Source organism: Primulina huaijiensis, chromosome 1 (assembly GCF_012295235.1).
Source record: "Primulina huaijiensis isolate GDHJ02 chromosome 1, ASM1229523v2, whole genome shotgun sequence".
In the NCBI taxonomy this organism is placed as follows: domain Eukaryota; kingdom Viridiplantae; phylum Streptophyta; class Magnoliopsida; order Lamiales; family Gesneriaceae; genus Primulina; species Primulina huaijiensis.
In genome coordinates this window covers 10,877,704-10,949,792 of record NC_133306.1, presented here as the reverse complement: position 1 = coordinate 10,949,792, position 72,089 = coordinate 10,877,704, and positions in this window count along the sequence as shown.

Below are 72,089 nucleotides of genomic sequence, written 5' to 3'. Positions count from 1 at the left end.
CAACATAATTAATTCATGCAATTAAACTTTTAATTAAAATACAAGAGAATTTAATAATTCAAATGCACGTGGTTCGCGTGGACATTTAAATTTTCGGGGCGTTACAGGAATAATGCTTAAGACTTCACTTCCACTTGCATGCGCAGCTTTTGCAACTTTTCCCATGAGACCAACTTCACCACCACCATATACCAAATGAATCTTTTTTCTAGCAAGTGTTATTCCAAGCTTTTCTGCTACCTCTTCATAAATTGAATCTTTTCCTGCATTAGATCCACAAAATACACAAATATTTTTGATTTTACTTACCGTGGACGTCGACATGTTGAGAAATATGTTTTCTGCAATTGTTAGATCACAGCATATGAATTTATAAGCGTAACATGCCAAAAGTCAATATTTGAACAGGAAATTATTATTATTAAAAGAAAATAAAAATTACATAAATTAAAGCACATATATACAGCGTAGTTGTGATTATGGCTCTCATCTTCCTCTGATTTTACGTTCAGTAACGGCTTCAACGCCTTCTATGAGTCGAGGATATGCTTCCCATCCAATTTTCTTATAAATTGGCAAATAGGGTCTTTTAACATCAGGATCCCGAGACGAAATTGTATATGTATATTTACTTATCTAAACAGATATGCGTTACTACAGTAGGATCTTTATAAGGCTGATTCCACCGTCCATATTGACATTCCTCATGTTGAAATTGTCACCATTATTTAAGAAGTTCATTTTGCACGTACACACTAGAATGCGTATCAAAAACCTCTAGAAAATTATCCAAAGGCTCTTTACTCAGACATTCTTAATGAATAAAATTTTATCTTTTCTATTCATTAATGTCATTCCAACTTTTTTGCATTTCCCTTTACAAGTCCACCTTGCACATTTATGACATCCACCTATACGTTTAGCTCTTCGCCTTTTGTCATATGTGCTTTTACTAAATCCTGACATATGTCTTATTATTATTTCACTTGCTTCCCCAACCAATCAGACTTTTGCTTCAATTATCAAACGGATATCATTCGGTATGCCATATGACATCATCAACCTTAGTCGCTCACAGCTAGCTTTATAAATTTTTTTTCAACGCATTATCAGGTAAACAAGCAAAATATTTACGAAGATTCAACATACAAGCATCCATATTATTATTATTATTATTATTATTATTATTATTATTATTATTATATTTCAATTATTTTGGGAAAACTGAAGAAACCGACTTAAATATTTTAATTGCCCAATAAGCTTTATGTTCAAGTTCAACCGGTAAATGACAATGCTTACCAAAAACTAACCTATATGGTGACATCCCTAATGATGTCTTAAATGCAGTTCTATGTGCCCATAATGCATCAGTTAATCTTAAAGATCAATTTTTCGATTTGGATTAACTGTTTTTTCTAAAATTTGTTTTATTTCTCTATTTGCAAGTTCAACTTGACCATTATTTTGAGGATGATATGGGGTAAAAACTTTATGTGTAATGCCATATTTTCTTAACAAAGGAGAAAATGATTTATTTATAAAATAACTTCCCTCATCACTAATTATTGCTCTAGGTATTCCAAATCGGCTAAAAATATTTTCTTTAAAAATTTTATAACAACTTTATGATCATTAGTTCTACATGCAATTGCTTCAATCCATTTTGAAACATAATCAACAGCGACTAAAATTTACGTATATCCAAAAGATAATGGAAATGGACCCATAAAATCTATTCCCCAACTATTGAATATTTAAATAATTATGATTGGATTTAAAGGCATCATGAGTAGTTCCGAAAGGACAAATGAGTAGTTTTTTCTTGATCTTCTAATGATATATGTATTGGATAATACCCCGAATACCCATCAAGAAAACAGTAATAAGAATTTCTGCTACTTTTTTCTAGAATTTGATCTAAAAATGGTAGTGGAAAATGATCTTTTCTAGTTGCATCATTTAATTTTCTATAATCAATACACATACGCCGACTAGATGGAATCCTAGCTTGTAATAACTCTCCCTTTTAATTTTATATAACAGTGATGCCTAACTTAGGTACTACTTGTGTTGGACTTACCCATTTACTATCTGAGATGAGATTGGATAGATAATTCCAGCGTCTAATAGTTTTAATACTTCATTCTTAACAACTTCCTTCATATGTGGATTTAACCTTCTTTGTGGTTGTTGATATGTTTTAGCATTTTCTTCCAAGTGAATTTTATGTGTGCAAATTAAAAGATTTATACCTTTTATATTTTTCAAAGTCCATCCAATTGTTGAAATCGCACCCAATTTTTGACAATTTTCACAGATCTTGTAGATTTCGTGGGTGTCTTTATACAAAGTGGGCCAATAAAATCCACACTGCAAGATTTTTGCAGCTGTTTTCTTTGAAGTAAAATGTCCTCCGCATGTTTTCCTGTCACAAGAAAATTTAANTAGGTATTTTGATTGACCTATCCGCCAGTAAGAGAGTAACAGAAGTCGGTTTTAATTCTCCTAAATTAAGTTTTTCATAAACTGAATAAGGAAGTAAATTCACACTTGGTCTCAAATCTAACAAAACTTTTTTAATTTTATTTTCTCCAATAATACATGAAATTATTGGACAACCAGGATCTTTATATTTTAAACTAGAATTATTTTGAAGAATAAAACGTACTTGTTCAGCCAAGAATGCTTTCTTCTTCACATGCAATTTTCTCTTCACAGTACATAAGTCTTTTAAAAATTTTGCATATGAAGGTACTTGTTTAATAGCATCTAATAATGGAAAATTTATCTTTACTTGTTTAAAAACTTCATAGATATCAGAATCATTTTTTTGTTTTCTATGATTTGTTAATGCATAAGGAAATGGTGGAGGTTTATTTGATTCATTTACTATTTCAGATTATTTATCATTTAACATATTATTTTTAGAATTTAAGGTATCATCATTCTCAAAAGTATCAGGATTATCATCCATACTCTTTGTAGAACCCGTAAATCGGACTACTTACAAGCCATGCATAATTTCTAGTATTTAAATTAAAAATGATTTCTTTTATATTTAAGGCATTTTAAAATTAGTTCAGTCATGAATATTTATTTTAAATCGCATGAGTTTAGTTTTATCATTTCAGTTAAATAAGCGAGGCCGGACTGGAATTGGAGTAATGAGATAAATTTTAATAATGAGAAAATATTCCTAGACTTAATTTGAGATAAAGAATAAGTTATTTTAATGAAAAAGCAAGTTTAAGGAATTATTTAATTAATTGGAGATAAGTAGTAAATAAATTCTTTTTTGTCCAAGAATTTAATTAAAAGCCTAAATTAAAATATGTGATCAATTGAGATAAGATAATCTAGGCTTATTTTATTTAAAAAATTGTAATTTAACATGTTAGTAATTTAATTTAAAGATTTGACCATGCATGCAAGATAATGCCTATCCTAAACTAATTTATTAATTCACTAAAATACATAATTAGTGTTTAAAACTTTAAGGAGAAAAATTCAATAATTAAACAATTTTTCCCTCCATTTATTTTGTAGAATTTCGGCCACCTTAAGGATTTGGATTAAATAAGTTGACAACTCAACATTTTTGAATCCCTTCCATATCCATTCTTGGTAGATAATCCCTTCATTTTTAATCAACAATAATTAATGATTTAAGCAATATCCCACCCCATTTTATTAAGCATAATTTCGGCCACCTTGATAAAAGATTTAAAAATATTTGGCAACTCTCCATCCTTAATTCATTTCCTTATCTTTTCTTGGGAGATAATTCCATCATATTTAATCTTCATTAATTATTAATTAAGCAATTTTTCTACCTTTAATTGGACATGAGAAAATCGGTCACCACATCAATTAAATCTCCCTCAAATCCCTTGATATCATTGCAACTTCCCTTATCTCTCAACTCAAAAGATAGCAAGATTTATTTCCTCCCATTTATTTTGCAAACTTTCCCTTCACTGTCCTAGACATATTTCTCTCCCCCATTTTCAAAAATTCTGAACATTTCAGCACTGAAAATCGTGAGTCTCCTAGCAAGAAACAAGAGAGAAAACAAGTGAGAAAAGAAGAAGACTCCGTCTCCGCCGCGTCGCGTCGTCGTTTCGTTTGTTTTTCTTCCAAAACAAACCAAGGCATGTATATGTTTTCTTTCACTCTTCAATCAAGCCATATTAGTATTTTAACACATCATACTCATGATTTTATTAAGCAAAAACCGAAACACATCAACCTATTTTCAGAAAATGAACATGCAGATATTCGGTTTCCTTTGCTACCTCACGGGTTTGGCTTGTTTCTGCTATTACAGGTAGTTGGCTCGGGTCTAGGCTCCCAAGGCTGCATTTAGACATGTACTAGGACTTGTTAGGATCATATTGGTCCAGTCGTTCAAGCCCCATACCCGCTGGAAACTCAGAAATGACAGCAAACTTCCCATAGTGCAGAAATGAGTTTTGAAAATTCTAGTTTTGGTTTGTCTAAAGATGGTTCGAATCTTGGTTGGCTCTTGGGCCTGTAACCATGGTTTGAACCCTTCCCTAGCATGTCTAGGACATGACCAAGAAGCCCTTTCATGGCTTGGTTCATGTCCCCATGGGTTTTTAAAATAAACAAGACAAGTGCCCCTTCGGTTTTAAATTCTGGTTTTGGTTGTGTGAGTTGGGTTTCGAATTTTTGTGTCAAGTGGGTTGTGGTTGGCTTCTAGCCCTTAGCCATGACTCATGCGACACCTTAGCATGTCTAGCATGGACCATGGTTAACCTCATAGCCATTGGATCCTTCATTTGACAGCAAAATAAACAACACCCCCACGCGTGCTCTATGGCGTCTCAGGTGGAACTTCAGATTTGTCGTAGGTGTTGGGTTGGATTGTGGTTGGCCTAGGGCCCTTAGCCATGGTTCAAACCATACCTTAAGATGTTGGTAAGAGGCTCTGGTCGGTGGTTCAAGCCCCAATGACCAATAGTCTCGAAAACAAAGCATGGTAACGCAACAACGGCTGCTGCATTTTCTGGACAGCAACTTGACGCTTCGGTTCAGAGGCTCGTTCGAGTTCTTGGTTGGCTTTTAGCCTATATCTTTGGACTGGACAGTGCCTCATTGAGTTAGGAAGGTCATGTTTTTGGCCGTTTGTGATTCGGATCATTTTAGAGGTCGTACGAGAATTTACGGTGCAATGTGCCAAAGTGACTCTCGAAAGAGCGTTTCACGTTTTTGGCCTCCATTCACTAAATTTCGAGTATTGTAAATTAGGAGTATTATTTCATCATTTTTTAGAGTATTCTAATCATGACTAAACGTTGGTTTGGTGTTGGTTCGGGTTGGCTCGGAGTCATGATTTAATACTAAGTCAGTGGGCGTAATTGTCTCGTTTTTGGATTCAACTACAAAGTTTGGTCAAGTAAATTATTTGCATATTTTCATGACATAATTAGGACCCATCGAGCTTGGGAACGGTCCAACCCCTTATGGTAAAATTTATACAGGATATTTAATTTTTTTATTTAATTATATTACGTGCTAAAATGTAAAATATTCATTTTTGAGATTTATGTGATATTGCTTGTGGCCATTGTACTATCATAGGATTATTACTTCACCTAGTCGTCACTTACCGGTCAGTTCAGTTGTGTAACACCCAGTATGCTGTGGCATTAGTGTGATCAGACGATTAGTATTTCACTCGGTCGTCAGTTACCGGTCAGTTCAGTTACCGGTCAGTTCAGTTCAGTGCAGTTCATGGGGCCACTTGCGTAGAACATAATCTCAACAAAATTATGACAGGCTATATTATTACAGAACTCTATTGAGAAAACAGTTCACTTATGATTTTCAGTTCAGTTATGCACGTACTATATAATTCCTCATGACATGATATTTTCACTTCGCATGCAATTTTATTATTATCTATTTACTTGTTATTTACGATATATGCATGCTGAGTCTTTAGACTCTCTAAACTTGATTGTTGTAGGTACTGATAATGTCGGGATCAAGGGCGGGGACCAGTGAGCCAGCTCGAGTCGGCAGTAGTGGGACCCAAAGACCTCATTTATCAGTTTATTTATGAATGAGGCATTTTTTTTAATTAAAGAGAAAATTTTTAAATTTTTCCGCAAATTTTCAAGCACGAATTTAGAGGCCACTACAGGTGGTATCAGAGCAATGGTTCTGTAAAGGGTTGTACTACTACTGACCTCGATAAGCTCACGAAGTCACGTCTTCGGTCTGTAAGTTTTACATTTATGCATTCTATTTAAAGCATGAAATGTTTTAACTGCAAGTTCTCATGAATTATTTTTACGCTCCGATTTTAAATTGCTCATTATTTATTTAAATTTAAACAAATTATGGAATTATGCATGTTGGTTACGTATGGGTTATATGTATGGAACAGTATGCCCCCTAGACGCATTCTCGAGTGCACTAGAAATGATGAGCCTCGTCGGGAGGACGAGGAGGAGCAGAGGCAAGAGAGGCATGGACCTCCACCCCCTCCACCCGATATGAATGCCCAGATGCTAACTGAGATGACTCAGTTCTTCGCACAGTTTGCGGGGAACAATGCTGTGGCGACCAGGCCGACAGGGCCTGAGGCTGTCTACGAGAGATTCATGAAGATGCGTCCTAAGGAGTTTTCAGGGACGACGGACCCCATGGTTGCCGAGGGCTGGAACAAGTCCCTCGAGGTTATCTTCGAGTTTTTGGAGCTTGGAGATGCAGACAGAGTTCGATGTGCCACATATTTATTCGGAGGAGATGCCCGCTTATGGTGGGAAGGAGCATCAGTAGCCCTGAACTTGGCTACACTGAGTTGGGCGCGTTTCACGGAGGTATTCTACTCCAAATATTTTACTGAGGAAGTGCGCACCCGGTTGACCACGGAATTCATGAGCTTGAGGAAGGGAGATCTGACTGTTACGGAGTTCATCCGTAAGTGTGAGAGGGGTTGTCATTTTGTGCCCTTGATCGCGAATGAGGCTAAAGCCAAGTTGATGCATTTTTTGGTGGGTCTACGGCCGATCTTGCGCCGTGATGTTAGGGTATCTGACCCTACTACTTATGAGGTCGCTGTCTCCAGAGCTCTAGCCGCAGAGCAGGATCAGCAAGATATCAAGAGGGACCGTCAGGGCAAGCGCCCAATCCAGGTACCGCACCGCCCTCCTCCTCAGCAGCATCAGCAGCAGAATAAGAGGCCTTTCCACGGCCCACCCAGGAACAGGGACCACAGCAGCAGCGGGGACGCGCAGTCCCTAAGCCTATGGAGCATCCTATATGTCCTAAATGCTCACACCGCCATCCTGGAGTATGTATGTATGGCTCTGGGAAGTGTTACAAGTGCGGTAGCCCAGACCACGGTAGCGCAGTGCCCTCAGAGGAACCTTCCTACCCAAGGCAGGGTATTTGCTCTCCATGCAGCAGAGACGAACCTCGATACCATGCTTATGACAGGTACCATTAAGCTTTAAATTTATATTTGGAATTTAATGTTTTGGGTCGAGATTTTGAACCTAGAACTGCGATAGGGTTGCATGCTCTACTCAGTATTATTTTTGGGAAATTTAAGTTAGATGAACTTTGGCCTTTGCATGTCTATAAGTTAGTTTTGTGATTATTGGGTTCAGCCTAGTGTTCTAACCTTTCAGGGAGAATTTTCATAGCTGGCTCAGCTACATAAGCCCTGATAGATTCAGGGGCTACTCACTCATTTATTTCTGAGGTCTTTGCGAATTTTCTCAAAGTTAAGACCGTTGGGCTAGATGTAGCCTACTCAGTGGTACTGCCTTCGGGAGAGGAGATGGCAGCTACCAATGTGATCCGAGACATTGATCTGGAGATACATGGCAACCTTGTTTATGCGGACCTGATTGTCTTGCCGATGCCAGAGTTCGACATCATATTAGGCATGGATTGGCTATTGCGGAACAGAGTGTTGATAGACTTCCAGCGGAGATCTGTTCTAGTCCGATCGCCTGGGATGACACAATTCTTATTTGAGCCGGACAGGTACTTTCCCTTACCGCGCATTATTCCTTATGTCCAGGCTAGGAAGCTCTTGCATAGAGGGTGTCGAGCGTTTTTAGCAACTTTTATATCTGTCCCCGAGGCACCCAGTAAGTCAGCCTCAGATGTCCCAGTTGTCAGAGATTTTCTAGACGTTCTTCCGGAAGACGTCTCTGGTATGCCACCTGAGCGAGAGGCGGAGTGTCCCATTGAGCTTATGCCAGGTACGGTACCGATCTCAAAAGCACCGTACCGACTAGCGCCGACAGAGGTGGTAGAGCTGAAGAAGCAGATTCAGGAACTTCTCGACAAGGAGTTCATTCGACCGAGTTTCTCACCATGGGGCGCGCCAGTCTTGTTTGTGAAGAAGAAGGATGGATCAATGAGACTATGTATTGACTACCGGGAGTTGAACAGGGTGACAGTGAAGAACAAGTACCCACTGCCGCGGATTGAGGATCTATTTGATCAATTGCAGGGAGCTTCGGTATTCTCCAAGATTGATCTTCGGTCCGGTTATCACCACTTTAGGGTCAAAGATACTGATGTTTCCAAGACTGCCTTCAGGACTCGTTATGGCCACTATGAGTTCCTTGTGATGCCGTTCGGTTTGACAAATGCACCAGCGATCTTCATGGATCTCATGAATCGCGTATTTCAGCCGTATCTTGATCAGTTTGTGATAGTGTTCATAGACGACATTCTCGTCTACTCGAAGAATCAAGAGGATCACAGCAGACATCAGACCTTAAAGAAGCAAAAATTATTTGCAAAGTTCAGTAATGCGAATTCTGGTTAGAGAAGGTGGCGTTCTTAGGCCACATTGTTTCTAGCAGTGGCATTGAGGTAGACCCAGCGAAAGTTGCAGCAGTCAGAGATTGGGTTGTGCCACAGAATGCATCTGAGATTCGCAGTTTTCTTGGCTTAGCAGAATATTATCGGAAGTTCATTCAAGGATTCTCCACTATCGCAGTTCCACTCACATCATTGACAAAGAAGAATGTGAAATTTGTGTGGAGCGATGAGTGTCAGAAGAGCTTCGATACTTTAAAGCAAGCTCTTATCTCAGCACCAGTTTTTGCCATGCCATTAGGGCCTGGAGATTTTGTCTTGTATACCGATGCTTCGAAGCTCGGTCTCAGCACAGTGTTGATGCAGCATGGGAAGGTGATAGCGTATGCTTCTCGACAGTTGAAAACTCATGAGAAGAACTACCCTACCCATGATCTAGAGTTGGCAGCTGTGGTTTTTGCCTTGGAAATTTGGAGGCATTATTTATACGGAGAGAAGTGCCAGATCTTTACCGACCATAAGAGCCCCAAGTACTTCTTTACGCAGAAAGAGCTGAATATGCGTCAGAGGCGTTGGTTGGAGCTTGTGAAAGACTATGATTGGGACATTAGCTACCACTCGGGTAAAGCTAATGTAGTTGTGGATGCACTGAGCAGAAAAGTTGCAGTGATGGCTCATCTGACGGTTCAGAGACCTCTTCAGTCTGAGATGCAGATGTTTGATCTAGAGGCATATCCTCGAGGTAGAGTTCCACGTCTATCTACCTTGACTATTCAGTCCTCTCTCCTAGACTGTATTCACAGTGGTCAGTCAGCAGATGAGCAGTTAGCAAAGTGGAAGTAGAGCGATGATGCCAAGGGTAGTGGCTTGTATTCAGTTAGTGACGGTATTGTGAAATACCGAGACAGGATATAGGTTCCTAGCAGTGATTCCATTCGAGCGGATATTCTATCAGAGGCCCATATGTCACCGTACTCTATTCACCCTGGGAGTACGAAGATGTACAAAGATCTGCAGTTATTATATTGGTAGCCAGGAATGAAGAAGGACATCAGACGTTTTGTATCCGAGTGTCTGACTTGTCAGTTAGTAAAGGCGGAGCATCAGAGACCAGCAGGGTTGCTCAAGCCTCTTCTTATTCCCGAGTGGAAGTGGGAGATTGTTACCATGGACTTCGTGACCGGTTTACCGAAGTCAGTCAGAGGATCAAATGCTATCTGGGTGATTTTTGATCGTCTTACCAAATCAGCGCACTTCTTGCCTATTAAGACGACTTTCACCATGGTTCAGTATGCAGAGTTGTATATCCGGGAGATAGTCCGACTTCATGGTATTCCAGTTTCTATCGTGTCTGATAGAGACCCCAGATTCACGTCCTCATTTTGGAAGAGTTTGCATTCGACGATGGGTACGAAATTGTTGTTTAGCACAGCTTTCCACCCTCAGACAGACGGGCAGTCAGAGCGAGTTATTCATATTTTGGAGGACCTCCTCCGTGCTTGTGTTATTGATTTCTCAGGGAGTTGGGAGTCGAACTTGCCATTAGTGGAGTTCACCTATAACAACAGCTTTCAGTCGTCTATAGGAATGTCTCTATATGAAGCATTGTATGGTTGCAAGTGTAGATCTCCTGTTCATTGGGATGAGGTAGGAGAGAGAGCAGAGTTGGGTCCAGAGATAATTCAGCAGACTGTCTATGTAGTAGCCCAGATCTGTGATAGGATGAGGACTGCTCAGAGTCGACAGAAGAGTTATGCGGACCAGCGGAGGAGAGATTTAGAGTTCACCGTGGGCGAACATGTCTTTGTGAAAGTGGTACCTATGAAGGGTGTCATGGAATTTGGGAAGAAAGGGAAGCTCAGTCCGAGATTCATTGGACCATTTGAGATCCTCGACAAGGTTGGGACGCTAGCTTATCATGTTGCTCTTCCGCCGAATCTGGCCGGAGTACACAATGTGTTCCACGTCTCCATACTGAGGAAGTATATGGCAAATCCTTTGCATGTGCTGAATTTTGAACCGTTGCAGTTCACTCCGAACTTGTCTTATGAGGAGAGATCAGTGCTGATCTTAGACAGACAAGAGAAGAAGTTTCGGAACAAGCTGGTTAAGGGAGTGAAAGTCAAATGGCTTAACCATTCAAAGGAGGAAGCTACGTGGGAGTCTGAGCCAGAGATGAGGAGTCGTTATCCCGAGTTATTCGGTGAGTTTTAATTTCGAGGACGAAATTTCTTTTAAAGGGGGAAGGATTGTAGAACCCGTAAATTTGACTATGTATAAGCCATGCATAATTTCTAGTATTTAAATTAAAAATGATTTCTTTTATATTTAAGGCCTTTTAAAATTAGTTCAGTCATGATTATTTATTTTAAATCGCATGAGTTTAGTTTTATCTTTTCAGTTAAATAAGCAAGGCCGGACTGGAGTTGGAGTAATGAGATAAATTTTAATAATGAGAAAATATTCCTAGACTTAATTTGAGATAAAGAATAAGTTATTTTAATGAAAAAGGAAGTTTAAGGAATTATTTAATTAATTGGAGATAAGTAGTAAATAAATTCCTTTTTGTCCAAGAATTTAATTAAAAGCCTAAATTAAAATATGTGACCAATTGAGATAAGATAATCTAGGCTTATTTTATTTAAGAAATTGTAATTTAACATGTTGGTAATTTAATTTAAAGATTTGGCCATGCATGCAAGATAATGCCTATCTTAAACTAATTTATTAATTCACTAAAATACATAATTAGTGTTTAAAACTTTAAGGAGAAAAATTCAATAATTAAACAATTTTTCCCTTCATTTATTTTGTAGAATTTCGGCCACCTTAAGGATTTGGATTAAATAAGTTGACAACTCAACATTTTTCAATCCCTTCCATATCCATTCTTGGTAGATAATCCCTTCATTTTTAATCAACAATAATTAATGATTTAAGCAATATCCCACCCCATTTTATTAAGCATAATTTCAGCCACCTTGATAAAAGATTTAAAAATATTTGGCAACTCTCCATCCTTAATTCATTTCCTTATCTTTTCTTGGGAGATAATTCCCTCACCATTTAAATGTTAATTAAGCAATTTTTCTACCTTTAATTGGACATGAGAAAATCGGTCACCATATCATTTAAATCTCCCTCAAATCCCTTGATATCATAGCAACTTCCCTTATCTCTCAACTCAAAAGATAGCAAGATTTATTTCCTCCCATTTATTTTGCAAACTTTTCCTTCACTCTCCTAGACATATTTCTCTCCCCCATTTTCAAAAATTCTGAACATTTCAGCACTGAAAATCGTGAGTCGCCTAGCAAGAAACAAGAGAGAAAACAAGTGAGAAAAGAAGAAGACTCCGTCTCCGCCGCGCCGCGTCGTCGTTTCGTTTGTTTTTCTTCCAAAACAAACCAAGGCATGTATATGTTTTCTTTCACTCTTCAATCAGGCCATATTAGTATTTTAACACATCATACTCATGATTTTATTAAGCAAAAATCGAAACACATCAACCTATTTTCAGAAAATGAACATGCAGATTTTCGGTTTCCTTTGCTACCTCACGGGTTTGGCTTGTTTCTGCTATTACAGGTGGTTGGCTCGGGTCCAGGCTCCCAAGGCTGCATTTACACATGTACTAGGACATGTTAGGATCATATTGGTCCAGTCGTTCAAGCCCCATACCCGCTGGAAACTCAGAAATGACAGCAAACCCCCCATAGTACAGAAATGAGTTTCGAAAATTCTGGTTTTGGTTTGTCTAAGGATGGTTCGAATCTTGGTTGGCTCTTGGGCCTTTAACCATGGTTTGAAACCTTCCCTAGCATGTCTAGGACATGACCAAGAAGCCCTTTCATGGCTTGGTTCACGTCCCCATCGGTTTTTAAAATAAACAAGACAAGTGCCCCTTCGGTTTTAAATTCTGGTTTTGGTTGTGTGAGTTGGGTTTTGAATTTTTGGTGTCAAGTGGGTTGTGGTTGGCTTCTAGCCCTTAGCCATGACTCATGCAACACCTTAGCATGTCTAGCATGGACCATGGTTAACCTCATAGCCATTGGATCCTTAATTTGACAGCAAAATAAACAACACCCCCACGCGTGCTCTATGGCGTCTCGGGTGGAACTTCAGATTTGTCGTAGGTGTTGGGTTGGATTGTGGTTGTCCTAGGGCCCTTAGCCATGGTTCAAACCATACCTTAGGATGTTGGTAAGAGGCTCTGGTCGGTGGTTCAAGCCCCAATGACCAATAGTCTCGAAAACGAAGCATGGTAACGCAACAACGGCTACTGCATTTTCTGGACAGCAGCTTGATGCTTTGGTTCAGAGGCTCGTTCGAGTTCTTGGTTGGCTTTTAGCCTATGGCCTTGGACTGGACAGTGCCTCATCAAGTTAGGAAGGTCATGTTTTTGGCCGTTTGTGATTCGGATCATTTTAGAGGTCGTACGAGAATTTACGGTGCAATTTACTAAACTGACTCTCGAAAGAGCGTTTCACGTTTTTGCCCTCCATTCACTAAATTTCGAGTACTGTAAATTAGGAGCATTGTTTCATCATTTTTAAGAGTATTCTAATCATGACTAAACGTTGGTTCGGGTTGGCTCGGAGTCATGATTTAATACTAAGTCAGTGGGCGTAATTGTCTCGTTTTTGGATTCAATTACAAAGTTTGGTCAAGTAAATTATTTGCATATTTTCATGACATAATTAGGTCGCAGCGAGCCTGGGAACGGTCCAACCCCTTATGGTAAAATTTATACAGGATATTTAATTTTTGTATTTAATTATATTACGTGCAAAAATGTAAAATATTCATTTTCGAGAGTTATGTGATATTGCTTGTGGCCATTGTACTATCATGGGATTATTACTTCACCTGGTCACCAATTACCGGTCAGTTCAGTTGTGTACCACCCAGTATACTGTGGCATTAGTCTGATCAGACGATTAGTATTTCACCCGGTCGTCAGTTACCGGTCAGTTCAGTTCAGTTCAGTTCAGTTCAGTGCAGTTCATGGAGCCACTTGCGTAGAACATAATCTCAACAAAATTATGACAGACTATTTTATTACAGAACTCTATTGAGCAAACAGTTCACTTATGATTTTTAGTTCAGTTATGCACGTATTTGTAATTATCCATGATAAGATATTTACAGTTCAGTTATGCAAGTACTATAATTCCTCATGACATGATATTTTCACTTCACATGCAATTTTATTATTATCTATTTACTTGTTATTTACGATATATGCATGCTGAGTCTTTAGACTCACTAGACTTGATTGCTGTAGGTACAGATGATGTCGGGATCGAGGGCGGGGACCAGTGAGCCAGCTCGAGTCGGTAGTAGTGGGACCCGAGGACCTCATTTATCAGTTTATTTATTATTTTTGCGAAAACTCATTTTATTACAATGAAATATTTTAAGCTGTCGTTTTGAAACATTATTTACTTCCGCTGCTATTTTTGAACATTAAACTTTATTTATCAGTTTATTTATGAATGAGGCATTTTATTTAATTAAAGAGAAAAGTTTTAAATTTTTCCGCAAATTTTCAAGCACGAATTTAGAGGCCTCTACACTCTTTGACTTTAAATGATCCTTGTTTTCATTACTATATCNCTTTCAAATCACTCATAAGGAATTTAACCTTGATGATTGACTGTTTCGAATATTGATAAATTCTTGCTTTTGGATAAATGCATGAATTACATCTTCAAAGTTTTTTCTTGGAGGTGTAACATAAGGAATATAACCTTGATGATTTTTGTTATTTTGAAAATATTGTTGTGAGGGTTGTGCATTATTATCATTCCTCCAACTAAAAATATGATGATTTTTCCATCCAGGATTATATGATGTTGAAAAAAGATCTAGTATTGATTTTTTATAATTGTTAACATAATTTGCTTGTTAACGGAGACATTCTTTAAATGAAGGTAATGTTGGACAATCTTTTGTAGCATGATCATGTGTATCACATATATGACAAACAATTTCTTGAATACTTTTTAATTGGCCACTCTTTTTCATTTCTAATGACTCAATTTTTGTTGCTAAAGATGCAAGTTTAACTTGAATATCTATATCATCTTTAAGATTATAGATACCACCCCCATTTATTGAATTATTGATTTTAGTAGTTGGTGGTTCTATTGTGCCTATATTATCCCAATTTTGAGCATTTTCTGCTAATGAATCCAAATACTCCATAGCTTCATTTGGGTTTTTATCTTCAAAAGTTCCATTACACATGAATTCTATCATTTGCCTATCTTTTGGTATTAGACCTTCATAAAAGTGAGAAACTATTCTCCATGTTTCAAAACCATGATGTGGGCATGTATTAAGTAATTCTTTATATCTATCCCAACATTGATAAAATGTTTCTCATTATTTTGAGAAAAATTAGTAATTTGTCTTTTAAAAGAGTTTGTTCTGTGGGAAAGAAAAAACTTTTTGAGAAATTGTTGTTGCATTTCTTCCCATGATCTTATTGAACACTATCTCAAATTTTGTAGCCATGTTTTAGCTTTATCTTTTAAAGAAAAAGGGAAAAGCTTTAATCGAACTATATCTATGCTACAATTTTGATCATTATAAGTGTTACAAACTTCCTCAAATTCTCTTAGATGTAAATATGGATTTTCAGAATCTAAACCATGAAAATTTGGTAAAAGTTGAATAATTTAAGGTTTAAAGTTTAAATGAGATGCATCAGGAGGAAAAACTAAACAAGATGGGGCACTAGTTCTAATAGGGTTCATAGGGTGCCTAAGTGTTCTTAATTGATCATGTTCTTGATTATTATTATTATTATTATTGTTATAATTATCTTGATTATTTGAATTATCATCCATGTTTATCAGATACTCGAATAATTCTACCACTTTTTTTTCGACTCCAAATACTCATACAAAAAGAAACAATACAATACTTATAAATAAAACATAATTAACAAATATAAACTTAATTTATACCTCCCCGACAACGGCGCCAAAAACTTGCTACTACTTAAATTATAATTCACCAAAATGTAGGTTTTCTGTAAGTAATATATTTCGTAAGTACGAGATCGATCTACATAGAAGTTATTTTAAATTTAAATTTATTAATTTATAGATTACGAAATTCAAGAATGAAGTTTACAAATTATAAATTTTTGTCAAGGCTCGAGGATTTATTCTTGGTTTATGTAATATTTTTTAACTAAAAGTAAAACAAAGGAAACCACCATAAATAATGGTTCCAAGAAAATTAAATATTTAAACACACACATAATATAATATAGTTCCCACTATAAAAAATACCGAATTCACCGATATTTTATATATGGTACCTATGATTATATATATATAACTATATAAATATATAGAATTTCATTAAGTAAATGTTAAATTAAATCATTATATTTCATTTAGAAAAACCGGCAGAGCCACGCTATTGCCTAAATGAAATATATGATTTAATAAGTTAGTTGCGGGAAAGTAAAAGTTAGTTGCGGAAAGTAAAAGTTAGTTGCGATAAAGTAAATGTCAGATGCGGAAAGTAAAAGTTAGTTGCGATAATGTAAATGTTAGATTGTTAGATGTTAGTATTCAATCATAATATTTCATTTAGAACAACCGGCAGAGCCACGCTATCGTCTAAATGAAATATTTGATATAATTATATAAATAAAAATATATATATATATATGTATAATATAACAATAATAATTGATGAAATATTTATTGTATCAAAATTAAACAACAAATCAAGATAACCACTTCAATGGTAACAAGCATTTGATGAAAATTGATAACAACAAATAATTCATTTTTATACTTACAATAAAAAGAAATTAGGAAAATGAAAAGAAATAAAGAAAGAATATACAAAATATAAACAATCTTACTTACCAAGAATTCATCCTCTTCACCGTGACATAATAGATTTAGCTTTCCATGAGCTTACTTTTGATCAACACTAAAAACATCACTCATAATTGAGAAAATGAAAAATATATTGGAACTTAGAACTTTTATACACACTCACACTATATTTTACAATGAGATAGAATGATTCTCAATCTAGCACAAGGCCTCTATTTATAGGCCAAATGAGAGAAAAGGTCAAAAATTTTATTAATGCCATGTTGTTGTAATAGTAGTTTTTGTCTCCTCCAACTTCAATTCCATGTCCCTTCTTTCAATGCTTTGTTCCATGACTTTAATCACTGAATTTGACTCTGCTCAAAACAAAAAACATGTGGGAAATTGTCTGTAGATGAATTTGGCCACTTGGTTCACCTCATTTGGCTAAATATGAAATAGTTATGATTTTTGTACTATATGCTGGTCATGGTGAAAGTAAATTTATCCTCCTTTTGATATTTTCACAATTTGATCATCTTAATGAACTTTTTAGGCAATCATGTCTTATGAAAAGTTGTAGATAATTTCTAGGATTCCAAACATGTTTGAATCACTTCCATTTGAATTTTTTAGCTTGAGTTATCATTATTCACTACAAGAAAAATGATTTTCCGCAGCACGTCATCAACAGCGTGCATTAAAAGCACGCTGCGAATATTACTTTTAACGGCGTGCATTCATATGTGCGCTGTTAATATTATTGCACTTGACAGTATTAACAGCGTGCATTAAAAGCACGCTGCGAATAGTAATATCCGCAGCGTGCAGTTATATGTGAGCTGTTAATAACTTATGCAATTTTTGCAGCGCACAATAAAGGCACGCTGTTAATAATATTATTAACGGCGTGCATGTTTATGTGCGCTGTTAATAGTAAATTATTTTTTTTAAAAAAAATAAATTTTTTTAACGGCGTGCATATATGTAAAATGGGTGCGCCATCATTTAGCGACGGTTTATTTAACCGTCGCCAATTTAAATTTAGCGACGGTTGTTTTTATACTGTCGCTATTAGCGACGGTTTTAAATACACCGTCGCCGATTTAAAACTAGCGACGGTTTAAAATAACCATCGCCAACTTTAGCGACAATTAAGCATTAATCGTCGCTATATTTAGCGACGGTTTTCTTATACCCGTCGCAAGGTTTTACATCGGCGACGGTTTATTATAAAACCGTCGCTAGTAGCGACGGTTTAAATACAAACGTCGCTAATAGTCTATAAATATCCGCATTCCCTTCCCATTTCTTCACAACACTCAGAATTTTTCTCACGATTTTAAGATTTTAGTTTCGATTTAGTGTACTTTTTTGTTTCGATTTTTACTTACTTTGTAAATATTATTAAAAATCACGAGAATTGTTATTAGATTGTAAGTTTTTTTAAAAATTTTATTAAATTATAAAAGTAAATATTTTTTATTTTAACGAAAAGATTAGCGACGGATTATGAAATCCCGTCGCTAAATGTATGGACAGTTTTAAAACCGTCGCTAAACTTAGCGACCGTTTAAAAACTGTCACCTATAAATTTAGCGACGGTTATAAACCGTCGCTATTAGCGACGGAAATTTTAAAACCGTCGCTAAAATTAGATTTTGCACTAATTATTAACGGCGGACATTGCACGCTGCGGATAATAGTATTAACGGCGTGCATGTGCATGCCGCGGATAATAAGATTAACAGCGCGCACATGTACGCCGCGGATAATCTTGAACTTTCAACAGCTTTGAACTTTGCAGCGTGCAATGTGCGCTGCAGAAAACGAATTTGCGCGCTGCGAAAAGCCATTTTTGTTGTAGTGATTTTACCAACACGTAGAAAACCTGAAAATAAAACATATTTAGTAAGACATTTAAATATAAACAAACAATACTAAAATAACATAATTTTATAATTTTAATGAAACTTAAATTTTAAAATATAGGTTTTAACATATAAAAAATTATTAATTTTAAGTTTCATTAGCCACTCTTCCCAAATCTCATAGCACCTTTCATATGTGCTATCTTCACGAATACGTGATCTCCTACGACAAATTCGAGATCTCTCCTCCTTTTTTCAGCATAATTCTTTTGACGACTCTGAGCGGTCTTCATCCTGTCTTGGATCTTGACCACTACGTCTGCGGTCTGCTGAACAATCTCTGGACCAAGTTTTGATCTCTCACCGACTTCTTCCCAATGAATCGGTGATCTGCACTTCCTCCCATACAATGCTTCGTAGGGAGCCATACCTATCGATGATTGAAAACTGTTGTTGTAGGTAAACTCCACTAGAGGTAGCTTCGATTCCCGATTCCCGATTCCCATGAAAATCTATCACACAAGCTCGCAACAAGTCTTCCAAAATCTGAATCACTCGCTCAGACTGGCCATCTATCTGAGGGTGGAATGCCGTACTGAATAACAATTTCATCCCCATGGCTGCATATAAGCTCCTCCAAAAAGAATATGTGAATCTCGGGTCCCTGTCGGACACAATCGAAACTGGGAACCCGTGCAATCGAACTATCTCCCTGATATAGACCTCTGCATACTGATTCATGGAGAAAGTCGTCTTCACTGGCAAGAAGTGTGCCAACTTATTAAGTCGATCCACTATAACCCAAATAGCATTGGATCCTCTGACTGACCTCGGCAAACCAACAACAAAATCCATGGTGATATTCTCCCGTTTCCACTCTGGGATAGCGAGCGGCTTAAGCATTCCTGCTGGCCTCTAATGATCTGCTTTCACTTGCTGACAAGTGAGACATTCAGATACAAATCGACGGATGTCTCGCTTCGTACCGGGCCACCAATACAGCATCTGCAAATCCTTGTACATCTTGGTACCCCCTGGATGAACGGAATACGGAGATGCAAGTGCCTCTGTCAAAATATCTTCTCTGATCGAATCAACACTGGGCACCCACATCCTCTCTATGTATTTCACAATACCATCAGACACTGTATAGAGTACACTGCCCTTGGACTCATCCTTTATTCTCCATTTCTGTAACTGTTCATCTGAAGGTTGACCTCTACGGATTCGGTCTAGCAAGGAAGACTGGACTGTCAGATTAGACAGCTTAGGAGCTCTGCACTTAGGACAAACTTCTAGGCCAAACCTCTGAATCTCTGACTGAAGATATCTCTGCATTGACAGCTGTGCTATGACTGCAACTTTTCTGCTCAAGGCATCTGCCACAACATTAGCTTTCCCTGGATGGTAGCTAATTTCGCAATCATAGTCTTTCATTAATTCCAACCACCGTCTTTGTCTAATATTTAGTTCTTTCTGCGTGAAGAAATATTTGAATTTCTTGTGATCAGTGAATATCTGGCATTTCTCGCCGTACAAATAATGTCTCGACATTTTCAATGCAAAGACAATGGCAGTTAACTCAAGATCATGAGTCGGGTAGTTTTTCTCATGGTCTTTCAACTGTCTGGAGGCATATGCTATAACTCGACCATGCTGCATCAATACTGCACCTAAACCGAGCTTAGAAGCATCGGTGTATAGCACGAAATTGCCTTGCCCTGCTGACATGGCTAACACTTGCACCGTGATAAGAGCTTGCTTCAAGGTATCAAAGCTCTTCTGGCGTTCTTCACTCCATATAAATTTAGCATTCTTCTTAGTCAATGAAGTGAGTGGCAGTGCAATAGAGGAAAATCCTTGAATAAATTTCCTGTAATAGCTTGCCAAGCTAATGAAACTGCGAATCTCTGACGCATTCTTCGGCTTAATTCCTTTCCTTAACTGCTGCCACTTTAGCTGGATCTACCTCAATACCACTGCTAGATATTATATGACCCAAAAATTCTACTTTCTCCAACCAGAATTACTAAATTTTGCAAACAATTTGCGACTCTACAATACCTGCAAAACTGTACCCAAATGCTGACTATGCTACTCATGGCTTTTCGAGTAAATGAGAATGTTTTCAATAAATACTATGACGAATCGATCTATGTAGTGCTGAAATACTCGATTCATCAAGTCCATAAAAATTGCTGGAGCATTCGTCAGTCCGAATGGCATCACCAAGAACTCGTAATGCCCCTACATAGCTCTGAAGGTTGTCTTATGAACATCTGCATCTTTTATTTTCAGCTAATGATACCCAGATCGCAGATCTATCTTAGAGAACATTGTGGCTCCCTTCAACTGATCGAACAAGTCATCGATCCTCGGAAGTGGGTATTTGTTCTTGATCGTTACCTTGTTCAGTTCTTGGTAATCGATACAAAATCTCATGCTCCCATCCTTCTTCTTTATGAAGAGCACTGGTGCGCTCTATGGTGAGAAACTAAGACGGATAAATTCTTTATCTATGAGTTACTGAATCTGCTGATTGAGCTCTAACATCTCAGCTGGAGCTAAAAGGTATGGTGCCTTAGAGATTGGCACGGTACCTAGCACAAGGTCAATGGAAAACTCCACCTCTCTCTCTGGTGGAAGTCATGTATCGTCATCAGGAAAAACGTCAGGAAAATCTCTGAATATTGGTACATCAGATATCGATGGAGTGGGCACGTCAAGCGCTGAAACAATGCTGGCCAAGAAAGCCTGACACCCCTTAAGAATAAGTCTCTGTGCCTGTATGTAGGAGATCATGCGAGGGAAACTCCTCCATCTATCTGGCTCAAAGAGAAAATGCTCCATGTCCAACGGTCTTACCAGCACTGACCTTTTCTGAAAGTCAATCAGAACTCTGTTCTTCGTCAGCCAGTCCATTCCCAAAATGATATCAAATTCTGGCATCGTCAACACAATTAGGTCGGCATACACTAGGTAGCCATGCAATTCAAGATCAATGTCTCTGACCACGCTAGTAGCTGATAACTCTTACCCTTATGGGACTATCACTGGATAGTTCACGTCGAGTCCAATGGACTTGACATCCAGATGATTAGCGAACGTCTTCGAGATAAAAGAGTGTGTGGCCCCTGAATCTATCAAGGCCTTCGTGGCTACTCTCTTTAAGAAAATATTTCCTGAGAGACGTTAGCACAACACACCAAACTTATATCCCAAAATACTAATCTTACCCTCAAGCATAATAGAAAATCTCTACACAAGTCACCAAAAATACTAACTAGCACACTAATAATCCCAACTCAAATTCGAAACATGCATATCAAAAAAAAAATATTAATATGGTGCTGAATTTTATAGGTAACCCGTTAGAAGAGTCGTATTTGGGTTCGCCCCCTCAGCCTGCATGGCAAACAATCTTCCTTGGGTAGGCTGCCTCCACTGCGGGTAGTCCTTCAGCATATGATCATTGGCTCCGCACTTGAAGCATTTGCCAAAACCCCATAAACACTGGCCCATGTGTTGACGGTTGCACTTCGGACACACTGGGTACTCCGGCCTCTGAGGAGCCTTCTGTTGTGGAATTCCCTTGCCTTTCGGCGGTTCCTGAAATGGCCTCTTCCTTTGTTTTCCTTGGAAAGACCTCTTAAACTGGGGTCGTTGCTGCTGCTGCTGAGGCGCTTGATAGGGTCTCTTGCCCTTCCTGTCATTCTCAATGTCCCTATGGTCCTGCTCCGCCGCCAGGGCTCTCGACACGGCAATGACATAGTTGGTAGGACCAGAAACTTTCACATCACGGCACAAGATCGACCGTAATCCATCAATGAAGTGCCTCAGCTTCTCCCGGGCATCATTAGCAATGAGGGGCACAAAGTGACACCCCCTTTCAAACTTCCTGACAAACTCTGCGACGCTGCTGTCTCCCTGTCGCAAAGTCATAAACTCCCTAGTCAGGCAGGAGCTTCTTTAGTGAAGTACTTGGAGTAGAAGACCTCCTTGAAACCATCCCACGTCAGTGCTTGCAAATTCACCGATACAGATGCGCTCTCCCACCACAGTCTAGCGTCTCCTATTAGCAGGAAAGTGGCACATCTAACTATGTCTGCATCCTGCAACTCCATGAAAGCGAAAATCACCTCGATGGACTTAATTCATCCCTCAGCTACCATCAGGTCAGTAGTCCGCGAGAACTCTTTTGGGTCCATCCTCCTGAACCGCTCATAAACAGCCTCTGGTCTGGGCCTCGCACCTGTATCTATGACAGCGTTGTTCCCCGCAAACTGTGCGAAGAATTGAGTCATCCTTTCAAACATCTGAGCTTGCATATTTGGCGGTGGACGAGGAGGAGTGTCCCTCTACCCATCATGAGCTTCTCCATTCTCATCCCTTGCTCCACGGGCAACCATACGTCTAGGAGGAATATTGTTCCATTATTTACCCAACACGTAAACCCAACATGCATGAACATAATATCTATATCGTAAGATGAACGTAATTCGAGCCTAAAACATGCACATGCTGAAATCATGACTTGAAGCTTACTACATGAAAGAATTTAAAACGTTAAAACTTAAAGGCTTGAGGTGTGACTTCGTGAGCTTCTCGCAACTGACAGTAGGCATAACCCTTTACTGAAAAATCGAAGGTAACCAAAAGTTCTACGTTTTATATGTTGAAAGTGTTTCTAGAAAATCAACCGAAAATTCTCAGTATTCAAAAAGACAGTAGACCCAGTTTTTGAGATCCAAAATTTTGATCCAAAATCATTTTAAATATTTTTGCTCAAACTTTTGCATAACATACACATGTTTTTCATACAATATACATCGAAATAATTACTATGACAAGATCGATGCAAAAACGAAAGAAATACATGCCTTTGATCTTTAAAACTCATGATACGGGGAATAACAAAGCGACGCAGTGCGGGAAACGATCCGGGCGACTTGAGGCACGATTTTTCTACTAAAATCAACGTGTGGTTGCTAAAATTTTGAAAGAGAAAGGTGGAAATGAGGCTGCTGAAGAAAGAGCCTAAGAATCCTCCAAATTCACTCCAAAAAGAAATGAAAAGGTGCAAGAGATGTGTGTGTGCAAAGGCCAAGTGTGTGTGTATATGTGCATGTGTGTGTGAGTGTAACGTGTATGTGTGTGTGTGAGTTAGTGGGTTAGTGTGGATTAAGGGCTTTAATTAATAATTAACTTGCTAATTAAGATTACTAACCAACTATTAACTTTACTTAAAATCCAATAATTTAGAATAAAATTGTCAAGTCATAAACTTTAAAATCTTAAAAATCACCTAATAATTAAATTAGGCTTTAAAATGCTAAAAACTTAATAAATCACTTAAAATGACACTTTTTTGACTTGAAATAATATACCACATTTTACAAATCGCCCAAATCGTCGCCGGTCACTTTTCCCCGAACCCGCATCGCATCGAATAATCGCCAGAAACATGAAACTTCAGAAAACATTTTAACGTGCATCAAATAAACATATAATAATTTAAAATAATACAAATCATTAATCGTGCATTGCCAAAAAATCATTTTAAAATCAAATAAATAATTTAGCATTTTAAATAAATGCATGAGTTTTACGTCTACTGATTTTGGGCTCTACACATAGATATGGGTCACAATGCCTCAACATCATTAGCATGTCAATCAATGCACGTAGTCCGGGCGATGTGATCAGACTAGAGGCAGTATTTGTTGTTAGGTGTGACAGTGTCAGGAGAAAAGGCATGGGCAAACGTCAGATCATGAGAAGTGATCGGGCATTGACAACAAGGTACTCATTAACTATTCTTTTATAAGTACCCAGGTTTTCCCGTTTATTTGGGGATATGTTTTCTTGACATTTTCACAAACACTCGTAGAAATTCACTATTTAGCATTCTCATTCCATTTTCGCAAATACTTGACTGACTTGAGCATCAGAGTGGCTACGCAGGAAACTCTTATGATGCCCCACTAACTTTCCTTGTTTCTCAAGTGTGCAGATCTTTCAGCCCAGACACTCTCTATTTAGTCGCTAGCATTCACATGGAAAGTTCTCCAAATTTCTCCCCCAACTTACAAAATTTTACCGTGCATCATTATTGGCGTCGTCTGTGAAAAATCAAATCTATAGACGTAGATATGGTTTTCACTCAAAAACTATTTTAGAGGGAGGATTTCAGGAGGGAGACCACATACTTAGAGGTTCCCCTAGGAAATCTATCCCCTCAGCAAACTTTTACTATCACTCCAGAGCAGCTGACCTAGTTGATAGCTGCAGCTGCCTAAAAGGCTGCTAGCTGTGGTTGAGAAATTGCTGATAGGATCGGTTAAGGAAGTTTAAGTATTTAGAAAGTGGTTGAATAAACACTTAGGATTTTTAATTCCTTTACCAAATATGAATCAGTTATTTGAGGAACTTATCCTAAAATCTTGTTTGTCAATATAACTCAGTCAATTGATAATAGTGCGGAATTAGACTGAAATATAGATTGAATACTGAAGGATGATATAATGTAAAACTGAAAGAATAACTTAAATAAACACATTAATTTTTATGGATGTTCAGAGATTTCAAATGCTCTTGTGTTACCCTGATGCGACTTTTATTGTTGCACTCGCAAGAGCAGGTTGTCCACAAGTAGTATATTTCGGTGAGTTCGAATATCGTATCCACAGGGAAGCTAAGGTAATTACAAGTCCACTACAATGTCATTTTGTTTTGTTTTGTTTTGTTTAATTGTATGAGTCTTTAATTGGTAATTTTTATTTGTTCAAATTTTAATTTAAGTACTTGAGATTAGAGGATCCATTCTTGATATTATAATAAAGTTGACATTAATGACATTATTGAAATCCACTTAATTAAATGGTTCAAATATATTAAACGATCATATTTATATTATGTTGTTTATTATTATCTTATAAGTATATAATATATACCAAAACTTATAAATGTTGTCAAGTATTTATTGTGCTATATATATATATTTGTAAATACTAAATCAAGGTTCCCACTTTAAATGGTTGATAAAACCAAACAAACATTTAAAAGGTACCAAGAAATTAATATTATGATATATTCATATATAATAAATCAAGACATCCACTTTAAATGGTTGGTAATACCAAACTAACATTTAAATGGTACCAAGAAATTAATATTATGATATATTCATATATAATAAATCAAGGCATCCACTCTAAATGATTGGTAATACCAAACTAATATTTAAATGGTTCCAAGAATTTAGTATAACATATAACAACAATAAATCAAAACTCCCACTTATAAGTAGGGTATAATCATTCTTAAAGAAATAAATATAACATAAACAATAAATAATGATTAAATAATATAAAATATAGATTATTACTTTTTAATAACCTTATTATTATACCAAGAGTTTTATCTTCATCTCAACCTTGGGAAGTTAGCTACTCATTATTCAAAGTATAAAACTTTGAATATGAAATTAGTATGCTAATTATATTTAAATGAAGAAATAAAAGAAAAACAAATAGAGAAATATTATGAACACAAAGATTTGTTCATAGAATGAGGGATATCCCAATACATTACAAAGCACCCCTATTTATAGCCAAATTTGGAGAGACAACTACAAATAAAATATTATTTTTTTTACACATAAGTCTTTATTGGTGTTTCAAGAAATTATGTCATTATACACATCACCTTTGAAAATCTTCTCATCCGAAATTTCTTTTCCACATAAAACAAAACATATAGATAATTGAGTTGTTTGAATTGTGATAATTTTTTTTTACCATTTGACAAAGTAATTTGAGAGATATGGTCAAAATGCTAGAGCATGGTAAAGCTGCCACTCCTTTGATAACTTTATTTGTTACTTAATTTGATCTCAATTGTGAGAGGATTTTTTTCTCATGCTTGCCACCAATATTGTAGATATTAATATCAACTTTCTACAAGTCCAAGAATCATCTTAATCCCATTTGCAACGCCAATGTTATTCTTTTTTTATCGAACCTGTAAAAATAATAAAAACTTATAATTACACAACTTATATTTTATATAATTTATTATAAAACATATAATATTTAAACATTTAATAAAACAAAAACTATAAATTTATATTATAAAAAATTTAATTAATATACATTTTTTTATATTTATCACACCCCCAACCACCTTATTGCTAATCCCTAGCAACTTAAGCGTTAATATCAATACAAAACATATTGATTAATTTTAATATAAATGTAATCGGAACTATCCAAGTGTTTAAATTAAAGTTGAAAACTTTCAAAGTTATATCAAGATCATCATAATTATAATTTATGAAATAATCTGAGTTAATCAATTCAAAGCTTATTTTCAGGTAATTAAATGTACATGGCCTTCATAAATTCCTAGTAAAAATCTGAATTTCATATCCTCACAGGTTAATAAATGTTTCAATTCATAGGAACGATTTCATTCATGGAGTTGGAATACAGATAAATGCTCAGGAAAATGGTTTACAGAATGCAGACAGACAAACGAGCCAAATTAATCAAAAGATATGAAATCCATTGATTCAAAATCTAGTTATTCTTATTATATTTTTGTTCTTTATCTTTTTTTTTTCTTCATAACATCATGGAACCAGACTAAGTTTATTCTTCTTGATCACATATTAATTTAATTTGTACAACATATTTCTCTCTTTCTATTTTTTTCTTTCTTTTTTCTCTTTTTTTTGTGAGAGATAATTGGGTCGTAACATATAACTTTAAAATTACATAGATCTTCAACATTTTTTTTCTTTTTATCTTTTTTTTTCACGAAATATCTATATTTTTTTCTTCAAAATAAGAACTCAAGATCTAAACAATAGATAGCCTCTCTAATAATCAATAAAGGCTCGAAAGCTGTTTTCTCAGTCCTCTCTACTCACTCACAAAATATGTGTGAGTTTAAAATTTTAAGCACTCTTATAAGGTATATCTTGGGCTATATACTCTAATAAATGATTTTATCATAATGGTTAATCACTCAAAAAAATTTCATAAATCATATTTTTATAATGATAAGAATATAAAAATTGACTTTTTTTCAAATAAAAATTTAAACATCCTTAGATAGATTAATACATTTACTAATTTAAACCTTTCGCATGTAATGTATGACATTTTTGCAAAAATTACTAATATACAAACAATAAACACGGTTTTATTTTAAAATAATATTTTTTAATATATATTTTTATTTTTTATTTTAATTTTTTTTAAAGTTTTTTTTTTTTAAAGTTTGTTCTCCCCCTAGTAAGAATATGACATTGTCCCTAATGTCAAAATAACTATTAATAAAGAGTACATAATGAAAGAAATATCACCTGGAATTTTATTGAAGATAACAAATTGAAATAAACGCAAACCAATCCACGACTTTTGAATCAATAATGCAACTTTCTTTTCTAACTGCATGATTGCGATCAATTGACCTTTGTTATCATCGGAACATGCTTATAAACAAAAGCTTCCAAATCATCAGTTAATTGGTAGGCAGTCGAAGCAGAGATGAGCATACGTCGTGAATTTTCTGAAATGAAATTCTGTTCCACATCTTTATCAAGAAATGTCAACAAACTGCATAATAATTATTGATATTCAACAAGCGCACAGGTTTATTATGGATATTAAGTTGTGCCCAAGAAACAGTGTGAAAAATTTCTTCTAATGTACCAAAACCACCTGATAGTGCGATAAAAGAATCAGAATTTTCAATCATTATGGTGATTCTTTCATACATAGAAGAAACTTTTAATTCCTCCTCAATCGTAACACCTGTAATATTTCCTTCAGCTAAAGCTGTAGAAATAATTCCCAAAACCTGACTACCTCCAAGATGAGCAGATGTTGAAACAGATCTCATTAACCCAATGTTACCTCGTCCATATACCAAGTGAATTTTTCTCTCGGCTGGTATCTTTGCAAGATTATTCGCTGCTTCTACAAAAACATAATTTTTTTCAGGACTCGACCCACAAAATACACAAAAAAATTTTAATGTTGATACAGAGGATCCATTCATGTTTTTACTTTCTTTTTGGTCTGCGAAAATAGAGAGAAAGATGAGAGATTTTTATAGAGGTAATATGTTATCATGACAAAACTATGGGTTACATCTATAAGCAGAATAAACAGTAAAAACAATAATGACACACATGCATTTAGACAGTAGTGTGATTGTGGCTCACAATTTTCCTCTGGTCTTATGATCGAGCAAAACTTGCACTGTAAAACTCTTGGTCAAAATTATTAATATTTACACTCGAAATAATTGCATGTGCACGATGTCAAGTTATAATATAATGTACTAGAGTACGAGTATCGTTCCATATTTTGCAATTATTATTTCCAGTAATCAATTCCTTAGCAATGAAATTTGGAGGATTGTTTTCTATTATTATAATTAAATTAAAAAACTCAAAGAGAAATTTCAACAGTTAAATAATGAGATATGTAATCTAGAATGATTAATTAAAATTCAATGAGAAATGCATTTGTTGGGAATCTCGGTTCACCTACCTCTCGTTATTTACTTAATTCGCTCGACAGTGATTTACGCTTTTAAAAAGATTTCCTACACCATTGAACACGCCCTCTCGAGTTATGCCAAACTAATTCTACTCAGTGAAATAATTAAATTTCTTTAATTATTTATCCAAGGTGAATTGCATGCCGATCTATGAAATCCCCTAGTTTTCGACCCTTAGGACTATAACTATCAACATGTATCCAACTTCATATTTCTATGTAAATTGTAGATCCACAGATTATGCTACTCGTTCCTATCACAAGTTATTCTCTCGAACTCACTCACGATATGAGATGATTATTAATGCGATCGTCGGGATCCCTCTAGGGCCTTCTCCCATAAACGGGCTCCCTCTAGGCCTTTTCCCTGACGATATGTCAAATCATATCATCGTATACATATATCGTCAGTTGCAACCAACTCTCATCCTTAAAAAACATCATCATTTTAATTACTTATCAAAATCATGTATATATGTAAATTTTATTTAAAATCAAGCATGCAATGTATTTAGATAATTTCATAAAAATCATATATGTGACACATAACATTTAAAAACATGATAAATTTGTGATCAGGGCGCTGCCAGGACTTATATCTCAATCCGGGTACGATATGACCATTTTGCCCCTGGAAACCCAAATGACCGTTTTACCCCTGAACCTCAAAATTTCGATCCGAAGCTTACCAAAATCCTTAAAACATCCCAAATCATGATATAAAATTTATTAAACGTAAACTCGAGCCCGTTTCAAAACTTAAACGATTCGATTCAAAACTTGGACCGGGGTCTCGGTTTTAATACGAATCAACCCGAAACTTAATTAAATCTTTACCAACTCAAATCATGTCTTAAATCTACATGAACAGCCTCTAAAACACCCATTCCAGACCACTTATGGCCCATGAAACAAGCCCAAAGGTTTCTTGAAATCTCCAACGTATGCACACAAACTTTCACAGCTTGAGCGATTTTACGAAAAAAATCATATCTATCTCATTTCTTATCAGAAATTTACGAAATTGCTATCAAATCGAAGATACACAGAGTTATATAAATCATATGTTGAACACATTTCCATAAAACCAACCTATAAGTCGCAGAATTTTAGATAACAGAGGGTGACGGGTTTTGTGACACAAAAATTTCACAGTTTTTGCGGTTTTACGATAAAAAACATATCTCCCTAGTTTTTTATAAGAAAATTACGAATTTACTATCGAATCGAAGATAACACAGAGATATAAAAATCATATGTTGAATTTATTTCCAGAAAACCAACCTATAAGTCGCAGAATTTGATACAACAGAGGGTGACGTGCTTTGTGACACAAAAATTTCACAGCTTGTGTGGTTTTATGATAAAAATCATATCTTTCTCGTTTCTTATCAAAAAATTATGAATTTGCTATCAAATCGAAGATAACACAGAGTTCTACAAATCATATGTTAAACACATTTCCATAAAACCAAACTATAAGTCGCATAATTCGAAATAACAGAGGGTCACGTGTTTTGTGACACAGAAATTTGCGGTTTTACGATATAAATCATATCTCCCTCGTTAAAACCGATCGGCCCTCACCAAAACATGACTAACTCGTGATTCCAGCCCCTTGACACCTTAACTCCCGATGTATACAGCCCCTAACACCTTAAACCGACATCCCCTTACACAAGAAGTTTAATTTCTTGGTACCATTTAAATGTTAGTATGGTTTTACCAACCATTTAAAGTGGGAACCTTGATTTAGTGTTTAAAAATATATATATAGCACAATAAATACTTGACAACATTTATAAGTTTTGGTATATATTATATACTCAAAAGATAATAATATATAACATAATATAAATATGATTATTTAATATATTGTAACCATTTTATTAAGTAGATTTCAATAATATTCATTAATGTTAACTTTATTAAAATACCAAGAGTGGATCCTTTAATCTCAACTACTTAACTTAAAATTTGAACAATTAAAAATTACCAATTAAAGATTCAAACAATTAAAAGAAAAAAAAAACAAAAATGAAACAAAAAGAAATTGTAGTGGACTTGTAATTACATTAGCTTCCCTGTGGATACGATATCGGACTCACTGAATTATACTACTTGTGGACAGCCTGCTCTTGGGAGTGCAACAATCAAAGTCGCATCAAAAAGTTTGAATGGGAAATAGTCATGTTGCACTGAGTTAGGTTAGCAGTCCTAGCAGTGCACTGACAACTGTTGTTGCATATTTAAAATGTATATTTTGATTGTGAACATGGATTTTTATGTTAATGCTGGAAAACACGTTGTGTAACGTCCAGATTTGAAGACTGGCTTCACTGTATTAAGACAAGTCTTTCCAGCGTGCTTATGTCCTCACTCACACGCACCCTAAGAAACTTCCCAGGGGGATTCCAAAATTACCCCAAGTCAATCACGCTTAACTTTGAAGTTTTTATATGATGAGCTACCGAAAAGAAGATGCATCTTCTTGATATGAGTAGTAGATATCAAATCTTTTAAGCCCTCCTCAACTGCACAGTCCCATACCTGAACAGTTTTGGAATCCCTCTCTTTCTGGTGTAAGATCGGTTCATTCATGTTCTCTCCACCTAGAAGCCTGTCAGGAGCCGCTCGATGTCCATGCATCCTCATGGCACTGGCAATCATCCCCATCCCTCTTCGGCCCAGGGCCTCACAAGTTGCATGTTTGGTTTTAAGGAAATGTATGTATATGCAAGAATTTTACAAGTGATGAATACGATGACATGTTTTTGAAGGAGGTGATTTGGTTGTAACTAATAAGAATACGAACACGAACATGTAAGGCTAAGGCTCAGTGGACGGATAAAATTGTCGCTGATGTCCCCCCTGCCGGGTACCGCGATTATACGTAGAAGGATCCATCGACCTAGAATTGATACGAAAGTCACAACTACTGATCTAAATTCAATAAGGAAAATGAATACGCGTATGATGATACGATATGACATTATTTGATGTGATATGTTTATGTTTATGTTCATGATTTTGAAGATCACGAAAGTTATTTTGTTTACATTACTTTTCACTGTTGCGTGATATGTATATGTACTTGTTATAACGGTTCAGGTGTGTTGAGTCTTTAGACTCACTAGGTGTGATTGATGCAGGTGATTATGTAGATGAGGAGACTGGAGGCGCTGAAGATTAATTAGGCTCAGCTCGGGGTGCACCTGAAACCCGAGGACCTTGCATTTCTTCCGCATAATATGCTTATGAGACATGGGTCTAAACAAGATTTTTTAAAATGTTTTTGAATCTTTTAATACGTTGATGATTTGTCATAGTTTTGGTAATATGTTCCAGTTTTTCTTTTAAACCAGCAAACTAGGAGATTGTGTACGTTAGAGATTTTTAACTGCAGTTATTTTTATTCAGTGGTTGGATGACCTTTTAAAGTGCATGATTGACTTATCTATATGCATATGAGTATGTTTATTTTCGGACATAGTGTAAAAAAAAACTCAGTAGTAATTTAGTAGTATATGTTTTAATTGGTATCAAATCAAGGTTTCTTTTAGAGGTTTGTGCCACCGCCAGCTTCAGAGAATCAGTCGTCAAGCCCCACTTCTGTAAGTTTACACATGCTTTCAATGTTTCGAAAGTTTTAATGTTATCACCTGCATGTTTACATTATTTGCGTTTTTCAATACATGTGATTTGATTGTATGTGTTGGCGTTAAATGATTTAAAAGCTAGATTGAATTGCATGTTGGTTACGTTTAGAATTTGGATTGTATTCAGATATTATCGTAGAGCCCAAATTCATTACACGTAAAACTCATGAATTTATTTAACTGTTAAATTATTTAATTAATTTTAAAATTAATTTTTTAGAGATGCATGATTTATGAAATTTCATTATTTTAATTATTTATGTTTATGTGATTCACGTTAAAATGTCTTCTTGAGTTTCAGGCGATTATTCGATGCAGGATCGAAGAGATTAGACCGGCGACGATTTTGGCGATTTAAAACGTGGTATTTTATTTTAAGTGAGAATTGGGCATTTTGAATGATTTATTAAATCTTTAGCATTTTTATAACCTAATTTAATTATTAGGTGAATTTTAAGATTTTAAAACTTTTAAAGTTTGGCAAGTATGTATTTTAATTTTAAAATGGGATTGTTAGTAAAGTTAATAGTGGGTTAGCATTTTAATTAGCATGTTAATTGTGTAATTAAGCAATTTTATCCCCTAATTACTTACAAACACGCGCATACACCTACACACACGTTATACTCACACACACAACACTTTGGCTTCCATTTCATTTCAATTTTTGTAAGCAAAAGTTAGGGTTCTACAGTTCAGTAGCAGCTGCCCCTTCCTCTGCAATTTTTCCAGCAATTCTCGTCCACTTTTCTTCCAGAAAATCGTGCCACGTTCGTCCCGGATCAACCCTCGCATCCTTCCCGCTTCGGTATCGTCGTTTCGCTAACTTTAAAGATCAAGGCATGTATATTCTATTGTTTCTGCATCGATCTCGTCATACTATGTGTTGTGATGTTTATTGTGTGTGAAAATCCATGTATGTTGTGAAAATTTTGAAATGAATTTTGGATCAAAATTTTTAGATCCAAAAACGTGTCTGCTGTCATTTCGATTTCTGTGAAAATTCAGCTGATTTTCTGGAAAAGTTTTAAACATATAAAACATTACTTTTTGATATCTTCGATTTGACAGTAAATTCGTAAATTTTGGACAAGAAATGAGTGAGTTATGATGGTTTTTGTGGGACTGCTCAAATTGCGATAATATGAAAATGTGTTCTTGGCTTGTTCTTGAGAATTGTTTGTTGCAGGCTTCGTTGGGAACTGTCGGGTGATCGCTGCTGTGTTTAGGTACATTGTGTATGATGTTGGGATGATTTTTGGTGCTTCATTTCGTGTCGATAGGCACTTGGTTGCATTAGAAGTCGTAGGAAGTGTTTCGGTGTCAAAACGTCGTTTGAACGAGTTGTGTTGCATTGTAGGATTTGTGTCGTAGGAGTTTGAAACATTGCATTATTATCATAAGTTGAGTCTTGCTGCATCGGTTTGAGTCGATTAGAGTTTGCATTAAAATTGAGCTTTTGGGGTTGTGGGCACCGCGCCAAACATTCGCATGTCGGAGCACCGCGGCGCTGCCTAGAGGTGCCGTAGCGCTAGAGCTGCGGCCCTGCCAGCGCCTGCAGCGCAGCAAGGCCTAGCGCGTAGGCGCTTGAACATGATTTTTAAACCACTATTTTAGGCTCATGTCTTCTATGTTTTGGGAAATGTTCACACCTTATTTTAGGAGTTGTTTCGGGAGTTGATGTCAAGGTTTAATTTGATGATTAAACGATATCAAGTCCCGAGTGATTTATAACGTCGTAAGTAATTTGTTACCTCGGGTGGTGAGTACAACTTTTACGTCTAAGTTATGGAAATTAAGCGCTTGATAATGCGTTAGTATGTACAGCAGTAGCCCAGACGAGATCCAACGAATCCCTCGACGCCTTGTAAGTATGTTTGACGTGGAAAAGAAAATTGTTTATGTTTTTTAGGTATGCTAAATGTCTTGTGACCAAATATAAACCGGTTTGGATGTCGGTGAACGTGGTCGAGGACCTCTACACCCCGGTAAAGTATGACTGGGTTTAGATCAGGATGGAAAAGCGGTAAAATATGACCAGGGACCAATCCACCCTATAAAGTATGATTTGGATCTCATGTATGCGGTAGTAGTCATCCCTACCAGCCCAGTGCTGTTGTTTAGTCTGTTCAGGCACATTTATGTTTGAGTCACTTGCTTTGAAACATAACTCTACAAAAAATGATGAAGTTTTGAATTTTCAAGTATGTAGGATGCAAGTATGTTTATGAAAAGTTTTATGATGATGGTACGTCTATGTTATGTTTTTATGTTTAAGTTTCAAGTATGTACGATCTACTTTAAAATACATGTTCTTTTATTATGTATTACTTGTTATGTCTAGTTTTTACGTGTTGAGTCTTTTGAATCACTAGACTTTATCGATGCAGGTGAAAATGAGGATGATGGAAAGAGGATTGGGGACCAATGAGCTGGCTTGGACTGCGCAGGAGGCTAAGCCCGAGGACCGCCCATGTTTTAAGAATATATGAATGTTTTCAAATACTCTGATTTTCATGTCATTGCTTACGATGTTTTAGACGTTTAATTTTCGCAAACTCTATTTGTAATCTTTTTGTTGCAAATATTTTGGACGAACGGTTTATCTTTATCGCATTTTGAATGTTTATTATCTATTTAAGAAAATTTTTATTTTTCCGTAAAATTTCAAAATAGTTTAAAAGTACGATACGTTACAATTATGCCTCCCAGAAGAACTCTCCGTACAGACAGGAAGGATGGTAACCCTGGAGGTGATAGAGTTTTTCCACCACCACCGCGTTGAGACCCTGCTACCCAAGTTCTAGAGGGTATAGCACAATTGATGGAGCAAGCTCTTAGACCCCATGTAGACGTGTTTGAACAATTCAGGAGGCTCAATCCCAAGGAATTTAGTGGCACCACCGACCCATTTGTTGTTGAGGGGTTGGATCAGGTCCCTCGAGCTGCACTTTCGATACTTGGACATGAGGGATGCTGACAGGGTCAGATGTGCCACCTATATGTTGCGGGATGATGTGAAACGTCTACTGCTTAAATTACTAGAATTTTAATTTTTTTTTGAAAAGCCAGATCTCGAAATATATACTATTAAGCATGCATGGGATAACAGATGAAATTTACAAATTTTAAAATAAAATTATTCAACTATCAGCAAAAACATTGCTGTAACGTCTACTCATTTTAAAATTGTAGTGAACATTTTTTTAAAAAAAAAATGCAATGGCCGAAATCATGCGTACAGAAATCCATAAAATTTGAAACATGCATTTTGTGAAATCATCCCACAGCTGAATAAAATAACTACAATTAAAATTATGAAAAGTGCAACCAACCTAAACAATTTACCGTTTAAAAATATAAAACATCAAGCATAAAAAAATCTGTCCAAACCCTCAACAAAATAAAATCATCAACCACTTAAAAAGCTGTTAAAAATTGTTCCCATAAAATCATATTCTTGCGGAACAAATACAAGGTCCTCGGGTTAACGTGCGCCACCAGCTCCGCCCGTTCAGTCATCATCACCTCCAGTCTCCTCATCGAAAAGCTCACCTACATCATTCAGACCTAGTGAGTCTAAAGACTCAACACACCTTTAACATTAATAGCAAATATATATACATAAAAAACAACAATGAAAATTACTATAATAAAATACATTTCATGATCTTAAAAACGTAAACGTAAACATATATTAAAATCATGCGTATCAAAACAGCTCATCGTAACATCATATACTTATACATTTACTTTAATTGAATTCAGTTCATTAGTTGTGACTTTCGTATCAGCTCTATTCGTTGGATCCATCTACGTATAATCATGGTACCTGGCGGCTGTCGGACATCAGCGACAATATTACCCATCCACTTAGCCTAGGCCTCATCATCATATCATCTCAATTGAAATAAGATCGTCGGGCTCCCTCTGGAGTCTTCTCCCGTAAACGGGCTCTCTCTAGGGTCTTTACCATCACGATATCTCCAATCATATCATCGTATACATATATCTTCAGTCACAATCTAGTCCCATACTTCAAAAACATCATCATTTTCATCATTTATCAAAATGATGCATATGCGTAAATTTTCTTTAAAATCAAGCATATAACGTATTTCCATAATTTGATAAAAATCATATACGTGACACATAACATTTAAAAACATGATAAATTTGAGATCAGGGCGCTGTCAGGACTTATATCTCGATCCGGGTGCAAAATGACAATTTTGCCCCTTGAAACCCAAAACGACCGTTTTACCCCTGGACCACAAAATTTATACCCAAAGCTTACCAAACTCCTTAAAACATCCCAAAACATGATATAAATATTTCTTAGATGTAAACTCGAGCCTGTTTCAAAAACTTAAACGATTCGATTTAAAACTTGGACCGGGGTCTTGGTTTTAACTCGAATTAACCCGAAACTTAACCAAATCATTCCAAACTCAAATCATGTCTTAAATCTACATGACCAGCCTCTAAAACACCTGTTCCAGACCACTTATGACCCATGAAACAAGCCCAAAGGTTGCTGAAAATCTCCAACATATGCACACAAATTTTCACATCTTGAGCGATTTTATGAAAAAAATCATATCTCTCTCATTTCTTATCAGAAAAGTACGAATTTGCTATCGAATAGAAGATAGCAGAGAGTTCTACAAATCATATGTTGAACACATTTCCAGAAAACCAACCTATAAGTCTCAGAATTCGAGATAACAGAGGGTGACTGGTTTTGTGACACATAAATTTCACAGCTTGTGCGGTTTACGATAAAAAACTTATCTCCCTCGTTTCTTATCAGAAAATTACAAATTTTCTATCGAATCGAAGACAACACAGAGATTAAAAAATCATATGTTGAATTTATTTCCAGAAAACCAACCTATAAGTTTCAGAATTCGATACAACAGAGGGTGACGGGTTTTGTGACACAGAAATTTCACAGCTTGTGCTGTTTTACGATACAAATCATATCTTCCTCGTTTCTTATCAAAAAATTACGAATTTAAAATCGAATTGAAGATAACATAGAGTTCTACAAATCATATGTTGAACACATTTCCAGAAAACAACCTATAAGTTGCATAATTCGAAATAACAGAGGGTGACAGGTTTTGTGACACAGAAATTTGCGGTTTACGATATAAATCATATCTCTTCATTAAAACAGATCGTCCCTCACCAAAACGTGACTAACTTGTGACTCCAGCCCCTTGACACCTTAATTCCAAACGTATACAGCCCCTATCACCTTAAACCGGCAGCTCCTTACACAAGAAGTCAAGAAAACATGAATTGCATCAAAGTGTAGGTGTATTTCATGTCAAAAATATGCAAAAACGATACCATATAATAGATCAAAAGATTTCTCATACATAAACACACAAAACAGCATATTATGACGTGAATGATGAGAAAAACGAGATTGTGGGAGTGTCTTTGCGTTTATACGCTCGAAAACTTTAAGATGCGCGCATAGGATTAACACCGGAGAAGCGGGGAACGTTTCTTGAAAGAACCAAGCTAGGGCCGAAATTTGCAGCAATGTTGCTGCTGGTTTTCACGTGAAAAGTTGCTGCTGTAGAGGGGAGGGGCGGCCACTTTATTTTAATTAGGTTTAGGCTTTAGTTTAGTTTGTAATTAAGTGAATTATTATGCACTAATGGGCCTTCATTTAAAATGAAATTGTTTTGAACCAATTAAGCATTAAAAAAAACCTATCAAGCTCAATAACAATCCCAAAAAATATTTTTTTTAGGTACGTTTTTTAAAATATTGCCCGAGCCCTCAAAAAGTCTCCCGAATCGTTAAAATTTGCGTACCGGCTAAAAATATAACCCGGCGGGTAAAATACACAATCAAGGCTCATTTTTAAAAATAATAATTAAAAACACCTCATATTAATCAATTAAATTAATCTCTTAATAAAAATATTTTTCCTGAATATCCCCGGTCTCCGTTCCTCGTTCGAGCGTGAAATGTATCTTGGAGCCCTGATGCATGAACTTTAAATAAACCATGCATTAAAACACAAATTCATGAAATAAATATGCACTTAATACTTTAAAACAATTTAATAAAATACTGAAGAAATTTAATAACTTGCATGCATGTGGTTCACGTGAACCTTCAAATTTTCGGGACGTTACAATATATCCCCCTTAAATTGAATTTCGTCCCCGAAATTCTCTCTATAAGCAAAAAGTTTAGACTCTTAATTCTAGTATCCCAAAAATCCTCGCTTCTGCTGTGCTTCTCGGATAAAATAAGTGTTAAACTGTCCTTACGTCTCCTCAAATTGCCTGCCAAAATCCTCGATTGCAAATCGCAACTTAAAACGACTTAGGGCGACTTAGTTCTATTCTATTATGACCTCGAATTTGACTTATCTTGCAATTCCTCAAACTAGAAATGGATGCCCAGACTTATCGCACCGCACCTTATTTTTCTTATACTATGCCATATTGTTAATCAACCTATTACCTTAGCATTTATGCATTTCAACTTAAGAAACCTTATCACCAAAAGTTACTGATCGACTTCTATCCTCGGTAATACATTTAAAAGTTATACATTATCTCAACCCAATAATAATATTAGCCTAAGATCCTTGAATCGAATCTTTATCTTACGACACCAAACTTACATAACTTAATATTTATAAGTACATCTCGGATGTAAAATTGTTGCCAATCTTGAACATCGAATAACTTTAATCCATAAAACCCAATTATACAATATCGATCTTCTACCTATATATCAAAGCCCTTCAAGATCCAATTACATGCTTAAACTATTTCCTTTCCAATTACAATATAGTTGAGGCCTAAGACCCTTGGACTTTCCTCCTTGAAACAAATGTCGAATTCTTACGTATTCTTAATGCTTAATTAGTACTAGCGTTTAAAACTTAATAAGTTATCCCATGGTAGCCTTATACTAACTCTAATAAATCAACTTCACTTATAACCCGTAGAGTTCTAGAATCCCCATATCAAGGTTTTAGATTTTTCTTACTCGATAAAAATCTTGATATCCGTTCATTGGTAAGCTATGTTGAACACAACTAACTCCATTTTGTTTTTATTTCACCCAAAATTTCCGTATAAACACTTATCTCATAAACTTGGAATTCAAGCTTACTTAACCTAAGTAGTAATAGATAGTATAGCTCCAACACACATATTGGCTTAGTCTCAAGTTTCTTGATGACTTTCGAAAATTTCTCAAAATAAGGTATATGCCTCAATTCTTACATGCGTCTATCGAGTAACCTAACCATCAATCATACCCAAATTTCTATAAAAATAAAATTCCAACAAAGGTGTAGTCCTAACTGTTAAGATCATGACTAAAACTTATGGCACATCAAACTCAAGTTCCCAAAAATTTGATAACTCAATGTCTAATCTTGTATCTTAACTAATTGATCAACTTTACCTTAAATTATTATCACTCTAGATTCTTAATTTTTCACAGCATTATACCATTAACACTTAGATTTTCAAGCCCAGTATTGATTCATCCTACAATGCCCTTGATTACCGTTCCTTATAACATCATAATCCAGATATTTCATGGTTCTAAATATCTCTTCAAGCCTAGATCATAAAAATTCCTATCATTTAAACCATTCGATTCTCTCTTACTGCTAAACTAGTCCCTAAATTTCCTAAAAATTGCAAATTTAATTCTTAATTTCTTCAAAAATTATCCAATTTGTCCTAAATTTCGAAAATTCCACAATTACCCATAAGTACTTGGCGATCCTAATTCCACTTTATAGGTTTTTCGCAACATAAGGTTCAATAATTTTAGGCTTATTACAACCGAAATCAATTCTTATTGTAACCCTCTGACCCGATTTCATAAAATAACAGCGGAATTTAAAATTTTTCTTGAAGGAAAGAAGGTTTAAAATACATTTCCATATAGTCAAAAGTATACACATGATCAATCAAATGATACAACAAAAAAAACAAAATATCATTTTTATGATCATGTCCAAAATGCTATCAAAATAATCTTTCCTTCCTCCATCTCTATATGCATATGACTCCGGCCTCAATCAACGTCCTGGCTCGTCGCTCTTATCTGCATCATATGAAATAACTGAAATGAGTATAAAACTCAGCAAGTGGAACTCTTACATAGCAAAGTACATATCACACTCTGAAAACATGGCTTTGAAAACATTAAATACCATCAACTCTGAAACATGAATATCATAGAATGAATAACAATAACGATGATATTTCTCTTTTTTCTGTTGGATTGATATCTATATAGTAACTCTAACTCTATACCTATATCCCATCGATATACATCGATAACTCTGAGGGATATAAGCCTATGGTCGTTGATCAACTAATTGCATGCAATATCTGACTATGTATCTATCAATCCAATAAAACATTTGAATTCTTTCTTTGGCATTAAAACAAACACTTTGAAGACTCTATTTTCTTTTGTATTCCCTTTAACATAATTGAGACATAAGAATGTCTCTAATATACAACAAGGTGTATTAATACATAGCATGAATCAAATGGAAGGGAATAACACTTTAAAACCATTGAAACACAATACATAAATTATCATGTGAGCACAAAGAAATGAATTTCACTTACAACACTTGGAACCTTGAATCTATACCCTTGGCACACAACCTACAACAATAAACCATAATTTGCACCATCAATAACTCAATAATCACAAACTCATACCACTAAATCCATAAAACCAACACCATCAACAAACCCATGATTTCTCCCAACACCAAAACCAAGAATAAACTATACCACAAGCTTACCTTAGCTCCTTGAACCCACAAGAACCTTGATCACACTTCAATAATATAACAAGTAGCTTGAATCAAAGAAAGGAAATGAAACCATAACCTCCCCTTGAGAGAAAGAACCGAGAAAATGGGAGAAAAAATGAGAAAAATGAACCAACTCTTGCATTATGTCACTTAAATCTCGAAAACACGCTTCTACTGTTCATGCACCGCGGGTGCGCTACATACCTCACCGCGGGTGCGGTGTGCATTCGGCACTTCAACCAAATTTCTGAAATCGACGACTGCGGGTGCGGTACCTATCCCACCGCGGGTGCGGTGTCTCTTCGGCAATCCCACAAATTCTACAATAAAGACCGCGGGTGCGCTGCACAAATCACCGCGGGTGCGGTCTGCTCTCGGCCAAAACAATTCTATGCAACAAAAATCGAATCGCAACGCTGATACAACACAACTAACCGTCAACTAATATCAACAATACCACAAAACAATAGTAACCAACAATACTATGACCCATAATCACAACTCTTAACAGCTAAATCAAACTTAATCCATAAACATACGAAATCTTAAACTGTACCGTTCACCAGGGTTGGATATTACATTTATAACCTCGAAAAATTAGTGATTTAACCCAAGTTTCCTTTTCGAACTTAATCCTCAAAAATTTCAGAAATTTGCAATTTTGCCCTTATTGTTCTTGAAAATTAAATTTTTGGCCCTTTAACTCTTCGAAATTTGCGTTTTTTTCCCCACAACATTTTCAATTTCAGCCCCATTAAACCTTAAAATTCTCGAAACTAAGAATTTAATCCCAAAAATTCAGAAAATTCGAAAATAGTCCCTTAGAATTTTTATTTTTGCACTTGTGTCCTCAAATTATTGGTTATTACAATTAGGTCATTAAAATTTTCAATTCATGCAGTTAAATCCTTAAATCCAACTAGATAGTGCGTGCATTCTAAATAAATTCTACGTTTTATACTTCTAGAGATCGTCGTAGTCTTCGAACCATTATTCCTTATATGAAATCCTCAAGAATCAACTGAACTAGTAACCACGAACAATCAGTAATTTCTTAGAAAATCTACAATTCCCAAAAGCATTCATAATCTTCATGACTAACTTACGGCCCAAAGAGTAAAACATCAGTACTTACTAACAAAAAACCAGTATAGTATAATCATTTTCATCTTTTCCTTACGCCCAATAGCCAAATTCTTAATCATGTCCAATTCCACCACAAAGCCGTCATGCATGAAAATCATATAATTTCTTATTTTATGTCGTAACATGCATAAAAATTTTAAAGCATCAAATCTCAAAACATAATAAACATAATGACAGATAAACATGTACTGTAAAACATATATAAAGTAAACATGCAAGTGATATCATAAAACTTTCGAAACATTTAAAACATTTAAACTTACAGGCTTGAGGTTTGAAGACTGAGCTGCAGAAGCTCGCGCTGGCACGACCCTATACAGGACCCTTGCTCTGATATCAACTGTAATGTCTCCTCATTTTAAAATTCTACTGAACATTTTTAAAAAAAAAATGCATTGGCCGAAATCATGTCTACAAAAATCCATAAAATTCGAAACATGAATTTTGTGAAATCATCCCAAAGCTGAATAAAATAACTACAGTTAAAATTATGAAAAGAGCAACTGACCTAAACAATTTACCGTTTAAAAATATAAAACGTCAAGCATAATAAAATCTGTCCAAACCCTCAACAAAATAAAATCATCAACCACTTAAAAAGTTGTTTAAACGTGTTCCCATAAAATCATATTCTTGCGGAAGAAATGCAAGGTCCTCGAGTTTACGTTTGCCACCAGCTCCGCCCGTTCTGTCATCATCACCTCCAGTCTCCTCATCGAAAAGCTCACCTGCTTCATTCACACCTAGTGAGTCTAAAGACTCAACACACCTGTAATGTTAATAGCAAATACATATACATAACAAGCAACAGTGAAAAGTGCTGTAATAAAATACGTTTCATGATCTTAGAAACTTAAATGTAAGAATATCGTAAAATTATGCGTGTCAAAACAGCTCATCGAACATCATATACTTATACATTTACTTTATTTTAATTCAGTTCATTAGTTGTTGCTTTCGTATCAGCTATATTCAATGGATCAATCTACGTATAAACGTGGTATCCGGTGGTTGTCAGACATCAGCAACAGTATTACCCATCCACTGAGACTAGGCCTCATCATCATATCATGTCAATAGAAATAAAAATAAAAATTTAAAAATCCTAAGATAGATGAATATATTTTCTAATTTATACCTTTCAAACATGTAATGTATGATATTTTTGCAATAATTACTAAGATACAAACAATAAATATGGTTTTATTTTAAAATAATATTTTTTAAAAAATATATTTAAAAAAAATTTAAATTTTTTATATACATATATATATATATATATATATATATGTTTGTTCTCCCCCAATTAGAATATAACATTGTCCATAATGTCAAAATAACTATTAATAAAGAGTACATAATGAAAGAGATATCACCTGGATTTTATTGAAGATAACAAACTGAAACACAAGCAAGCCAATCCACGACTTTTGAATCAATGATCCAACTTTCTTTTCTTACTGCTTGATTGTGACCAATTTATCTTAGTTATCATTGGATTAGACTTCTGAACAAAAGTTTCCAAATTATCAATTAATTGGTCGGCAGTCGAAGTAGAGATGAGCATCCATAGTGAATTTTATGAAATGAAATTCTTTTTCACAGCTTCATCAAGAAATGTCAACAAACTATTATAATAATTATTGATATTCAACAAGCTCACAGGTTTATCATCGATATTAAGTTGAGCCCAAGAAACAGTGTGAAAAATTTCTTCTAATGTACCGAAACCACCTGGTAGTGCGATAAAAGCATCAGAATTTTCAATCATTTTTGTGATTCTTTCATACATAGAAGAAACTTTCAATTCCTCCATAATCGTAACACTTGTAATATTTCCTACAGCTAAGGCTATAAGAATAATACCCAAAACCTGACTACCTCCAATATGAGCAGATGTTGAAACAAATTTCATTAACCCAATATTACCTCCCCCATTTACCAAGTGAATTTTTCTCTCAACAAATATCTTTCCAAGATTATTCGCTGCTTCAACAAAACACTTCATTTTTTCCAGGACTCGACCCACACAATACACAAATATTTTTCAATGTTTGTATAGAGGGATCCAGTCATGTTTTTACTTTCTTTTTGGTCTGCTGAAATAGAGAGAAAGGTGAGAGATTTTATAGGAGTAATATTTTATCATGACAAAACTATGGGTCACAGCTGTAAACAGAATAAACAGTAAAACAATAATGACACACATGCATATAAACAGTAGTGTGATTGTGGCTCACAATTTTCCTCTGGTTTTACGTCCAGAAACGGCTTCGACGCCATCTATAAGTCGAGGATATGCTTCCCATCCAATTTTCTTATAAATTGGCAAACATGGTCTTTTTTATTCGGATTCCCAAGACTATTATGATGACGCTCATCTTGGAATTGTTTCCATAAATGGAGAAGTTCAATATGCAAGTGTCCACTAGAATGCGTCTCAAGAGTCAATAAGATGTTATCTTAAGACTCCTTGCTCAGGCCATTCTTAATGAAACTAATTTTATCTTCTCTGTTATTGGAAACACATCCCAAAGATCTGCATCGTTTGTCACAAGTCCATCTTGCACACTTATGACAAACCCTTAAACTTTTTTCCTCTTCGTTTTTTCCCATAAGTGCTTTTTCTTAATCCAGGTAAATACCGAATGAGCAATGATTGTGGAACTTCTCCTCCTAATCGGACCTTAGCTTATATTACAAGACGAATATCTTCTGGAATTCCTTTTTGCATTAGCAATCTCAATCTTTTGCACCTACCTGCATAAATTTTTCTTAAAAAATATTCAAAAACAGAGGGAGAATATTTACAAATTTTTGAGAGAATTTCATCTATTTTGAAAAGAAAAGAAATGTTTTTTTTTTATTTTTTTATCACCAATTGTGGGAAACTAATTTAACCTACTATGAGAGTCACGGAGTACCGTCATCCGCCATTTAACCGGAAAAATAAAAAGATTAAAGAAACCTCACACAAACACAAACAAAATTAAATACAACACAAAAAAATCAAGGATCGGAAAGAGAAATAAACTCTTCTTGAAAAAATTCATTTCTAAAAATGGTTTAAGCTTTTGTCCATTTACTTTAGAAACATCACCATTTTTAAGATTGTCAATGTCCCGAAGCTCCATAAGGATACACATGCTTTACAACATATAGAGATGTCCATCTTGATCGTAATTTTTCTGGAATATGTGAAGTCGAGAATTATAAAGCAAAACTTTTTTACCAATCTCAAAAGATTTTCGAAAAATTATTTTATGATGAAATGATTTGATTTTTGCTTTATAAATCCTTGAATTCTCATACGCGTCATTTCTGAGTTCATCAAGTTCATTAAGTTGCAATCTGCGCAATTTTTTGACATCATCCATGCTTGAATTAAAAGTTTTGATCGCCCAATAAGTTTTATGTTTCAATTCCAAAGGCAAATGACAATGTTTTCCCTAAATCAACCTATAGGAAGACATATTCAATGATGTTTTAAAAGTTGTTCGATATGCCCAAAGTGCATCATTAAGTCGCAGAGACCAATATTTTCTATTTAGGTTAATAGTTTTTTCCAAAATTTGCTTTATCTCCCTATTAGCTAATTCAACTTGTCCATTTGTTTGAGAATGATAAAGAGTAGTTATTTTGTGAGTAATACCATATTTTTCATTAATGAAGCAAAGGGTTTATTAACAAAGTGAGTTCCCCCATCAATTATCATGGCTCGAGGAATTACATATCTATTAAAAATATTTTCTTTCAAAAATTTGATGACGATTTTATGATAATTTGTTCGACATGGAATTGCCTCTATATATTTGGAAACATAATCAACTACAACTATAATATACAAGTATCCAAACGACGGTGGAAAAGTCCCATAAAATCAATTCTCCAACTGTCAAATATTTCAATTTCAATGAAAGGATTCAAAGGCATCATGTTTCTTTTTGAAATCGCACCCAATTTTCGCCAATTTTCACAGATCTTGCAAATTTCGTGGGTGTCTTTAAACAAAGTGGGTCAATAAAATCCATACTGCAAGATTTTTGCAGCCGTTTTATTTGAAGAAAAATGTCCTCCGCATGCTTCTGAATGACAAAATTTAATGACACTACTTACCTCATTGTCGGGTATGCAACGTCGAAAAATTTGATCTGGACAATACTTGAACAGATACAGATCATCCCAAAAATTTTTTTTTACCTCATTCAAAATTTTCTTTTATCTTGGGAACTCCATTGCGGTGCATTTTTCCTGTCACAAGAAAATTTACTATATTAGCAAACCAATGTGTAGTAGTAACTGAAAATAGATGTTCATCAGGAAAATTGTCGTTAATTGATGTCATTTCACAAGATGATCCTGTTACTAGTCTCGATAAATGATCGGCTACGACATTCTCAGTTCCTTTTTTATCTTTGATCACAATGTCAAATTCTTGGAGCAACAAAATCCATCATATTATTCGTGGCTTTGCATCCTGTTTGGTCAATAAATATCTAATAACAGAATGATCAGTAAACACAATAGTCGTTGATCCAATCAAATAAGAACAAAATTTATCTGATGCAAATATTACAGAAAGTAGTTCTTTTTCAGTTGTAGAGTAATTAATTAGAGCATTGTTTAAAGTTCTACTTGTGTAATATATTACATAAGGCTTACCGTTTCTTCTTTGACACAATACTGCACCGACTGCATAATCACTTGCGTCGCACATGATTTCAAATAGTAAAGACCAATCAGGAGGTTGAATAATAGGAGCTGATGTTAAATGTCAAATGATTTTATCAAAAGCATTTTGACATTCTTGAGTCCACTCAAATGCAGTGTCTTTTGTTAAGATGTTACAAATGGGTTTAGAGGTTAAACTAAAGTCAAAATCAGTACATGTAAAACCCATGCTTTTATTTAAGTTGCTAAATTATTTATTTAAGTTTAAAATTATTTTTAGCGATGCATAATTTGTGTAATTGCATTATTTCAAATAAGTTATGTTTATGTGATGCACGTTAAAATATTTTCTTTAGTTTCATGTTTCCGGCGATTATTCGATGCAGGATCAAGGAAATGAGACCAGCAACGATTTTTGGTGATTTTATAATGCTGTATTTTATTTTAAGTTGGAATGGGGGTATTTTAAAAGATCTAGTTAATTTTTAGCATTTTAAAAGCCTAATTTAATTATTATGTGATTTTACGATTTTAAACTTTTAAAGGTATGGCACTTGTGCATTTTATTTTTAAATTAAGAGATTTTATTAAAGTTAAATGTGGGTTAGCATTTTAATTAGTTGTTAATTACTAATTAAGCCAATTTTATTCCCCTAATTTAACTAAACACATGCACACACACACTTTTACATGCACTACACATCGAGACACACACACTTATATGTCATTTGGTTTGTTTTAATTTTTGAGAGCAAAACCTAGGGTTCATAGAGCTTGAGCAGCCGCCCCTTTCCTCTACATTTTTCCAACACATCTCGTTGAGTTTTCTTCAAGAAAATAGTGCCACGTTCGTCCCGGATCGTCTCTCGCATCCTTCCCGCTTCGGTATCGTCGTTACAATATTTTTAAATATCAAAAGGCATGTATATTCTTTCATTTTCGCATCGATCTTGTCATAGTAATAATTTTGATGTTTATTGTATTAAAATCATGTGTATGTTATGCAAAAGTTTGAACAAAAATGGTTGGATCGCTTTTGAAATGATTTTTTGATCTCAAAACTCAAAATTTGCTGTCATTTTAAATACTAAGATTTTTTGGCCGATTTTCTGGAAAAGTATTCAACATATAAAACGTATAACTTTTTGATACCTTCGATTTGACAATAAATTTGAAATATTTTGATAAGAAATGAGTTAGTTATGATCGTTTTTGTGGGACTGCTCAAACTGCATTTTTCTGAAAAATGCGTTCATGAAATTTTATTGTTGCAGGCTTCGTTGGGGATCAACGGGAGTTCGCTGCTGCGTTTAGGTATGTTGAGTATGTAGTTTGTATGGTTTTTGGTGTGTCGGTTTGCATTGATAGGCACTTGTCTGCATTAGATGTCGTAGGATGCGTTTTGGTGTCAAATGTCCTGTTCATGGATTGAGTTGTGTTGTTTGTGATCCGTAGTTGTTTTGGGGCATTTGTTTGAGTTTGAATAAGTGCCATAGCATCCTAGGATGGGTCTCGAGGTGTTGGTTCACGGTCTGTATGATCGAGTTAGGAGGAATAAGCCATAAGTAGAGTGTTTCTCCGTTGGTTTACGTTTCTAGCACCTACAAGGACCTGTAGCCGGACCCTTACACCGGGTCCTTGCCATTTTTCCTTCAAAATGAAAAATTCCAGCATGTACTCGGACCCCTACCCGGACCCTTCCATGGGGTCCGTGTACCCCTTTAAAAAAAAAATTTTTGGGATTGTTTTTGGGTTTGATGTCATGATTTAGAACGATGATTAAACGAGGTTAAGTCACGAGAGATTTAGAACTTCGTAAGGATAATTGTCATTTTTGGGTGTGAGCATGACTAATACGTCTAAGTTATGCAAGATAAGCGTTTGAACTCATGTAAGTATGTGCAGCAGTGGCCCCAAGCGAGATCCAACGAATCCCTCAACGCCAAGTAAGTATGTTCGACGTGCAAAAGAAAATATGTTTATGCTTTTGAGGTATGCTAAATGTCTTTTGACCAAATTATGAACGGGTTGGAAGTCGGTGAACGTTGCCGAGGACCTCTCCACACTGGTAAAGCATGACAGGATTTAGATCAGGATTGGAAAGCGGTAAAGCATGACCAGGTACCAATCCACCCGGTAAAGCATGACTGGGGATCTCATGTATGTGACAGTGGATTTTCCCTGTCTGCCCAGTACTGTGGTTTAGTCTGATAAGGCACATTTATGTATGGGTCACTTGCTTTGAAATATATCTCAACGTAAAATGAATTTATATATGCTCAAGTATGTACGATGCAAGTATGTTTAAGAAAAATTTTATGATGATGGCACGTCTACGTTTATGCTACTACGTTCAAGTTTCAAGTATGTTTATGCTATTACGTTCAAGTTTCAAGTATGTAAGCCCGATTTTAAAGATGCATGTGGTTTTATTATGCAGTACTTGCTATCTCCAGTTTATACATGTTGAGTCTTTAGACTCACTAGACTTGATCGATGCAGGTGAGGATGACTTAGAGGAGACGAGAGTGGGGACCAATGAGCCGGCTTGGACTGCGTAGGAGGCTAAACCTAAGGACCGCCCATGTTTTTGCAAATACTTTTATGCATGTTGCTTCAAATACACTGATTTTCATGAAGTGGTTTATGATGTTTAAACAAATATTTTTAGCAAACTTTATTTGTGATCATTTCGTTGTAAATATTTTGAATGATCAGTTTATTGATATCAAAATTTGAAGGTTTTTATTTAATTAAGAAAATTTTTATTTTTCCGCAAATTTTAAAGTAGTTTAAAAGTACGGTACGTTACAATAAACCTCCTATAAAATCCAGCATGCTCCAAAAATGAGCGAATTTCTTTAATGGTTTTTGGAGGGGGTAAATCGGTAATGACATCAACTTTTGCTTTATCAACTTCAATTCCATGAGATGACACGACATGTCCCAAAACAATCTCTGAAGTAATCATGTAATGACATTTTTCCCAATTTACAATAAGACCTTTTTCCTCACATCTTTTTAAAAAATATTTCCAAATTTTCAAGACAATTATCAAATGTATTATCAAAAACAGTTAAATCATCCATGAAAATCTCCTAACAATTTTCATCCATGTCGCTAAAAATGCTTAGCATACATCTTTGAAATGTTACTGGGCATTGTATAATCCAAATGGCATCCTTCTAATTGCAAATGTTCCAAAAAGACATGTGAATGTAGTTTTATCTTGATCTTCGAGTGCAATAGGAATTTGATAATAGCCTGAATATCCGTCTAGAAAACAGTAGTAGGGATGACCTGCTACTCTTTCTAAACTTTGATCCAAAAAATGTTATGGAAAATGATCTTTTCTAGTGGCGTCATTTAATTTTCTATAATCAATACACATCCGCCAACTAGATGAGACTCGACTTGTTAACAATTCACCTTTTTCATTTTTTATCACTGTGATGCCAGATTTTTTTAGAACTACTTGTGTTGGGCTTACCCACGTACTATCATAAATAGGGTAGATAATTCCAACATCAAGTAGTTTGAGAACTTCAGTTTTCATAACATCTTTCATGTGTGGATTTAATCTCCTTTGTGGTTGTTGAGATGTTTTACCATTTTCTTCTAAGTGAATTTTGTGAGTACAAATTAGTGGATTAATGTCATTGAGATCTTTTAGTGTCCAACCAATTGCATTTTTATGTCTTTTAAGCATATCAACTAATTTACCTTCTTGATCACTTGCTAGTTTGGAAGAAATTACCACTGGATATGTTTCATCTTCTCCAAAAAATGCATACTTCAATTCTTCTGGCAAGGATTTTAACTCCAATATGGGTGGTTCATCTTTGTTCTCATATTTTGCCTCAAATTCTTTCTCTGATCTTGGTAACGAGTGATACCTGATAAAATCATCAAGATCAATTTCAATATTTTCTTTAACAGTATCAATTGAACAAATATCTAATTGGTCACGAGCACTCCCTTCTTGAATGTTTTCTTCCACAAGAGTTTCAATAAGATTTTCATATTCACTTTCATCTCTTTTGTCATGTGGTTGTTTACAAAGATTAAAAACATTAAGCTTCAAGGTCATGTTACCAAATGACAACTTCATTATTCCATTCCTGCAATTTATAAGAGCATTAGAAGTTGCTAAAAAAGGACGATAAAAAATTACAGGAATTGCATTACAAGCTTCGATAGGTTGTGTATCTAAAACAATGAAATCGAGAGGATATAAAAAGTTATCAACTTGGAACAACACGTCTTCTACCATACTTCTTGGAAATTTAACAGATCTATCGGCAAGTAAAAGTGTTACCGAAGTAGGTTTTAACTCGCCTAGATTGAGTTCTTGATAAACTGAATATGGACGTAAATTCACACTAGCTCCAAGATCAAGCTAGGCTTTTTTAATATTTCGTTCTCCAATAATACATGAAATAGTAGGACAACCAGGGTCTTTGTATTTCAAAGTATTATTATTTTGAATGATTGTACTTACTTGTTCGGCTAAAAATGCTTTCTTTTTCACATTTAATTTTCTTTTCACGGTGCACAAGTCTTTCCAAAATTTGGCCTATGATTGTACCTGCTTTATTGCATCTAATGAAGGAATATTAAATTTTTCTTGTTTAAAAATATCATATATATCAAAATTCAAATTTGATTTTTTTATATTTTTCAATGCATGAGGGAATGGTGGTGGCACTGTCTGTTTATCTTTCTCTTCGCAAGTTATGGGTTCCGTTTCCTTACCCTTTGGAGTTGCTTTATCATCATCTTCACAAAGTTCAAGAATGATTTTTCCACAACCTTACCACTTCGAAGGGTAATAACATATTTTACCTGATCTATCGGTTGAGTTCCAGAAGTTCTAGTTTGTGAATGATGATCCTTGGGATTAGATTGTTGCTGCGAAGGAAATTTACCTTTTTCATAACATTAAGTGCAGATGCAAATTTAGCAAGAGTATCTTTCAAATCTGTCATGGTTTATGCAGTTTGAGTATTGATTGACTATTTATTTGCAATGAAAGAATTCAATATATCTTCCAAGTTCCTTTTAGGTGGAGGAACATAATGTGCATAATTTTGAAAATTTTGTTGATTTTGGAAATGTGGTTGTGAAAATTGGGTAGAATTATCATTCCTCCAACTAAAATTTGGATGATTTCGCCAACCTGGATTGTAACTTTGAGAAAATGGTTCAAAATTTGACCTTTTGAAATTGTTCAAAACATTAGCTTGTTCATTGAGACATTGTTTGAAAGAAAGCAAAGTGAGACAATCTTTTGTAGAATGATCACTTGTATCACAGATGTGACACAATTTCTTGAACAGATTTTAATTGACCATTCTTTTTCAATTCAAGTACCTCAACTTTTCTTGTCAAAGAGGTAAATCTAGCATGGAGATCATGTTCATCCTTGAGGGTGTACATACCTCCACCAGATGTGGAAGATTGAATCTTGTTTGATGGTTCGATTGTACTTATAGTGTCCCAATTTTGAGCATTTTCAGCTAATGAATCGAGATACTCAATTGCCTCGTTTGGATCTTTATCATCAAATATTCCATTACACATAAATTCAACCATTTGCCTATCTTTAAGTGTTAAGCCTTCATAAAATCGAAAAACAACTCTCCAAATTTCAAAACCATGATGTGGACAAAGATTAAGCTGTAAGGTCCAAAATTAAGACGACTTAATCCAACTGCATGCAAATATAGAGAATATTAAAAATAGTTAATTAATTTATTTTAATTGCTTAGCTGATTTTGTGACATGTTTACATGAAGTTTTAGTAGTTTTCTACTTACATGCATTAAAATGTATTTTTAAGGGTTATTCGACTTGCGATCGAGGAACGGAGACCGAGAGCTGAAAAATGTAAAATGTTTTTATTAAATAATTGTTTTTAATTATTTAAAATATGATTGATTTTTTTTCATATTTTTGAAAATAAAGGGTTTTGAGGTGCTTTTATACGCCGTGACGTAAACTTTATCGGTGTTGGTTTTTCAACAAAAATGCGAACGTTTTGGCAACCCGACTAGTAAATTTACAAACTTTTCTAAACAAAATTATTTTTATGTATTTTAATTAAACACTAATAGGATAAGTGAGCTTAATTAAGTTTATTAATGGGCCTAAGCCTTGTCAATGATTTAATTACGTATTTAATGTACAAAACCCTACTCCAAACCCTCACATCACATGCCCCAATTTTCCCAAACAATACAAACTCTTCTTCCCAATTATACACGACACACACATACAATATTTTGAAGGCAAAAGTCGAAAACTTTAAAGGAAATTCATCCTAGGGTTCTTGTCGCCATTCTTCGCAATCATCAACAAATAATCGTGCATTAAATATGCAAAAGCACGCATATTTATTTTGTTTGGATCGGGAAAGAGTTTAGAGGAGGGGTGAATGAACTCTTTCAAATTTTCCTATCTAAAATTAGTTTTCAATCGATTTTTAAGGAGGTTGAAAATTCTTTCTCAAACGGTTGGAAACGTGAACCACTGATGAGTGCGGAAAACGGTTCACAATTCTCAAATGACAGTTCAAACACATTTAGCAAACTTAACAAATTGCAGTTGGAAAAGTAAGAGCTTGCAAGAAGTAAATGACACAAGATTTTTATGGATGTTCGGAGATTGAATACTCCTACGTCACCCCTTCTTCTTTTTCCAGGAAGGATTCCACTAAAAGACTTTGGCTTTACAACGTATTTGCAACAGCCCACTCCAAGCAGGACTTATCACACTGCTTGTATTGGAACTCTTAGTGATCACTTTACACTTCTGGATATTAAGAACACTTTGTTCACCTGATACCAAGACTTGATCTAATAACCAAAAGGTTACTGATTAGAATAAACGATTTGGAGTGAGTAGCATGAAAATGATCCTAAGATGATCAAATAATTTTCTATTTAAAGCGTGCTGATTTGAGCGATGAAGTATGTAAACTTTGAGAGCGCTCTGAGATCTTTTTATTTTGAATGCAAGCAAGCTGTAGTAATTCGGTTGTCAATCAAGCTATGTTTTTCTGCTAGCACACTATTCCGTTAATATACACGATTTTCTCAACGGTCGGGAAGGACATAGCAAGGTTAACCTGATTCTCTGAACAGATGAGTCGTTGTCATCTTTATGAGCATTAAATGTTCTTTAATGAACGCATTTAATCTTCCTTTTGCTCAACTTCGTTCTGAAGTCTTTTTTCCTTTTATGATAACTGTTTTTAGCATCAGAACAAGAAGTCTATACTTGGTCTCTCTTCTTTGGGATAGGATCATAAATGCGGATCATTCTTGGAACAGATGTATATACGTTGATTTCAAGATGATGTATCACCTTGAATGAATTGAGACGGTCAGAGAATGTCTTTGAGCAATAAATAGTACTTCTTAAATGATCCGGTTCTGATAAGCGGTTGAAACTCCTTTGAGCTTTGGCCGGTTAGAAATATACTTTATCATTTGAGCTGGACGGTTGAACTGATATATGTCACACATATGAACCGCAGAGCTATCTTGTTTTTGTCATACAACAAAATTCTTGAGAATAATATTTTCTTTAACATATTTCCTTCAAACATCATGACACCATAATATTTTTTATGTATGAATTGTAAGGAAAAACAAGGGACACTTTTGTGTATTTTCGTTTTTGTACATAACATGAAATTTCAAGCATGAGTTTTATCCAAAATTTTGTTGTTTACGTGCATTAAGGATGCTGCCATGATTAGGACTTGATCAAGCACTAATTTACAGAGGTATAAAGTTCCTAAGAACTCACACACACGTTGCAAATAAGAACCGAAACAAGATGGAACCACCTTCTGTCATATGAGATCATAGGGGTTCGGTTTTGATCATGGGGGCTCAGCTTAGTCTTGGCTTTGGGTCAAGGCTATCCAGAGCCGTGGTTGAGTAGAGATGTAACGACCCATTACAAGCCCAGTGGACCGCCCATACGGCCCACTGCCCCGATCGACCCAAGGCTATCCCGATCTTGGGCTCTCTCAAGGGGCCTTTTCTCTCACGGACTTTCCATAGGCGTCGTACGGGTTACTCATAGAACTCTCCAGCCCATGCACTGGAGCTTGTGCCTTCTCAGACTCGAACCTGAGATCACATGGATATATAGATACTACAATNCCGCCCATACGGCCCACTGTCCCGATCGACGCAAGGCTATCCCGATCTTGGGCTCCCTCAAAGGGGCCTTTTCCCTCACGGGCTTTCCATAGGCGTCATACGGGTTACTCATAGAACTCTCCAGCCCATGCACTGGAGTCTGTGCCTTCCCAGACTCGAACCTGAGATCACATGGATATATAGATACTCAGCACAAGTCTGGTACCAATTGAGCTACTACCAAGATCGGGATAGCCTTGGGTCGATCGGGGCAGTGGGCCGTATGGGAGGTCCACTGGGCCTGTAATGGGTCGTTACAAGAGAGAAGAGTCCTAACCACGCTAGGACTCGTTCATCACGGCTGGGGTGGAGTCCTATCAAGGGACGCGTTGGGTGCGTAGACATGCAGGGGTTGGTTGGCTCGGCCAGGGGGCTGTGGGCTAGGCTAGGTCGATTCTCTAGGGTCCTAGGAGGGTGCTTGAAGGGCTGGTTCAAGGGCTGGCTCGGTGGGTTAGGTCCTAGGCGCACAAACAAGATTTCTTGCCAACATGGAGTTCTCGGCTAGATGTGTGCTTGGTTGGGGGATGCGGTTTTGGGGTTTAGGATGGTTCCTAAGGGTGCTAAGGGTCCAGTAGGGTATAGACTAGGGTTGGCTCATGATGGTTCGAGCATGGCCCGACCAAAAATGGAGAAGGCTCGAGGATGGCTTGTTCGAAAGGTCCTAGGGTTTCTTTGTTAAAATAAATACGAAAACGGCTCACGGGGGTCGAGTCATGGTTCACGAGGGCTAAAATAATGTAAATTGTCTAAGTTTTAAATTTAAGAATATTATATTAAAGTTTGAAATTTTTCGAGATTAAAACACATTAAAAATGATTAATTAGAGAATAATTAAAAAGCCTTGTATTTAAGCTAAATAAAATTATGGAAATTTTAATTCAAGCTTAAATAATTATTTGGGATATGTTAGAGTTAATGAAATTAAGAAAAAGTAAAAAAACGTGAAATTATACGTCTATGGGTAAAACGGTAATTTTACACCGAGTGGGAGCCCGACCATCGTAGTTCCATGGATACGAATACGTATACGAGGATATGTTAATACGTAAGTCCAAGGCTAAGTTGACCGGTGATAGTGTTGCTGATGTCCCTGCCTCCCAGTACTATGGTTACATGTAGATGGATCCATCGCCCAACTCGTAGACGAACACGAAATTCACAATTAACGATTTGAATTCAACAAAAGTTAAAAAAAAACATATATGTTGATGATAATATGTATATGAATATGTTGATGATGATATGAAAATGTTTATGTTTCGAAGTTTATGCATGACATGAAAATGTTATTTTTACGATAAAGTATTTTCACTGTTGCTTGTGGTTTTTTACATATTATTTGGTATCAAGAATATGATGTGTTGAGTCCTTAGACTCACTAGGTGTGATTGATACAGGTGAGTATGATAATATTGTTGAGGGAGGCTTGGATGTTTGATCTGACTGGACTGGAGGTGCACATGACCCGAGGACCAGCGCTTCTACTTTTCCGCATTTATGTTTAAGTTTATGCTAAAAGACTTTTACGACTTTTATTTTGAGTGGTTTTTGAGAGGTTTAGTATGGGCTATACTTTTCAAATTTATTGCTTTTTAGTTTTGGTAAAATGTTAGACGATTTGATGATTTGACTATTTCCTTTGATACTAGTGGGTTGTTTTATTTTAAAATTTGTGCAAAAATATTTTTATATTTTGCGAGTTTTTGGCCGATCCTTAGAGTAGTGGGCCTTTCAGTTGGTATCAGAGCAAAGGTCCTGTAAAGGGTTTTGCCACCATCAGTGCCGGAAAGCTCAGTCGTCAAGCCTCAATTTGTAATTTTTACATGCTTTATATGATTTAATATGATGTTACCTGCATGATTACATGAATAATATGTTTACGTCACATGTTTACTAGTTTTTTGAGTATATATGCTTTGTATGCTTAAATTGCTAAAATGTATAAGGATATGTTACATGAATAGAAAACTTAGATTTAAATGCATGTTGGTTACGTTAGAATTTGGAAAACATTCAGATAAAATGCCTCTGAAACGTGCCCCTACTATTGAAAATCAGGCTGAGAACAGTGTGAACCGACAAGACAATGTTAATGCACCCCCGCCTCCTAATGGGGATGCTGCTACTCGTGCCTTAGAGGGGATGGCTTGTTTCTTCGAGTAGCAATTACAGCAACAACAGTTACAGCAGGCGCCTAGGCCACAAAACGACGTTTATGATCAGTTTCGGAGGCTGGGGCCGAAGGAATTTTCTGGCACCACCGATCCCTTTGCTGCTGAGTCATGGATTCGTGCACTCAAAGTACACTTTCATTATCTAAATATGAGGGATGCTGACCGTTTGAGGTGCGCCACTTACCTGTTTAGGGATGATGCTTCTTTATGGTTAGAAGGAGCCGAGCGTGGTGTTAACATCGCTACTCTTACTTGGTCTCAATTCAAGGAGATATTCTATGAGAAGTATTTCACTGCTGATGTTAGAGGGCGACTAAAGAGGGAGTTTATGGGCCTTCGTTAGGGAGACTCGATTGTTGCTGAATTTGTGAAGAAATTCGATAGGGTTGTCACTTTGTACTCCTTATTGCGAGGGATGCTGCAGAGAAGCTTCGACACTTCATGGATGGTCTACGACGTACCATACAAAATAATGTGATGATGATGCGTCCCGTGGATTATGCTACTGCTACTACTTATGCATTTCAAGCTAAGCAATCTTTAAAAGACATTGATTTTGAGATGGAGCGCAGAGACAGCAGCACTAAAATAATAATCAGCCGAATAAAAAGCCATATACGGGTCTTACTAGTCCTCAAGGGCCTCAAAAGCCTCAAGGTCAAGTCAAGAAACATGCACCACAAAAGCCACAAAATCCTGGAGCACCAAAGCCTGCCGAGAGGCAACCATGAAAGGAGTGCAACCGCTTTCATTTTGGCAAGTGCATGTGGGGATCTTTTAGATGCTTCGTATGCAAGGAAGAAGGGCATAAGGCTGCTGATTGCCCGAAGAAGAATGCACCTACTGTTGGAAGGGCATATGTTATGAATGATGAATAAGCTGAGGAGGAGGCAAACACTACACTCATTACATGTAACCTAGTCATTTAACGTTTTTATGTTGCTTTTATTGCACGAAATGTTAAATTGCGTATTAGAATTGAATTGGAATCAAGTTTAACCTAGTGAAAATTAGGTTGCATGTTCTACCTTAGTTGGAAATTAAAATATGATTTTAGAAACAAAAGAAATTGGTATTTAATTTTGTGCCTTAATTTATGTAAAGGATGCAACAATTCCAAATAAAGAGTTTAGGGCCAAAAATTAAAGAAAAAAAATCATAACTAAGGGTTTTATAGGGGTCTCAAAATTATTGAGGGGTCTATTTGCAAGGTTCGAAATTTTGAGGACCAAAACGTAAATACCAAAAGTTAAAGGACCAAATTGAAATTTTTGAAAAAGATGAAGGATCGAAAATGCAATTATCGAATTCTTAAGGATCAATAATGTAATTTTAGAAATTTAAAGGACCAAAATGTGAATTCTCGAAAATTTAAGGGTCAAATTGTAAATTTCAAAAAATTGAAGGGCTAAAATGCAATTTTTTAATAAATGCTTAAGTTCAACGCGCAATCTTCGCATAAATTTGGGAAATAAATGAAATAAATATATTAAGCTTCAACACGAAAAGATTTAAAAGACGTTTTCGCCGCAGGGAATATTATCATTCAAGGGTTAGCTACCTATGCAGTACTAGATTCGGGAGCTACACATTTATTCATATTTGAAACCTTCATCAAGCGACTGAATATTATTCCCTAGGATATGGGTTTGGGTTTCAAAGTTTCTATTCCTTCCAGTGATCAAATGCTCACATCTACAATTGTCAAGAATTTGGGAGCTTTGCTTATTCAAAGATGTAGTTCGGGAAGATCTTATTGTGCTTCCTATGCCTGAATTTGATATCATACTTAAGATGGATTGGTTATCAGCAAATGGAGCTTCGATTGATTTTCGTCAACGATTAGTATCTATTCGACTGCCTAGTGGTAAATCTTTTTTCTTTTAGGTGGCGAGAAACAAGCAAATGCCGCACATTATCTCTTGTCTGTGTGCGAGGAAGCTTATTAGGCGTGGATGCCAAGCTTTTCTAGCATGTGTCACTACCGCACATGTTTCTATCAGTCAGAAATTGGAGCATGTTGATATTGTCAGAGATTTTCCTAGCGTCTTTCTCGAGGACATCTCTGGCATTCCATGCAATCGTGAAGTGGAATTCTCTATTGAACTAATGTCAGGCACAATAACTATATCTAAAGCACCTTATCGTTTAGCACCCGCTGAAATGAAAGAATTAAAAGATCAAATCCAAGAATTGCTAGACAAGGGTTCTATTCGCCTTTGTTATTTTCCATGGGGTGCACCGGTATTATTTGTGAAGAAGAAAGATGGTAGTATGCGACTCTGCATTGATTATCGATAGCTTAATAAGGTAACTATCAAGAATAAGTATCCCCTACCAAGAATTGAAGATTTATTTGATCAGTTGCAAGAAGCATCAATATTTTCTAAATATGATCTTCGCTCTGGATACCATCAGTTGAAGGTGAAAGAGTCAGATGTTCACAAGACAATGTTCACAGCTAGATATGGATACTACGAATTTATGGTCATGCCATTCGGTCTGACTAATGCGCCAGCGATCTTCATGGATCTCATGAATCGCAGATTTCAGCCGTATCTGGATCAGTTTATTATAGTATTCATTGATGATATATTGATCTATTCGAAGAATAAAGAGGATCATAGTCGTCATTTGAGGACAACACTGCAAGTACTGCAAGATAGAAAGTTATAAGCAAAATTCAGCAAGTGAGAGTTTTGGCTTGATAGAGTGTCTTTCTTAGGCCACATCATTTCTAGGCATGGCATCGAAGTTGATCCAAGTAAAGTAACGGCAGTGAAAGAGTGACCAGTACCCAAGAGTGTTACCGAGATTCGCAGTTTCTTGAGACTAGCTGACTATTATCGCAAATTTATTAAGGGATTCTCATCTATTACCATACCTTTGACATCCTTGACAAAGAAGAATGCAAAGTTTATTTGGGGATCCGAGTGTCAAGACAGTTTTGACAAGTTGAAGTAAGCCTTGATATCAGCGCCAATATTATCCATCGGGGCAAGGAGAGTATGTTCTCTATACCGATGCTTCTAAACTTGGTTTGTGCGCAGTTCTGATGCAAAATGATCGAGTTATAGCCTATGCACCGAGACTGTTGAAAATTCACGAGAAAAACTACCCTACTCATGATCTTGAGCCTGCAGCGGTAGTTTTTTCATTGAAGATTTGGAGACATTACTTTTATAGGGCGAAGTGCAAGATATTCACAGGTCATAAAATTTTTAAATATTTCTTCACCCAAAAAGAGTTGAATATGAGGCAGTGTAGATTGCTTGAGTTAGTGAAGGACTACGACTGTGAGATTAGCTATCATCTGGGAAAAGATAATTTTGTGGCAGACGCATTGAGTCGAAAGGCAGCAGTTATCATCCAACTATCACTCCAAAGAAACTGCAGTCCGAGATATAGCGATTTGAGCTTACAGTGTATGCTAGGGGCGAGGCCCCTAATCTTGCCACAGTATCAGTACAGTCGACTTTGAGAGATAGAATCTGTGATGGGCAGTATACTGATGAGCAGTTGCGGAATTGGAGAGCAAGAGATGAAGCCAAAGGCCGGAAGATATATTTTGAGGTGGATGGTATAGTTCGTTATTGAGATCGTTTATGGGTTCCTAGTGACGATTCTTTGAGAAATCTTATTATGAAGGAAGCTCATGACACACCATATTCCATTCATCCGGGAAGCATAAAAATGTACAAAGATTTGCAGTCATTATATTGGTGGCTAGGCATGAAGAGATATATTCTGAGGTTTGTATCTGAATGTTTGACTTGTCAGCAAGTTAAAACAGAGCATCAGAGGCCAGCGGGAAAGCTTAAGCCACTTCTTATCGCCGAGTGGAAATGGGAAAATATTACAATGGACTTTGTTGTGGGATTGCTGGAGACTATTAAGGGTTTCAATGCTATATGGGTGATAGTGGATCATCTTACGAAATCAGCGCATTTTCTACATATCAAGACGACCTTCACCCTGATTAAGTATGCAGAGTTATATATTAGAGAGATAGTTCGTCTGCATGGGATTCCTATGTCCATTGTTTTTGACAAAGATACGAGATTTACGTCATCTTTCTGGAAGAGTCTGCATGCAGCTAGCGATGAGGAACAAGTTATTATTCAGTACAACATTCCATCCTCAAACCGATGTTTAGTCCGAAAGAGTTATTCAAATTTTAGAAGATCTACTGCGAGCTTGTGTGATCGATTTCCAAGGCAGTTAGGAACCAAAATTACTTCTAGTGGAGTTCACCTACAATAATAGTTTTCAATCATCAATTGGGATGGCTCCTTTTGAGGCACTTTATGGAAGGAAATGTAGATCTCCTATTCATTGGGACGAGGTTGGGGAAAAGAAGAGAAATTGGTCCGGATGTTATTGAAGAAACTGCCGAGCTTGTAGTCAAAATTCGTGAGAGAAAAGACTGCACAAAGCCGACAGAAGAGTTATGTGGACAAGAGACGAAGAGATTTAGAGTTTGCAGTGGGAGACCATGTACTTGTGAAAACAGCACCTATGAAAGGTGTTATGAGTTTTGGCAAGAAAAGCAAGCTTAGTCCAAGATTTATTGGTCCGTTTGAGATTTTGGGAGAGAATTGGGACACTATCTTATAAAGTTGCATTGCCACCGATGCTTTCTGGAGTTCACAACGTGTTCCATATTTCGATGCTACGAAAGTACATGTCGAATCCATCTCATGTACTAAATTATGAACCTCTACAATTGACTCCAAATATGACTTATGAAGAAAGACCTGTCCAAATCTTGGCTTGGCAAGATAGGAGACTCTGAAACAAAGTCATTTCAATGGTCAAGGTCAAGTGGCTGAATCACTCGGAAGAGGAAGCTACTTTTGCAACCGAGAGGGACTTGAGAAGTCGATTTCCAGAGCTATTCAGTAAGTTCTAATTGCGAGGACGAAATTTTAATTAAGGGGGGTAGGAATTGTAAGGTCTAAAATTAAGACGAGGTAATCCAATTGCATGCAAATTTAGGGAATATGAAAAATGATCAATTAATTTATTTTAATTGCTTAACTGATTATGTGACATGTTTACATGGTGTTTTAGTAGTTTTCTACTTACATGCATTAAAATGTATCTTTAAGAGTTCTTCGAGTTGCGATCGAGGAACGGAGACCTAAGGCTGAAAAATGTAAAATGTTTTTATTAAATAATTGTTTTTAATTATTAAAAATATGATTGATTCTTTTTCATATTTTTGAAAATAAGGGTTTTTGAGATGATTTTATACGCCGGGACGTAAAGTTTATCGGTGTTGGTTTTTTAACAAAAATGCTAACGTTTTGACAACCCGGCTAGTAAATTCACAAATTTTTCTAAACAAAATTATTTTTAAGTATTTTAATTAAACACTAATGGGCTAAGTGGATTTAATTAAGTTTATTAATGGGCCTAAGCCTTGTTAATGATTTAATTAAGTATTTAATGAACAAAACCCCACCCCAAACCCTCACATCACACGCCCACTTTTCCCAAACAATACAAACTCTTCTTCACAATTATACACGACACACACATACAATATTTTGAAGGCAAAAGTCAAAAACTTCAATGGAAATTCAGCCTAGTGTTCTTGTCGTCGTTTTTCGCAATCGTCAACGAATAATCGTGCGTTAAATACACAAAGGCACGCATATTTATTTCCTTCAAAGATCATCACACCATAATATGTTTTTATGTATGAATTGTATGGAAAAACAAGGGACACTTTTGTGTATTTTTGTAACGTCCGAAAATCAGTCTACGTAAACCACATGCATGCAAAATTGTTTTAATTGCTTAAATGATTTTATTTAATTGCTTTTAAATGCTAGCATGATATTTTTATACGATTAAAGGTATGATTGCATGATTAAATGATTAATTGCACAATTTTACATGAATTCATGAAATTAAGGATTTTATGTCCGGATATTCGAAATCAGACCGGGGGACGGAGATCGGAGGCGATTAAGGTGCAAAAAAAAAAAGTTGAATGTTATATTTATTTTAAGCCAAGAAAATTAGTAATTTAAATGATTTACGAATTTTAGTATTTTAAGCCACGCTAGGACTCGTACATCACAGCTGGGGAGGAGTCCTAGCAAGCTAGGACTTCACCCGAGAGCCATCAAGGGACGCGCAGGGTGCGCAAACTTGCAGGGGTTGGTTAGCTCGGCCAAGGGGCTGTGGGCTGGGCTAGGTTGACTCTCTAGGGTCCTACGAGGGTGCTTGAAGGGCTGGCTCGGTAGGTTAGGTCCTAGGCGCACAAACAAGAATCCTTGCCAGTATGGAGTTCTCAGCTAGATGTGTGCTTGGTTGGGGGCTCCGGTTTTGGGGTTTAAGTTGGTTCCTAAGGGTGCTAAGGGTCCAGTAGGGTCTAGACTAGGGTTGGCTTGAGGTTGGCTCATGATGGTTCGAGCATGGCTCGACCAAAAAATGGAGAAGGCTCAAGGATGGCTTGTTCGAATGGTCCTAGGGTTACTTTGCTAAAATAAATTCGAAACACGACTCATGGGGGTGGAATCGTGGTTCACGAGGGCTAAAATAATTTAAAAAATCTAAGTTTTAAATTTAGGAATTTTATATTAAAGTTTGAAATTTTTCGGGATTAAAACGCATTAAAAACGATTAATTAGAGAATACTTAAAAAGCCTAGTATTTAAGCTAAATAAAATTATTGAAATTTTAATTTAAACTTAAATAATTATTTGGGATATGCTAGAGTCAATGAAATTAAGAAAAAGTCAAAAACGTGAAATTATACGTCTAGGGGTAAAACGATAATTTTACACCTGGAAATTAGTAAACGTCATGGCAGTGCTCTGATTGCAGTTTTATATTTTAATGTGATTATTTTAAATGTCCATGGATATTTATATGTTAAAAGATTATTTTAAAATGTTGATGGATTTTGTGATTTAATATGGATATTTAAAAGATCTGTTGCATGCTTGGTTTCAAAGAAAAACGTTATATGCATGTTAAAATTTTATAAAGTGATGAGAATATGAAACGTTGAAGGAAGTGAAGTAATTGTGACTAATACGATAATATGTTGGAGATATCGTGAGGGCGACGATCCCAGTGAGAGCCCGACGTTCATATTTCCATGAATACGAATATGTATACGAGGATATGTTAATACGTAAGGCCAAGGCTCAGTTGACCGGTGAGAGTGTTGCTGATGTCCCTTCCGCCCAGTATCGTGGTTACATGTAGATGGATCCATCGCCTAACACGTAGACGAACACGAAAGTCAAAATTAACGATCTGAATTTAACGAAAGGAAAAAGAATACGTATATGTTGATGATAATATGTATATGAATATGTTTAGGATGATATGAAAATGTTTATGTTTTGAAGTTTATGCATGTCATGAAAATGTTATTTTTACGTAAAAATATTCACTGTTACTTTTGGTTTTATACTTATTATTTGGTATCAAGAATATGATGTGTTGAGTCTTTAGACTCACTAGGTGTGATTGATACAGGTGAGTATGATAATATTGTTGAGGGAGGCTTGGATGCCTGATCTGATTGGACTGGAGGTGCACATGATCCGAGGACCAGCGCTTCTACTTTTCCGCATTTATGTTTATTTTTAAGCTAAAAGACTTTTACGACTTTTTATTTTGAGCGGTTTTTGAGAGTTTTAGTATGGGCTATATTTTTCAAATTTATTGCTTTTTAGGTTTGGTAAAATATTAGATGATTTGACTATTTCCTTTGATACTAGTGGGTTGTTTTATTTTAAAATTTGTGCAAAAATTTTTTTATATTTTTGGGAGTGTTCGGCCGATCCTTAGAGGGTTTTAAAAAAAAGTAGTACTTTTTAAGCAAAACGAGTAGTGGGCGTTTCATAAGCAATTCTTTGTATCTATCCCAACTCTGATAAAAAATTTCTCCTTGTTTTTGAGTGAAAGTAATTATTTGCCTTTTGAAAGAATTTGTTCTATGAGATGGAAACAACTTTTTCAAAAAATGTTGCAATTTATACCAAGTTCAAATGTATCCCGATATAAGATTTTGTAGTCAAGTTTTAGCTTTATCATTTAAAGAAAAAGGAAAAAAACTTAAGTCGAATGGTGTTCATGCTACAATTTATATCATTATATGTGTTGCACACTTCTTCAAACTCTCGTAAATGCATGTATGTATTTTCTGAATCTAAGCTATGAAAGTTGGGTAAATGTTGGATACTACCATGCTTAAAATTGAAATGAGATGCATCAGGTGGAAAAACTAGACATTAAGGTGCACTAGTACGTGTAAGATTCATTTGATCTCTAAGTGTTCTTCGTCTATCATGATCATGTTGAGATTGAATTTCATCTTCATTTTCTTGGATGGGTTCTTCCGTCATGTTTTGTGAAAATAAAAGGTTATTTCGAATGAGTCGATCAATAAGTGTACGTGACCAAATGCTCATGTAAATGCAAAAGAAAAACACACAAAAGCAATAAAATTTCAAAGAGAGAAAAACAAACTATAAACAAAATTAAATAAACTTGATATTAAATTATACTTCCCAGGCAACGGCACCAAAAACTTAATGCGACTTTGATTGTTGCACTTCAAAAGCAGGTTGTCCACAAGTAGTATAATTCAGTGAGTCCGATATCGTATCCACAGGGAAGCTAAGGTAATTAAAATTCCACTACAATGTCTTTTTGTTTTTTTTTTTTGTTTTTTTTCTTTTAATTGTTCGAATCTTTAATTGGTAGTTTTTAATTGTTCAAATTTTAATTTAAGTAGTTGAGATTAAAGGATGCACTCTTAGTATTTAATAAAGTTAACATTAATGAATAATATTATTGAAATCTACTTAATAAAATGGTTCCAATATATTAAATAATCGTATTTATATTATATTATATATTATTATCTTATAAGTATATAATATATACCAAAACTTATAAATGTTGTCAAGTATTTATTGTGTTATATATATATATATTTGTAAACATTAAATCAAGGTTCCCACTTTAAATGGTTGGTAAAACCAAACTAACATTTAAATGTTACCAAGAAATTAATATTATGATATATTTATATATAATAAATCAAGACATCCACTTTAAATGGTTGATAATACCAAACTAACATTTAAATGATTTCAAAAATTTAGTGTAACATATAGCAACAATAAATCAAAAATCTCACTTATAAGTAGGGTATAATAATGCTTAAAGAAAAAAAATATAACATAAACAATAAATAATGATTAAATAATATAAAATATAGATTCTTATTTTTTAATAACCTTATTATCATGCCAAGAGTTTCACATTTTCATCTCAACTTTGGGAAGTTAGCTGCTCATTATTTAAAGTGTAAAACTTTGAGTATGAAATTAACATGCTAATTATATTTAAATGAAGAAACAAAAGAACATTAAAGAGAGAAATATTATAAACTCAAAGGTTTGTTCATAAAATGAGGGATATCTCAATACATTACAATGCACCTCTATTTATAGCCAAATTTGGGGAGACAAACCCAAATAAAATATTATTTTTTACACATAAGTCTTCATTGGTGTTCCAAGAAATTATGTCATCATACACATCACTTTTGAAAATCTTCTCATCCAAATTTTCTATTCCACATAAAAACAAAACATGTAGATAATTGAGTTGTTTGAATTGTGGTATTTTTATTTTTTTTTTTACCATTTGACCAAGTGATTTGAGAGATATGGTCAAAATGATAGAGCATAGTAAAACTGTAACTCCTTTGGTAACTTTATTTATTACTTAATTTGATCCCCAATTGTGAGAAGATTTTTATCTCATGCTTGTCACCAATATTGTAGATATTATTATCAACTTTCTACAGGTCCAAAAATCATCTTAATCCCATTTGCAACGCCAAGGTTATTCTTGTTTTATCGAACCTGTAAAAATAGTAAAAACTTATAATTACACAACAACTTATTTTTTATACAATTTATTATAAAACATATAATATTTAAACATTTAATAAAACAAAAGCTATAAATTTATATTATAAAATATTTAATTAATGTACAATTTTTATGTTTCTCACTTTTTAAACGTCTTAAAAACATATTTTTAATCATTTCTTATACTTAAACTCGAGCTCACGCTTTAACTTCTATAATTCGTTTAAAACTTAGATCGGAGTCCCGATTTTAACTCGAATCAACCCGAAACTTAACCATAGTTCAGAGACTCCTAACATTACCCTGTATGACCCAATTAAACCATCAATAATCTCGGTCACATTGACATACCAACACCCAAAACGAGACATGCTCACCAAAATCATTAACCCTCAAGTACAAAACGAGACATGCCTACCCAAAACTGTCCCTGGTCTCCGCTTCTCGTTCGAGCGTGAAATACTTCTAAAAGCCCTATGTTATGCAATCAAGTAAACCATGCTCTAAAATCATGAAATCATGTCATAACCATGCATTAAATTCATTTAAAAATAATTAAATAAACATTTTAATTTACACCCTAGATTTACATGTAGTCTGGTTACGTCGTTCGAATTTCTAGACCTTACACCAAGTTAGTCTTAAAATTAAGAAATTCAAGGAATATGAGATCATCAGATCTGGTGAACATAAATTATCAAAAGGATATACAGATTATTATCAACGAACATTTAGACATTGGTTTAATTAAAGCAGAAATATCACGATATAGCAGTATCAGAAATCATGGTGAAATAAAAAGGAACAGATCCAGATTAGTAGTCAATTATAAAAAAATAATAAAATTATAGAGTTTGATGTGTATTTTATACTACTAGTGAACACTTAATCATTTATATACGCAACACTAAAATATTCTCTAAATTCGATTGTAAGTCCAAATTTTATCAGATTCGGATGAAAGAAGAAAACAAAAAATTCACAATTTTTCACACAGCAAAGTCATTATATTTGGGAAGTATTACCAATGGTTGATAATACCAAATTAACATTTAAATGATTCCAAAAATTTAGTGTAACATATAGCAACAATAAATCAAAACTCTCACTTATAAGTAGGGTATAATAATGCTTAAAGAAAAAAAATATAACATAAACAATAAATAATGATTAAATATTATAAAACATAGATTCTGACTTTTTAATAACCTTATTATCATGCCAAGAGTTTCACCTTTTCATCTCAACTTTGGGAAGTTAGCTACTCATTATTTAAAGTGTAAAACTTTGAATATGAAATTAACATGCTAATTATATTTAAATGAAGAAACAAAAAAAAATTAAAGAGAGAAATATTATAAACTCAAAGGTTTGTTCATAAAATGAGGGATATCTCAATACATTACAATGCACCCCTATTTATAGCCAAATTTGAGGAGACAACAACAAATAAAATGTAGTGCCCAAAATTCAGTACACGTAAAACCCATGCATTTATTTAATTGTTAAATAATTTATTTAAATTTAAAATGAGTTTTAGCCATGCATGATTTATTTTAAATGCATTATTTTAAATTAATTATGTTTATGTGATGCACGTAAAATATTTTTTCGAGTTTCATGTTTCAGGCGATTATAAAGGCGGGATCGGGGAGAAGAGACCGGTGACGATTTTTGGGTAATTTTAAAATGCGTTATTTTATTATTAAATGGAAAAGGGGCATTTTAAATTATTTATTAGTTCTAAGCATTTTAATAGCCTAATTAAATTATTAGGTAATTATATGATTTCAAACTTTTAAAGTTAAACACTTGGATGCATTATTTTACTTTTGGGGTATTGACATTTTAATTATCTTGTGATTTGTTATTATTTATTTAATTAACTAATTAGCTCTAATTACCCCCAATTCTATACCCAAACTCACGCACCCACACTTCACACACAAACTAACACATGACAACACACAACACACACAAACATATTTCTATTTCAATTCTTTTTGAAGAAAACTTGGGGTTCTAATCCAAAGAACAGCCGCCCCCTCTCCCTTAAATTGTCCAGCAAATTTTGTTGATTTTCTTTAAAGATTTTAGCGTCACATTCGTCCCGGATCAATTCTCGCGCCATCTCCGTTTCGGTATCGTCGTTACGGTATTTTCAAATATCAAAAGGCACGTATAATCTGTTTTTCCTTCGTCGATCATGTCATAGTATGCGTTGCGATGTATTTTGTATGAAAATCTTGTGAATGTTGTGTAAAAGTTTGAGCAATCATGTTTAGATCACTTTTGAAACCATTTTTTGATCTAAAATCACGTTTTTGCTGTTTTTTTAAATACTGTGATTTTTTGGTCGTGATTCAGAGAAAACTTTCAAAATAAAAATCGTATCACTTTTTGATACCTTCGATTTGATATAAAATCCAAACTTGTTGGATAAAAATTGAGTGAGTTATGATTGTTTTCTTGAGACTTCTCAAACTGCGTTTTCTGAAAATATGTTATTGATATGAATTCTTGAAGTTTTTGAGTTGCAGGCATCGTTGAGGATCAAAGGGTGATCGCTGCTGCATTTATGTATGTTGAAGATGATGTGGGTATTGTTTTAGTGTCTCTTGTCATGTCGTTAGGCACCAAGCTAAGTTAGGAGTCGTAAGAATCAAATGGGTGTCGAACTTCGGGTTGTGTCGTTTGGGTGTTGATTGTCGATGTTGGGGTCATTTTCGATGGTTTGTATGGGTTGGAGTCAATGCCTTAGTGTCCTAGGACGGGTCTCGATGTATTGAATCTTAGTACATTCGGTTTGGTTGGGAGGAATAGGCACAATGTAAGATTTTCCCGTAGGTTCATCAATCCGAGGCGACACGGACCCCCACACGGACCAGAGCACGGGGTCCTTCTCCTCACTTCTTTTCGAGTAGGCTTTTACAGTACCTACACGGACCCTGACCCGGAGGGGTGCACGGGGTCTGTGTACTCTCATTTTTGGGAATACTATATTGATTGTTTTTGAGTTCTATGTCATGGTTTAGTACGATGATTAAAATAGGTCAATTCCCGAGCGAACAAGAACGTCATAAGCTATTTATACACTTCGGTGGTGAGCACGAATTCCTACGTCTAAGTTATGCAGTTAAGTATTTAAATTCATGTTATTATGTTGCAGCAGTGGCCCCAAGCGAGATCCAACGAATCCCTCAACGCCAAGTAAGTATGTTGATGTGCAAAAAGAAAAAATTTCAAGTTTTTGAGGTATGATAAATGTCTTGTAACCAAATTATGTATGGGTTTGAAAGTCGGTGAACGTGGCCGAGGACCTCTGTGGGGCCCTTAACTCATAATCATGATTACAATGCAATTTGATTAGTGTTAATTAATTACAGCGGAAAACGGGTTTAAAATTTCTTTACAATGAGCCCAACATATGTTATGTGAATACTAAAATAGTATTTCATTTCACATCATAAAATATGCACACACATAATCAAAATCAACCACATATAAACAACTCATATCCTCGAGATATGCTCCGGTATAGAGATACATATATATACTGGGAAAAACATAAACCTCAACTCAAACTGTGACTCCCTCCTGAAGTTCCCTCTCCGGTCTCCTAATATCCTGGAGTACCTGTCATTGTCCACATACAAAGACAACAACAGCCTCGTCTGGGGTGAGCAAAGCTCAGTCTGAAGCAACACAATATATACCACAGATATCTAAACAATGATATATGATATGCAATGCATGTATGTCGTGGAGGTATCAGGTCAAATGTCCATCCACTGAGCATATCTCAGAATCAATCGAATCGCTATCAAATCAATGCTCGAGCTGGCACACCGGCCTCAATCAGGGATACTCATATGATAACGTCGACAAAGCGTCGTCAAATCCCAAATCTCAATCAATCATCGGGGCCACAAATGTCTATGCTTTAAGGGTCATGTAATACCAAACATAGCATTGTGTTCACAAACCCCAGAATCAAATCAAATCATATCAGGGTATTCAAGGATCATAGCTCAACGTGCATGTCATGTATGCCACATCAACTCAACAAATAAGGCATATAGACATGTAATCTCAATCCAATCAATCAAACATATATCATATAATACAGATACCTGTCGTATGTTAGCCGGGCGCAACATACCTCAATTCTTCGTTCCAGTCGATGTAGCTTGAAGATATCAATATAATAATCTATCTACATCAATAACATATTCATTTCAATCAATAACATAATTCAAAATCAATAATATACGTTTCAAATATCTTTTGAAACTTCAAAAATTCATATCAAATCAAAATTATAGCATAATTCAATTCCGACTTCGAATACGAGTTTC